This window comes from Felis catus, chromosome E1, assembly GCF_018350175.1.
Source record: "Felis catus isolate Fca126 chromosome E1, F.catus_Fca126_mat1.0, whole genome shotgun sequence".
Classification (NCBI taxonomy): domain Eukaryota; kingdom Metazoa; phylum Chordata; class Mammalia; order Carnivora; family Felidae; genus Felis; species Felis catus.
In genome coordinates, this window is record NC_058381.1 from 1064247 (window position 1) to 1132478 (window position 68232).

Genomic DNA, 68232 nt, shown 5'->3' on the forward strand with positions numbered 1-68232 from the left:
GGCTTTGGAGGGGCCTGGGCCAGGGTCTGGCCGGGATCAGGGCCAGGATCCAGGGCTGGGGTCAGGGCCTGGCTTCAGCGGGATCAGGGCCGGGGTCAGGGCCAGGGTTCAGGACCAGGGTCAGGGCCAGGGTTCAGGGCCAGGGTTCAGCTGGGGTCAGGGCCGGGGTCCGGGCCGGGGTTCAGGGTCCAGGGTCAGGGCCAGGGCTCAGGGTCAGGGCCAGGGTTCAGCTGGGGTCAGGGTCAGGGCCGGGGTTTAGGACCGGGGTCCGGGCTGGGGTTCAGGGCCGGGGTCAGGGCCGGGGTTCAGGGCGGGGGGTTCAGGCCCAGGTGGGCCCACAGGAGACCTTAATGCCAATTGAAAACAGAGCCAAACAAAACAGCTCTCTTCCTTCAAGCTAAAAGTGATGGTGTGGGGTCAACAATTGGAGTTACTACTAGAGCCCCCATATATGGCGGGGAGAGGGCGTGGGGGTGCTGCCTCCCCACTTATTAGATGGCCCAGCACGGCTGCCCTGTCAGAAGGTGGGGCAAGAGGTCGGAGGGCATGTCGGGGGCGGGGGAGGTGCGGGTTCCGGGGTTTAACTGCCAGCGTCCCGCTTCAGTTCACATGTGCTCCCTCCGTCCAGACTGTCTCACACCTGAGGACGGAGCTGGGCACCTGCTGGGGACCCCTCTCGGGCACTGCCTGCAGCCCCCTGGGCGTGTGCTTCTCCCAGCCCTGCTCGGGTGGGCAACCCCCAGGCTGTGCAGGTCAGCAGGGCCTGCCCCCAGTCCACAGCCTGAAGGCCTCGTCTGTTCCCACGCCCCCGAGCTCAGAATGCACTTGGGCACAACCCAGAAGTGGGGCCCTGTGCACACCCCACGGGCGCACCTTTGACTGAAGCGGGTGGGGTCACAGAAATGTGCTTCCTCTCCCCCCGACCCCGGCGGTGCCCCCTCCCAGCCAAGCGGCTGACCTCCTGCACAGGCTGCAGGCGATGCGTCACCTCTTGGCCCCCTGGACGCACCGCATAACAGCCCCGCCCCTTAGACCGCATGACCGCCCCGCCCCACCCAGGTCCTGCTCCTGGAAAGGCAAACAGGGTTTCACAGATAGGACTGGCTTTAGGGTCTTGGGATGGGAGGTGACCCTACATGACCACAGTGGCCCTGAGTGCAAGCCCAGGGATCCTCTCTGGAGTGAGGCGGAGGGAGATTTGGTTGTAGGAGGAGGAAATTCGGGGAGCGAGGCGGGATGCCGGGCCAGGAGTCCGGGAAGTACAGGGAATGTGGCTCTCGAGGTTGGAAAAGGCCAGGAGATCGGCTCCTCCAGAGGGAGTGCGGCCCCGCAGACCCCTGGGTTTGGCTGGAAAGACTGCTTCTGCCCTCCTGAGCACAAGAGAAGAGCGGGTGTTGTTCGAAGCCGCCAGGTCTGGGCGCCCGTGGGGGTCACAGTCCTCCGAAAGTGCTGGTACGTAAGCCTCTTCCTGGGCTCTGTGCTCTGGGGAGCCCAGGGCGAGACACAACCCAGCCAGGGGTCGGCCCGCTTCATGCCCTCGGGCTCCGGGTCTCGGGGACCCTGGTGTGCACCTGCTGCATCCCCCAGCCAGGCAACCACACGGAGTCAGCGGCAGTCAGGCCAAGAGACGGTGTGAGTGCCTGTGCTCCTGAGCGGGGACCTGTCGTGGGTGTCTGGGTGCGTTTATGAAGGATGTCATTCTAGAACGTGCCCGGAGCGCCCGAGAGCCCTATGCCCACTTCATGCTGTAAGTCAGCATTTGTCTGTAACGTAAATGTCATCCTCTAAGGCATAGCTCCTTTGTGCAGTACACAACCTGAACAACCATACAGGGTGGCCCTGATGAGCTGCTTGACCTTGGGCAAAGTATCTTACCTTTCTAAGCCTCTGTTTCTTCTGTAAAATGGGAGTAGTGAGGTCACCTCCCTTCGTGTTTTCCTGAGGAATTGATGACATGACACAGGTGGGCTCTGGAATAAATACTTAGTAAACAGTATTGGTGTCATCATTGCTGCTGTTATTTTCAGAAAATAGCAGTGGTCCAGGCACGCCCGTAGAGCCCTGCTCAGGAAGCCCTGCCAGTGGAGGGGCAGGTGGCTGGCCTGAGGTCACACAGCCATCGAAGTGCAGAACCACATCAACTCAGACCTCCTGACCCCAGGGCCTTAGCGCTTCCTTCTCTAGGCTTCTATGCAGAAGAGGGGGGAGGGGGAGAGGAAGGACCCTGGGAGGGGCCCGAGAGGGGCTGGCACTTGAGCAGGCTGGATGGCAGCCACAGGAGAGTAAAATGAAGTGACAATCCTCGAGCGCGGTCTCTCTTTTTCCAATTCAGCTGCGTCTGCCAGCAACAAATATCATCATTTCAGGCCGGGGCGGGGGTGGGGGGGAACCGCTGCTTTCGGGAACCTTTGTCACATGGGCGTAAATCTCTCACGGCTTCCGTCTGCTCTGGCAAAGCCATTCCTCTAAATTACACTACGCGCCCAGCTCCCACCCTCGTCCCGGGCGTGTATGTTCTATTTGTCGGTGGCCATCAGACGCGCTCCGCTTTGATTTGGGGCCTCTCCCTCCCCGTCCCCGCGTGGGTCAGTTTGACAACCTGGAAGAACAGGAAGAGCGAACATAGCGCCGTGCTGGCCGGGACAGACTGGGCGCCGACCCCGCGCCCAGCACACCGTTCGTCTCGCACCTGACGCTCCGAGGGAGGCCCGTGTCCACGAGCGGCTGATGCTTCTGCTGCCCCCGCTGACTGCAAAGTCAGTGGCACACGGGGCACCGGTGCGAGCTCACGACACCATCCGTCCGCTTCCCCGGTGGCCTCCCCGCCCCGGGGGGCCTCCGCTGAGGGTCCCTGATGGCTCCGTCACTGGGGCCTGACGCCCAGCCCTGTCTCCCACGTCCTGCCACCTGCAGGAGATCCAGCCGCGGGCTGGGGTGTCCCTCAGATCCGGCAAGTTCTTCGGGACTTGGGGGTGGGGCGGGCGGAGGGCAGGGGCGTGGCTCAGATCTTACAGCGCCCGGGGGGCCTCTCAACAAAGAGCCAGACACCCCACAGTGTCCACGGCCTCAGGGTGGCACACCCTGGTCCCAGTGGGGGCGGGGACCCCGCTGACCATGGTCACGGCAGGTGCCTCCCCGGTGCCGCCGCGTTCCGGGCATGGCTCCCGGTGCCGTCCGAGGATCCACCCGCCTGCTCCCTTAAATCCACAACAGCCCAGGGAGCAAATGCTGTTTTCACCGCCCCCCATTTTACAGATGCAGAAACTGGGAGGGTGAGGGTTGAATACTTTGCCCCAAATCGCAGGGCTCCAGAGCTGCAGGGCTGGGCCTGGCATCGGGGCGGCCTGGCATCGGGGCCGGGGCCGGGGGCGGGGGCGGGGGCGGGGGCGGGGGGAGGTGGTTCTCGCCTCCGAGAGCCACGCAGCGCAGACCTCAGAGCCGCCCGGGCCGCGAGCAGGCCCTGGCTCTGATGCCCAGTATCCACGTGACTTTGACAAGCCACCCAGCTGCCCTGAGACTCAGTTTCCTTAACGGTTCCCCGAGGGATCCTGCATTAGCTTCCCGGGGCCACGAGCGTGCTGGCCGCCAGCAACAGGAATTTATTCGCTCCTGGCGCTGGAGGCCAGAGTGCAAACTCAGTGTGGGCAGGACAGCCTCTCCCACAGGCACTGGGAGAGGGTCCTTCCCTGCCCCGTCCAGCTGCCGTGCCCCACGTGTCCTTGCCTGTGGCCGCGACCCTGCATCTCTGTTCACCTTCACGTGGCCTCTCCCCTGTGTACGTGTCTCTGGTGAGGACGCTTGTCACTGGATTTAGGGGTAATCCAGGATAATGTCACATTGAGATCTGTGATTTGACTGTATCGGCAAGACCCGCTCGTTTCCCACTGAGGTAACGGCCACAGGCTCCGGGGGTCGGGGTGCAGACACCTCTCTTTGGGGGCCACCAGTCCCCCCACGGCAGATGCCGACGCCCGCGTCAGTGAGCGGGATTGGAGCGCCCACGCAGACGGGACGGTCAGGAAATCTCAGAGGAGGCCCCGCCCCCACCCCGACACAGGGTGCTCGGCATGGCCGCCCCGGTCCTGGGGCCTCGTTGCCCAGGACCTTGCGGGACATGCACCGTGGCGGTCCTAAGCCCTTGGGTCCTGGGACGTCCACGGCCGCAGCGGGCCCTGCTTCTCCAGACGGCCCCTCCGTGCGGGGTTGGGGCACGGCGCCTGGGGCTCCACGTAGGGGAGAAGCCGCCTCATGAGGGGCCCTGAGAGGCCCTGCTTCTGGGAGGATGCACCACCTCTGCCCTGCAGGCACTTGGCGGGTGTGGTGGGCTCGCAGCCCACGGGCCCCACGGAAACCTGTCCTTGGGGTCAGGCTGAGTCGCAGGGGAGCAGAACGGGTAGCAGAGTGGACCCTGGGGACCTGCGTCGGGGTCTGGGGCTCGTGTCCCAGCCTCGACGAGCTCGCCCGATCCCATGAGGCTCTATTAATGCCCGGGGGGCGGTGGCGGGAGCTCTCTGCCCCATCTCTGCAGCTGTTCTGTAGATCCAAAAGGGTATCAAAATATTAAAGTTTTGGAAATTCTCTCTCACCGCTCAATCAGTTCGGGGTAACTAAGGACAATATTTCAGGACCAGGTGTCAAGGAATACCCGGATTGCCAGTGACCTGGACTGTTCAACACAGGTGAGTGTCACAAATTAGATGAGAAACAAATGAATAACGGAGCGGCAGTCAACGTGACAGGTGCTGGGGTCTGCGGGGGCCTCGGGCTCAGGGCGGCCCCCGCCCCCCTCCTTCCCAGCAGGCACATGGCCTTGTTCACCCGGGTTCCCCACCCCCCTCCCCGGAGCCCGGTCCCGAGCCTCCCCCCGCCTGTCCGGCTGCTCGCCCGCAGAAAGTGCCAGCCTGAGACGGGGGTTCGAAAGGTGAGTCACAGGACCACCCGAGGTCACGGTCTGGAAGGGGCTGGCCCGGCCTATGGTCCTCACCCAGGGAAGCCCGGGGAAGGGAAATGGGGAAGCGGAGTCTGCGTGACAAGTCACAGAGCTGGCTCTCTGACCGTGGGAAGGCAGAACCCCACACCTGCCGGTCCCGGAGGCTCCGAGTGCATGGCTGTGTGGGCAACACCCATCACCTGTGACGACGTGCAGGGTCACTGAGGACAGCTTCTCCGCACCCGTTTGGGGCCTTGAGCCCTCCAGAACAGCAGAAGGATGAACGAGCTCAGCACGCTTTTAGTCTTCGGCATCTGGTTCCCAAAGACCAGTCGGCGTGGGGGAAACTGAGGCAGCATGGCCGTTTGTCCTCAAGTCACAGGACAGGCTTCTCTGGAGCACGCTCGGGCTGGCCAGGTGGCCGGACGGCCGACCCGGGAGGCCGGGGTGAGGCTGACTTCCAGGCCGGGTCGGCCGCCAGGAGCCAGCCCCCTCTGGCGGGCAGAGGCGGGTGGAGGGCACCAGGCAGCCCGCGCGCGCCTCACCCCCCCATCACATTACCTCACCCCAGGGGGTGTTTCCGGGCCCATTATCACACGCGTGGTCGGCTGGATCTCCATTTGTCACCGCAAACATCAGGCATATGGTAATGGTCCCGTAAAACATGCCCTGTTGGGTCTTAATGTCTATTTAATGACACCTGCTATGAAGGCTCCCATAACTGAACTCCTAATGGGAGATGTGGGGATATAAGACCGGGGAAGGCGAGCTCTGTCGGCGGCCGCGGACTCTCCCGGGAGGCTGAGCCACTGGTGGGGGCGTGGGTGCAGGGTTTGGCCCCGGGAGGGGCTCAGAGGAGCTGCCCCAAGCACCCCTCTTCTGCCGGGGCCCCGAGGGGGTCACAGAAGTGGCTCCAGTCGGGAAGCGTGGACTACTGAACCTGATTTCCGTCTCCCTTACCGACCCTCGATGTGGCCCCAAACAACGTCACGCCCTCCGCTCCCTGTTTGCGGCATGTGAGGGCAGGAGGTCCTGGGGGAGGGGGATTGATTCATCATTTATCCCTGGCCTTCCCAGGAGCTGGACACGTTCCCTCCCCCCCTGCCGGCCCCCCGCACTTGGTCCTTCAGTCTCAGAGAGGCGGCCGGTCCGCACGGTGAACAGAGAATGCACTTGCCTTCCGTTCTCAGGACATAGACCCTCGCTCACTTGCTGGCTCGTCGTAAGCTGGGTTAAATACTGTGATGTGCCCTGGTCGGACGCTGGGGTCTGGTTCTCCGCTCCCCGAGTCTGCGTTGGCTCGAAGACAGTACGATGTGGCCGGACGTGGCCCCACGTGATGCAAGGGGCCCCCCTGGGGCGTCCCAGCCCCTGGAACCTTCAGGTGACCCTGTGCACGGGCAGAGCACATAACAGCGTCCCGGTGAGAGCCGCCCCTCGGAGCCCTTTCAGAACCCCGACCACAAAACTGCGAGCAAACAGAACGGTTGCTTGGGGCAGTTTGTTTCGCCAGAGTGAGCGAGAAAACTCCCAGTGATGAACAAAATTCAGCCCTTGTATCACAGTCGGAGACTCTAATCACCACCCGGACACGGGAGCACCCACGGGAGTTTGCCAGACCAGTCAGGGAGGAGGGAGTTCAGCGGGGGGAGGGGGGGATGGTGCGCAGAAAGGCTAGGAGGTGTCACGGGAGGCCCCTCGGGTCCCGTCCAGACGCCAGGACAGGGAGCTTGGGGACTGCGGGGACACCCAGAACCACCGGCTGCAGACAGAGTGTCTCCCTGGAGTACGAATTCAGCCCATCAGCAGGGGGTTCAAACTCCTGTCTGTTGAAACCAACGAGAACGTATCACGTGATGTTTTTAAGGCTTGAATTAGATTCAGACACATTTTGCGCCTTTCCAAGCTGTGCCGGGGCGTCCGTGGAGGAGCAGCATTGGTTGTCTGGGCCCGATGCACGGAAACCTCAAGGGGCTCTCGGGGGGTTCTCGCCTGGAGGAGGGATGTGAGCAGACCCACGGTGGGAGGATCTGTCTGGAAACAAGTGTGGGAGACTGAAGGCAGGAGGCCTCAGAAACGGGGGACGGCCCCGTGAGACAGGAGGACGGCAGGGACTGGAGGAGCCCACGGACTCGGAGCCCACGGCACTCCCGCCGGCCTCTCTCCCCAAGAACATTCCCTCTGGCCTGGATCGGAGGCCCCGCCAAGTGTCTGACATCCTGTGTTCCCCTCCCCGCCCTGTCGTGCTCTGCGGGCACAACATCAGCGACGCTGGAGGCGTGCCCAGCGCTCTGCTTGTTTGCGGTTAGGAATGCGTTGGTCCACGTGGAGCACGAGGCCCCCGGAGAGTGGCTGAAGCAAGTGCTGCCCGGAACTACGCGGGAACAGGGCTGGAGCAGGTGCCCAAGGAGGGCGTCCGAGGTCAGGGTCATCCCAGGCGTGTGGCTTCATCGGGCCCGGGTGGCTGGATGTCCTGAATGTGCGTTTCTGGCGAGACGGCGAACGAGCAGTGTCTCTCGTGAAACTCTGTGCCTTTATTCAGGAAGGAATGCGCTCACCGAAATTTCCATCTACTCTCACGGATGGGAACCGAGGTGCGCGGCCCCCGTGGCCACGAGGGAGCCCGGGAAGGCGAGCCTTCCATCTGGATGCATAGCCACCCCAACAAAATTGGGGTCCTCCTAGTAAAGAAGGGGACTGTGGGTATGGGGTGGGCACCTGGCTGCATCTGGTATAACGCGCATTGGTCTGTGTCACTCTGGCAGCGGTCCCGTGATGTCATTTTATGGATGAGGGAATTGAGGGACAGGCAGGTCAGGTCATGTTTTCCCGTAGACGACACAGTAGATGGAGGAGCTCGTGGTAAAATGGGGGGGGGGTGGGGACGGGGGTGGGACCGCGCATTGGTTCTTGGGCTTTGCTGCTGTATCCCCATCACCTGGCACAGTTATCATTTGGCTCGATGACCGAATGCTTCGCGGACGACCCAGTAACAATCTGTGCCCGTCTCGCAGCCGGCCTCCCGCTCCTCCTTCTCGGTGGAAGGAGACCCGAGAGACTCCCCACCCCTGCATGCCCTCCCTCTCGGCCGGGTCAGCCTGGGAGGACCAGGTTCAGGCGACCGCCAGCCCAGCCGTGTTCGGCCGAGAACACCAGGACCTGATGAGGTCTGAATTGTTCCAAGGAGTGTTCTTAGCAAGTTGTAAATATACCTCCCCACGTCCCATCGTTGTGCATAATTGATACAGCTGATGAAAAGCAATCATGATCCCGTGAATCATTTCTGTCTGTTTACGAGAACGTTTCATTCCCCGTCTTCCAGAAGGAGGCACAAAACACACTTTAAAGGAAAACGTATTTGATACTGACATATGGTAAGACCGTACCGTGTTCCGCTTCCTCGCTGGCTCCTGGTATGTGAGAAAGAAGAAGGAAAACTCGTAATTACTGTAGATTTTATCTTATTTTTTTCAATACGCGCAGATAATTTCTTTTAAGTATAAATGAGGGCATTTGCAGAAATGATGATCTGCAAATCTCCACTTGGTTTGCCTTAGGATAGGAAACGTGGCCGGTACTTGGGATGTGATTATTTGTTTACAGGCCTGTCTCTCTCGCTTAAAGAAACAGAATGAGTCTCGTGCTAATTTATAGCCACCCCACGCTTGACCTCCATCGCTCCTGCTAAGGCTGAGCACAAGCGTCTGTGTGTTTAGTGTATGAACTTAGGGAATAAGCCTTCTCGAAGAAATCCCAAATAACCCTGACGGGGGGAGTCTTTCTTATTTCCAGTGATTGTCTCTGTGACAGTCGGGCTCATGGAGTAAGTGTGGGGGACTTGAATGAGCAGGGTTGTGTCAGTCAGCGAATGCAGCCATGCTGTGTAACAAACCACCCCGAAACTCAGTGGCTTAAAGCAAAAAGCATTTCTTCTAACCATGGATGTAAGGGTTGATGGCAGTACGGCTAATCTAGGTTAATCTAACTCAGGCTATAGGTCAGCGGGGCAGGGCTCCAGGCTACGGGGTAGACGCGGGTCTCTTTGCCATGTTTCTCCCGGGCCTGGTCTGAAGTGGTGTCCTCGACCTGGTGCGTAATCTCCGTGACTCACAGGAGTTACAAAAACAGCGACCTCAGTTGCACAAGGTCCTTGCAAGCCTCTGGTTGCATCACATCTACTAACATCTCATTGGCCCAAACAAGTCACATGGTTTACCCGGAAGTCAGGGAATGGGGAGGGCCGTGGGGCTGTGATGTGAGTAAAATCTGTCACAAATCAGTGAAGTGTTGGAACCCAAGATTCAGTCCGTCCCCCAGGAAGCCACAGGGTAGAGAGTGGGGAGCAGATCAACGGAGGAGAAGCAGAGGGAATAAGCCAAGCTGGGGAGCAGACGGGCGCATGCGTGACGCACACAGGCCACCAAGCGAGGTTTTAGTTCCCGAGGGACACAGCGCACACGTCCCAAAGACCCTCCAGGTGGAAAGGGCAGAGCAGCACACCCCTCCCCCGGTGGAAAAGCAAAAATCTGTCGTTTCCCCACCGTTCGTTGGTCTTAGGTGAGCAAAGACCCCACGGCCCCATGGCGGCCGTCCAGGACGCCCGCGCGCGCTGTGCGCCTCCTACACCAGCTCTCTCCTCGCGCTGTGGCCACCTGGGCTCTGCTCCCGCGGCCCCGCTCTTCTGACACGTCTGTCCCGCGGCCCCGATGCCTCCGAGTCTGTCAGGCACTCGCCAGACTCCCTTGTCCGCCTGTGGTGCCCCCGCGGCCTCTCCCTCCCGAGAGCCCCCTGCTGCCCCAGGATCCTGCTTTGTGACTCATTTACATTCCCCTCCTGTCTCCCAGAACATTCCTTCCCCGTGTCTTTTCCTGGCTCCTCAGAACGTTCGTTCGAGGGGGAGAATGTTGGCGGCGGAGACGGAGAGAAGTGCTTGGCAGTAAATGGCCCAACGTCTTGCCTTGGAAGCGCCTGCAGCCTCCCGCTAACGGCGTCTGCTGTTCCATGGGGTCGGGTGGATGGCGAGCTTCTCTGTGACCTGCGGCCACACCTGAGCAGTGACCCCGTCCCAGCGTCCACGCATAAGTGCAGACGTAAGCTCGGTGGCACTGGCCACGGCATTTCCACCCTTCTGAGCCCCCGGGAACAGGCTGGTGGCTAAGTCACCTCCACCTAGGGTGTGGCAGGCGGGGTCCGCACGCAGGGGGGGAAGGGGCCCTGCCCGCCCCAGCTCCTCCCCACCCCCTCACCCTGCACAGTTCAGCACAAACGCCACTTCCTCCATGAAGCCCTTGCAGATTCTCCTGCAGGAAACCACCCCGCGGCCTCTGCACCGCAGCCCCACCTCTGCGCCTCTTCTGGAACATTCGTTACCGTCCAGCTCGCTCTGCTGTTTCTTCCGTCCGCGCTCACGTGCTTCCCGGCCTGGCTGTCGGTTCCTCGCCGGCCGCCGGGAGTTCGTTTCACATTTTGCTTTTCCCTAGTACTTAGCCAGTGATTCGAGCGGAGGGGGTCCTCGATAAATAGTCGGGTAATGATCGCATTGTGGGGGGAGTGGCGATCTGAGAAGAAATCCGATCCGGGCTTAAAAGCTCCCGTCTCAAGCTTGTGGCTTTGGAAGAGGAGAGTAAAATCAGTTTTTATTGAATCTGTCTGCTCTTCGCAGAGTTATTTCGTGGTCTCTTTCATTGGGCCAATTACATTTATGAAGATGAATTATGACAGGCGAGAACCCGCTTGCATGGATTACTGTGTGCTAACTGTGTAATTAGCGGCCAGCGTCTAGGAGGGGAGTTTGTTGGATATTTCCATCAGAAAAAAATAAAAAAACCAAAACACATTACGATCCATAAAAAACAATGAGCAATGATAATTTCATTTTTATTGGTCATTTTAAAACATTCACTGATAATTTCCCCCGTGCTTAATAGGCATATGCTTGCCTCCTTCAAAATATATCCATAAACTTGTTGCAAAAAAACAGTCTTACATAATTGTTCAGCTCCCTCCCCTCGTGAAAGCCAGAAGAAAGGCTTCCAGAGGCAGAAGGTGTGGGGTTCGTGGAGGGCGTTCACACGAGTCAGCGGGTCAACAGGACTGAGCGTTGCCCTTTCACACCCGAGGGGGTTGAGCCTCCGTCGGGCATCTGAATTAAAGCAGGATGAGCCCTTGTGACCCGTCTGGTTTCCCGTCCTTTCCATCGGTAACCAAGAGGGGACTTGAGGTCCTTTTGGGGGGCGGGGACCCCCAGCCCAGGCCAAAGGGAAACACACAACAAGTGAGAATAAATGGTCACCATAGGAGTGAGTGCCCCGGGCGGGCTGAGTGCTGGCTGCGTGGCTGGGACGGAGGCACTTGCCACGTCCTGCTCTGTGTGGTCCCCACAGAGACCGCGCACCCCCTACCCCTGACTCCCGGCTCTCGTGACAAGAAGACCAGGGGCCAAGGGGAGGTGGTCACGGCCTCCAGACCCTCCCGGTTCAGGAGGGGAACCGCCTCCGTGTTTCCAGAACCACCTTAGGAAGGGATCTCACTCTTGCCGAGTGGAAGTTAAATCCCCCACGTGGAACGTGTTTCCTTCTCTTCTTGCTCCCCTTGCCCATCCCCCGCGGGGCTCCGGCCCGTCTCTGACCTCTGCGTGCAAAGCCAGAAGCCAACACGGACGGACGGGAACGGAGACGGCTTGGGAGGGAGGCGCCCACTCACCGGCCTTCAGCACGAGCTTCTCTCCGGAGACAAGACCCACCCTCTGCTTGTGCCGTGAAGCCTGACGAACCTTCGGGGTGTGTGTGTGATTACGCGTGTGTGCGCACGTGTCCATCTGCATGTGTGTGTGCATGTGCGTGTGATTACACGTGTGTGCGCACGTGTGCATGAGCGTGTCTGCATGTGTGTGCACGTGAGTATGCACGAACATGTGTGTGTGCGTGTGTGTGAACACGGGTGTGCATGTGAGTGTGTATGACCGAATGCCTGTGTTCCTGTGTCTCCAGAAGTCCCCAGGATGGGAGGACGGGGCCCCCCTCTGAGCATCAGGTCAGGCTGGGCGGTGGCCAGCGGGCAGGTGGGCCACGTTCTGCGTTTGTCCCTGGCTGTGCCCCGGGTGCACGTGGCTGCTCCCTGAGCCGAGCGTGTCTGCCACGTGCTCGCCAGCACTGGAGGCTCGTCTGGGACGGAGACCCGGGTCGCTCCTCCCCCGTCCCCCCAGCGGCCTCCGCTCTGCCGGTGCCTGTGGTTCCCGCAGGCAAAGTCACGGCTGCAGCCCGGCGTCCGAATATTCAGTCAGCAAACGTTTAATGAGCACCTAGTGAAGCCAGTGGGTCAGGGCCGTTAATCAGGAACCGAGTTGGAATCCCAGCCCTACCATCCCACCTTCTCTCTCGGAACCCTGTTTGCTTATCTCTTAAATGGGCGTAAACACAGTACAGGCCTCGGGAGACCGATCTGGGGAAGCCAGCAGGATCACATTTTAAAGCCCCCCTGGCTCTTAGCTGCCGTTACTGGCGTTGATGTTGTCACGGTCAAACCAGGTGTCAGGCGCCCACCCCGTGGAGGCTCACAGTCCGGCAACGGCAGGTAGGAAGGGTGCCCGTGATGGGGAGCAGCTTGCGACGCGTCAGATGGAGGAGATGCCCACCATTTCTGCCTGGGGGGCAGAGAAGGCCGACGGAGGAGGCAGGTAGCTGGGCCGTGAAGGATGTTTAAACCTTCGGAGTCAGGGACGGGGAGGAAAGTCATCCCAGGAAGACGGAAGAGCGTGGAAGGCCAGCCGTCTGAGGTGGCCGAGGAGATTGGGGATGGCGGCCGCGAAGAGGACGGTTGTGTGGCCGGATTACAGAGAGCCTTGAATGCCAAGCCAAGTGGGGCATCTGGGTTTAATTGTCTGGGCCGCGGGAGTGGTTCCGGCGTCTTAAACAAAGGAGCAGCAGATCTGATCCTTGCCAGCGGCACGACTTGCCATTATAACGGTAAACACGTCTACCCAAGACTAAGGAAGTTGGCAGGAATAAGCGGCCAGATTTTCAGTGCTCTGCCTGTGAGCCCGCTTCCTGCCTCAGGAAAAGGGGCCAGGAAGGGTGACGTCACGGGAGCTCGGCAGCCTCCTGTCCAGAGCAGGCAGCCAGCTTGTGCTCACCAGGGGCCCCAGGGCGGGAGGTGACCCAGGTGGCATCTGGAGACTGGCTTCCTCCAATCCTCACAGCCTCAGTGGCTCCTAGGTGCCCGGAGAAGCTCCGGGTGAGAAACCCAGGTGGGGGGAGATGGGTGGGGAGCGGAGCCAAGGGGACCGTGGGGCCCGAAATCACCCTGTGATGCAGGGCCGGGGCAGGGTGTCCTCGTGGGTGAAGTGGGCACAGAAAGCCGGTCACAGCGAGTGGGGAGGATCTGGGACAATATGAGCTTCGGGGCGCCCTGCGGGTTTACAGCAGGTGCTCTTAGCAGGCAGGTGTGGGCGGGGCCTCTGAGACACTGAGCACAGACTAGTCCGCCCAGCCGCACCCCTGCCCCAGCACCTCTGCCTCCCGCACCCCTGCCTACCACTCGTGCCACTTGCAACCCTGCCACCCTCACCCCTGCCTCCCTCACCCCTGCTGCCCACATCCCTGCCGCCCGCACCCCTGCCTCCCGCACCCCTTCCTGCTGCACCCCTGCCTCCCGCACCCCTCCCTGCCAGCAGGCTCTGCCCAGGGCTGGTGGGCGGGACAGGGCGCCTGGCCCTGGAGGGGTTGTCATCACGGAAAACCGAAGCGCATCATGCGGTTTTCTCCACGCTCTCTCCCAAGAGGGTAAAACACACATCCTGCATCTTTTCTTCTAGGACCTTTGAAGTTTTCGCTCCAAGTGGTAAAACACATCAACGAGTTTCCCCATGAATATTTATTGAAATGGCACCTTTAAGACAAAGCCATTGTAGTGAAACTCCCAGGAAATGCATTTTGTGCAGCCATTGATCTTAAAATATTTACTACAAATGTGCTCATCTTGCAAATACCGCACATCGCTCTTTGTTGTTTGTTCTGGGATTTGGCCTACGTGGTCTCGTACGGTTGAGCTGGGTCGGCAAGACCCATCTTCTGGACGGCATTCAGCTTCCTTCCTCCTTCCTTCCTTCCTTCCTTCCTCCTGGCCCTTGGTTCGCTGGTTTTGCCACCTCTGCGCGCATCCCTGGGCTTCCCGAGCGGCTGGCTGGGGCCGGGGAAGACACACCTGTAGCAGGTGAGCTCTGAGAAGAGACACTAGAGAGTCATGGACACTTGAGCAAGAAAGAGCTCGGCCGTCACCTTGCCAGACGCCCTCACTCACCCTCGAAGGTGCCCGTCGGATCAGAGCCACCTGACACCCCCAACCTGCCGGGTCAGCAAACCACGAGGACTCGGGGAAACAGGCCTTTGGCACGTTCTGGTGGGGATATGAACTGCTACGGACTCTTTGAGGGTGAGGCCACCCAACATCCATCACGATGAGAACGCCACCCGGCCTCTGAGCCAGCATGCACCTTTGGGGGGTCTGTCCCTCCATCCTGAAAGTAGGAGATGTCCGTGCACAGCAACGCGGGCTGTCACGTAGAGGGTGGCGGCCCCACTAGAAGCCGCATGCGCACCCGCCCAAGGCGGCCGGGAAGGAAGAACCCCCCCCTCCTGTAGACTGCTGGTCTCCGAGGGCTTCTGGCCTCTCCGTCAATGCCAGCTCGCACGTCCATGGTGTGCGTGTGCATTTGTGCGACCGAATGTCTTATAGACAAACGGAAGATAGACTAAAGGGATGGGCCAACACGCCGGTTGTCTGTTCCTCCTGCCAATGGGGCGTATGCGCCTCGAGTCGGACGTCCTTGCGGGACGATGTCATGCCGCGTTCCTCGAGCACATCGCCTGGTGGAGACTACAAAGACAGAAAAGCCTGGGCCTCGTGCGGTCACGTCATTGCAAAAACCCACGACGGCCTTCAGAATTCTCCTACCTCGGTCTGCGGACTGCGGGTAACGTTTTACGGGCACAGAGATGTAGGTCTGGACGCCTTTGTGTGTTTATATGGGCGCACGGAAGAGCGTGGGTGGGGTGGTCCTCCGCTGTCCCCCCCGGAAGCACAGCGGGGGCTGGACAGGAACATGGGAAAAGGAGAAGAGTGGGGGACAACAAGGGATTAAAAAGGTAACGCAGACCGAGAAGATATTCACGATAGCACGCTACCTAGGAAGGAAAGTAAACGGCCGTGCGCTGCGTCCGCCCACACGGGGAGAAGGTCGGCGTGCGAAAAGGCGCCTGGCCGCCCGAGGGACGAGTGCAGGTTTTGATGGGACGAGGGGCGCAATTTTTGTCTCGGGTTTCTGTTGTCATCGTAACGTCGGCCGGTCCTCCCCGGGGCATTTCCTTCTGGGCTCTCGTCTCTGCACAGGGTGCTGTTCCTGCTTCCCCGCAGGGAGAGACCCACGACCGCGTGCCTTCCCCTCATGCACGAGCAGACGGGCTGGGGTCTTTGGGGCCCAAGTCCCGGTGCTAGAAAGAGAGAGCCCGACTGCCCCGGGTCAGGTCAGGGGACCAGGTCATGGGGTCTGAGTGGGTGTCAGAGCACAGACACCAGAGCCCGAGCCCCCAGATCCCAGGCCTGGTGGCCTGTCCACTCGTCCGAGCTTCCTCGTTCCCGTGTCCTTGGTCTGGTGACTTGAGGCAGGACGGCTCAGTGATCTGTGGGTTCAGACAGGCGTTCCTGCGGGAACAGAGGGACTCCCAGCAGAAGGTGGCTGTTTCCAGAACACAGCACTTCCACCTGTGGCCCCTCTGTGCTCTGCACCAGGCAGTCTGCTCACAGACTCCGCTGTCCACAGCACGACCAGCAGGTCTGAGGGTTTGCCTGCTCCCTGCGCAGCATCCGGGCCCTGAACGGTGTAACAGCTCAGCCTGCGGACAAGGACGGAGACAGAGAGACAGAGCGTGGTCCTGGCAGAGTCCTGAGGGCCCAGCCTCCGTGGCTGGGACGAGCCTCGTCGGTGCCCTGAGGGGCAGGGGACGGAGCCTGACCCGGACGCCTCCTCCATCCGACTCTGTGGGTCGTGGATGGTCCCCCTGCCCTCAGCTGCTGGGCCATTTGAGACAAGACTTGACACGTAACCCTATCATCCTTCCATCCTTCTGGAAATCTGTCGTGGTAAATAAATGCTCATAAGGCGAGGGACACAACGTGGGTGGTTTCCCAGGGATCAAGCTGCACTGCCTAGGTCAGGTCGACACCGTCCTCGGCAGGGGTGGGGGGCGGTAGTCGGGCCAGCGCGGCTGAGTGAGCGTCAGGACAAAAGCGAGGAGTCGCTCAGTGTTTTCCGTTTGAACATCTCATTAGACTCTGTGTCATTCAGGGGCGCACTGGCTGGCGGAAAGGTGACGTTTAAGGTCTCTCATGGAGAGCCAAACCCTTCATTATGTGATGGAGGTTCACGTGGCCTCGGAAGAGGGGAGTGTGGGCGGCGGGGACAGTGGGTTACGTTGAGCTGTTCTGCGGGTGAGCCTGGAGCCTGGCCGTCGTTTTCCGCCCTCACGGGTCCCCTTCCAGGCTGAATGTGGGGACCTGGACAGTCGTCTGCGTCTGCAGTTGGAGGGCGGAGGCTGCAGGAAGAGGGGCGTGCAGAGGCGGGGCCACGACGCTTGGCCGGGGTGTGCGGGGCGATGGGGAGGGGGCTTCCAACGGAGCTTGGTTCCCGAAGGGACTGCCTTCCGGCCCGCGTGCCCCTTGTGGCCCCTCCTCTGGGCGCTTCTAGAAAATACAGCAAAGTGATGGGACCCACGGGGCTGGGTCACAAGGCTGGCGTCCACGTTGCTCACACCCTGTGCCCTCCCCCCTCCTCTCTCTGACGGAGCGAGTGAGCCACGTGGGTGAGGGCCTTGTGGGGGGGCAGTCCTCTGTCCTACCACCCGAGAGGAGTCTCATCCTGTCCACGGCGGGCGAGGGGCTTGGCAGTCAGCCCCCTCAGGGCTCTGCGGGTCCGCAGGCTGCAGGGCCCTGGTCAGCTGTGCCTGGACTCCCGACCCACAGAGACTCCGAGTCTGTGAGCGTTTGCTCCGAGCCGTGGTTTAACGTGGCTGTTCTGGAGCGACCTGTGGCACGGTGACGGGTCACTCGCGGGTTCAGACTCTGCGGTGCCGCTGGGGTGGGGGCTCCGGCCTCCTGGGGGGCAGACCCCCTGCACGTCCCCCCTCCCCCCCTCCCCTGCGCAGTGGGGCTGGGAGAGGTGCCCGATGCCCCCGGCCTGGGCCGGCGTGTGTGTGTGAGCGCCCGGGGGGCTGTGCGCCCTCTCCTTGCCACGCGCAGCCAAACGCGCTTGCCCTCCTCTGCTGCCCTCGGGAGGAGGGGTGTCTCCGTCTCACACCTCGGGGCCCATGACAGAAAGGAGGTTTCCATTTCGGGCAGGTGTCGCTGTGGGTTTGACGCTCAGCTTGAGGTGCCGAGCGGCTGAACGGGGGGCGAAGGTGGAGGGAGGCCGTTAGGCCGTCTTCCCGAACACCCACCGGCAGGGCCCTGGACAAAAACCTTCCGCTTCAGCCGCGGCCCCCAGCTCACAGACGGGAGCGCGAGGCAGCGTTTTCCGGGAAGTGGTTGTTTTCCTGGGAAACTTTTTGAAGCCAGATGGTCCGGGACCGTCCCGCCGCCCTGCTTCCTTCCCCTGATGTTTGCCCCACCCCCTGCATACGAGGCCCGTGCCAGGAGCTGAGGCCAGAAAAGTAAATACGGAATACAGGACTGTCCCCATCCTCGCTGGCTTAAAAGCCAGTGATGCGAACACGTAAATCTAGCTTTTCTAGTGAACTGAAAATGGTGATTGTTTACCGAATTTAAAACATGAAGAATGGGAGGAATACACAAAAATCATCCTGAGGGTATTTGATGCTCTTCGCGGGCACTATCCATTTTTGGGAAGACCTGGCAGAGACCAGCCTCTCCAGCGAAGGTCTGGCCGTGATGGTGTCACTGTTGAGGCCAGCGTCCTGAGCACGGGCACGGGTGGTCCTTGTTGGCCAGGCTGTGCGGATGACATCAGGATTTTAGAACGCCCAAGCTGGATGAGGTCTTAGATAGTTCTTCTTCCAAACTTTTCAGGGTTTGGGTTTTTTAAAAAATATTTCTAGGGGCGCCTGGGTGGCGCAGTCGGTTAAGCGTCCGACTTCAGCCAGGTCACGATCTCGCGGTCTGTGAGTTCGAGCCCCGCGTCGGGCTCTGGGCTGATGGCTCAGAGCCTGGAGCCTGCTTCCGATTCTGTCTTCCTCTCTCTCTGCCCCTCCCCCGTTCATGCTCTGTCTCTCTCTGTCCCAAAAATAAATAAACGCTGAAAAAAAAAAATTAAAAAAAAATATTTCTAATCTTTATTTATTTTTGAGAGAGAGAGTGTGAGCAGGGAAGGGGGGACAGGGAGAGGGGGAGACACAGAACCCGAAGCAGGCTCCAGGCTCCGAGCCGTCAGCGCAGAGCCCAACGCGGGGCTCGAACTCATGAACCGCGAGATCATGACCTGAGCCGAAGTCGGACGCTCAACTGACGGAGCCCCCCAGGCGCCCCAAGTTTTTTTTTTTTTGTTTTTTTTGTTTTTTTTTTTTTTTTTTACGAGGAACTTGAGATTCAGAGAGAAGACAGTCGGCCGGGGTCACACAGTGCTTGCGTGCGATGCTCCTAGGTCACCTGATCTGATTTTCACCACCAGGGATCTGGATCCCAAGGTGGCTGGGGAAGCAAGCACGTGCTGAGCCCTCCCGTCCCCAAATCAAATGGATGCCGTGACGTGTTTGCGCTGCAGCACAAGGAGGGCGAGCAGCGGGCAGGAACGGAGCCCACCCTGAGAGGCAGCAAACAGAGAAACAGGAGGCGGTAAGAGCCCGGGACACAGCCGGGTTCGTGCCTCAGAAAGCAGGCGGGTCCCACTGGGAGTCAGCGGGATGGGGGAGCTGGAGGCGACCTGGGGTGATCCACGGGGTCATCGGCTGCGCTCCCAAACCCGGGATCGCCAGGGTGGTTGACTTGATGGCGAACCTCCTTCTCGCCTGTAACGAACGCACAGCCGTCGGCATTCGATCCATGAAAACCAGGAGCTTTCATGAGAGAGATGGCAAGGTGGACACGGAGAAGCTCACACCTGAGGAAACAGAGTTAACAGAGCTCTGAGTGTATTTAACATCCTCGAGTAGATGTGAGGGGGCACCATCCACAGAGCCACTCAGATCGGGATCAGAATCACTTAGAAGCCCCAGGAATTAAAAAAAACCTCACGTAATTACGGAAATCAACAGGTAGGTTGGAGGCAAGTGTTTGCAGTGAAAAGCAAATGACAGTTTCTGACGATCAAAGTGCAGAACGGCCGTGAGACCCGGCGCCGTGGGGTTGAGAGACGGCCCCCAAGGGCTGGGTCTGGAGTCCCGGCCTCCGGGAGTGAGCGTTGGAGAAGGGACGAGGGGGCCGTGGGAGGTGGGGGCAACACTGAAGCCCAGATAGTGGAAGATCCACTATGCGCTGTGCACGACTGATTATAAACGGGAGCTCGCAGGTGGCCAGTGTGGACTGGGGACACAGCCCTGACTGGCGCTGATGCCCCCAAACGCCCACCACACTCTGCCCCCGATGGGGAGTGATGAAGGCACCGGGTTCTGGACTCTTCCCACATTGGTGCCAGGCAGATAGACCCAGAGGGGGGTCCCTGGGGGCCCGGCCTCCAGGCATTCGTGCCTTCGTGGGACCCCTGCCCCCCGGGGTGAGGGTAGGGCTGTGAGGCTCCTGTGCCACGGGATGCGGCATAGGTCACGGGTGGCGTTCCCGTGATGCTGTGACACAGGTGGGACCCCGTGTCCCCCTCCCGGCAGCCCCAGAGAAGCCAAGAGCCAGGTCCCGACCCTCCTAGGAGAGGCCCACGTGTCAGGACTGGGCGTGGGCCAGAGGGACCCGGGGCCTCGGCCCTATGACCTGCCAAGAGTTTGGGTGAGTCTGGGCACAGACGTGGCCCCAGTCGAGCGTCTGCGAGGGGTGTGGCCCACTGAGGCCCGGAAGTGGAGACCGGAAGTGGGGGCCCGGCTGAGCCCCGGAAGTGGAGACGCCCTCAGACCCGGAAGCGTAGACCCGGAAGCGGAGGCCCGGCGGAGCCTCACCTAGCTGCCCGACCCAGGGGGGCTGCAGGACGGTGCCTGTCCGGCCGGCTGAAGCTGCGGGGTTCGTGGTGATTTGTCACGCGGCCATGGAAAACCGACTCAGGTGATTCTGGGGAGGTGTGGTGTCGACGTGGGGCCGATCCCGGGGCGCAGTCTGGACGGCAGGGGGCGGGCAGGGAGGGAAGCGGCCTCTGATGTGCGGCCTCCCGGCTTCCTCTCGATGCGCGTCAGCTGGGCCGGGGGCTCCGGCTGTGGGGGGCAGGTCATCGAGCGACTTGACGCCGGAGCCCGGGTGAGCAGGGGCCCGTCCTGTGGTCAGGAGGGCAGGCACGAGGGCAGCCGCGGCGCCCCCTGCGCGCACACGCGTCTGCGAACACGCCCGAGGCCCGTCTGCCAGCGGCTGTGCGAGCGGGACCCGTCTGCTGCCCGGGTGTGGTGACTGAGGGTGAAGACCCCGGGCACGTCACGGCCCCTGCCCTGCTCCTCCTGGGCGGGTCAAGCGTCCGCCGTGCTTCGATCGAACGGCCCTCAGCGCTGAGCTCCGGCGCCGCCCGAACGCGTTTCCGCGAGCGAGCGGGGTAGGGGTGGGGGGGTCTCGCGGGCTCGCTGCCAGGTGCCGGGTGCAGGTGCACACTCAGGGCTCCAGCAGCGTCGCCGGGTCGCGGGGAGGCCGCGAGGGGGGGAGGGGCGTGGAGCCGTTTCTGGGAACCGACCCGCACTCCCGCAGTGACCCCGTAGGAGACGCGACCGCCCCTGGGGCCCGGTGGCCGGAAGGGCCGCGGGTACCACCCGCCGTGTCCGGTAGAGGGGGAAGGGCAGAGTCAGAGGAGGGGCCTCCTCGGCGGACTCAGTCCCTGCCCCGGCGGCAGCCACGTACCCCGGCCAGCGTCCCCAGAGCTGCGTGGCACCCACCGGCTCCCAGGGGCAGTTCCCCGCCCGGCCAGGCCACCCCACGTCCAGTCCAGACGGTGAGTGTTCTCGACGCCACCGTACATTATTCCCCCGTGGAAGGAGGCAACGGGGCCACCCGTCCAAGGAGCTCAGATCGGTGTCCCCGTGTGTCACAACAGCCAGTCCTGGTTAAAGACTGGAGCCGCGGCTGGTCCTCCTGAGCAGCTCACCCCGGCCCCACCCCGGGAAGCGGCGGCTCCCGGCCCCCAGCTCGTGCGGGCGTGGGGCTGGGTCTTCACCGACGGCCACAGAGGCGGAGATGGTGCGAACCCAGCACCACCCGCCATAAGTAACAAAGGCCCAACTCAAGCCGACGTAAACAATAAGGGATTTATTGGCTCACGTAACAAAACCGTCCACACGGAGCGCAAACGCCGGCAAAGCTTGATCGTACGTACTTAGCGATGTCACCAAGGACCTGGTTTTTCTGTGCCCCCAACTGTCCCCACAGCGGGATCCACTTCAGGCTAAGGATGGGGCGCCACCCACGACCCCTCACGCCAGCAGCACGGTCTCTGCTGGACATTCCCCACGTGGCGGGGTCGCTCTGGCCGAGCTGTGTCCGTGAACCAACCTGTAGCCAGAGAGTCGGAAGGAGCCGCTGGCCTCGTCCAGGCTGGGGGTTCCACCCCGGAGGTGGGGACCCTGAACCCCCCCCCCGGCAGAGATGGGGGCTGCTGGCAAAGCAGATGGCACCGCCGACACCCCCCTACCACACCCCTGCATCTTACACGCCAGCTCGCCCTGTGCTGAGCGGCGACCTGTGTGTGTCCAGCGTCCAGGACGGTTGATCCCTGGACGCCAGCGAACTGTGCTGGAGGCCACCGTTCCAACACCTCCGACCGGAAGAAAACGAGCCTGTGCCCCAAGAGCTCTCACAGCCACGAAGGCCACCCCCAGCACTGCCCTCTCCCCACGGGGGTCCCCAGGAGCCGAGTGGCTCCTGCTACTTTTCAGGGGAAAATGCATCGTGTGCGCAAACGTTCGTGTACTCAGGATCTGATTTTAGCTGTGAGACGCTTTGCTACAAGACGTGCATGTAATTAAGCAGTTTCCTTCCCCGGGGTCTGGGAGCCTGACTGTTCTCTCTCATTGACACATCACTGCGACTATCAGAAATAAATGTGTCTTAGCTTTTGCTTTTTTTTTTGCCACGTTTTGGCTTTCCCAAATTGATCCGCGACGGGAACAGGAACCCGTGGAAATTGTTTTCACACAGGTTCGTGTGACTTTGCAGCCTCGCCATTGAGGGTGGGGCCTGGAGGCAGTCGGGGTCCTGCCTCAGGTCTCCCCCCAGATTCACACCGGCTCTTACTCCTTGGCCGCTTGGGGTAGAAGCGGAGGGCTCTGGGAGGCTGCACTCGCAGAGACCCGACGGACGTGCCCCGAGGACAGCCGGTCCCTTCCCCTGCTTCCAGGCTCTCCCCCCAGAGTAGGCCGTGGTGCCGGCCGCTGAGAACAGGCAGTCGGGCCCCTGTGTGGACCCTGACCCCATCGTATTCATGTGCACGGCCGGCTAAGGTGCCCTGTGAGCTACAAGGCCATCAGAGTGGGTGGCTGTCCACCTGGAAGGGGAGGAGGTCTCGGGCACCTGGGGCAGGGAATGAACCGTCTACCAGGAGGCACGGCCCGCACTGTGGCTATTCTGACTCTGGGGAGTGGGGAGGGAAGCCCAAGGGCCAGGCTCAGGTTGGCCCTCCAGCCACACCTCTGCCCTTCCCGGCCTCCCTGGCTCCTGGGTCTTCTCCCCGAGGTCATCTGGGTGGCCGGGAAGGGTGAGGGCCAGAGCTGGGGAGCCCATCGCAGGAGGCGGTCGGCTTTCCTCAGTGGGCGCCGCCGTCCCCTCGGAGTCTCTGGTTTTGCCCCTGGGCCGCCTTCCAGGGCAGGCTTGTGAACTCTCGGTGGGCCTCACCCCCTCCTCCGACCCCAGGGAAACGGCCTCATCAGCGGCCTTCCCGGACCGGACCGCAGAGCCACAGCCGAGCCAATAAGCCTTTAAGAAGACCCAGGCGTTCCCAGCTTAGAGCAGAGGGAAGCCGTGGGAAGGGTCCAGAACAGGCAGGGGCGGGTTTGGCGAGCCAAGGGCAGGGAGGCGAAGGGCAGGCCGCCGGGGTCCCCCCACCCCTGGCCGTGGTGGCTCTCAGCTTCCCGTGGCCGGCAGAGAACGTAGGGTCAGGGCATTCTGACGCCTGGTCCTTAAAATCTCACATCTCCTTTTCTTCCCGCAGCGCAGCCTGCCTCTGGCTGGTGGGGGGTCAGACCCAGGGGCCCGGCTGGGGTCACCCCAGGCCTGGAGAAGCTGCTGCGGGGTGCAGGGGCCGCTGGGCGCGGGCCTGTCCACCATCATTCGCCTCACAGGGGGTGGCGTGCAGCTGAGCCCCTGCAGCCAGCCCGGGGCCCACCCCCGCGTCCAGACCCGAGCTCTGGTCTCCAGGGCCTTGTGCCGGAGCCCGAGGTGCCATTGAAGGGAGACCCAAGTTGGCATCAGCGGCGCTGCCCCCCAGGCTGAGCACTGAGTGGCCGTGAGGACGGTCCGGTCCTGGGTCCCCACCTCTGTTCTCACCCGCCCGCTCCCGTCCTCCTGCCGCATAGACTCGGGAGACACCCCCCCACCACCCCATTCACCTATTTTGCAGATGCATCAGGGTTTTCCGAGCCTCTGAGCCTCTGTACATGCTGTTCTCTCCGCCTCGATACCCTCTCCCTCTGGCCGGGTTAACTCCCACAGATTGCGCAGGACCAGTTCAGGCTGTGCGCTCCCGAGACCCAGGCCCACGGTGACCCCGGAGCCGGCACGTCACACGCTCCTCTGCTGCTGGCCCTCTCATTCCCATTTGTGACCACCCCTCCCCTGCCCCGCCAAGGCTGTGAGCCGGGAGTGGGGGCCCCCACCAGGCAGCGGCGTCAGCCTCCCACACACAGAGACGGTGCGGCAACGAGGGACGGGGGCTCGGCCTCGGGGACAGTCGGGAGCTGCAGCCACGGCCTTCCTGCCCCCCCCCCCCCCGAGGGCCGTGCAGATGGACCTGGCCGCCCCCTTCCTTGTGCCCCCGGCGCAGGACCCCACCGGGAGCAGGGCCCTCGAGATGGGTTGGGCAACCAGTCCAGGTGGTCCCCCAAGGCAGTCCCTCTTGGTCTCTCCACGTCCACCCCAAGCCCCCTCCTGCCGGCCCATGGATCCCTTGGGTCTGGGCTCCACTCACCCCGACCCGGGATGGCGTGAATCCCAGCTTTCCCAGGACATGGGAGGAAGAAGCCAGGGAAGGGGCCCCTCCAAGCACCGAAGCTAGATGGGGGGGTGGGCACCGAGCTGGCGGCAGGTCCTGAGGTGGCTGTGTGCCCGGCGGGGGGGGGGGGGGGCACTCCGCTGTGTCCCATGCTGCCAGCCAGTCTGTGGGGAGGGGAGAGGCGAGGCTGCGGACCGCAGTGCCTGGTGGTCTCCCCACACGCGGTCACCGGGAGTCACGTGCAGTCAGCGGCGTCCACGAGCCCCCCCCCCCCCCACGCCGGGTGCCTGCTGCGCCAATGCCCGCGTGGCCTGGTGTCCGGGCACAAGCCCGCAGCGGGGCCGGGCACCTGCGGGCGGGCGGGCGAGCGGTGGCGTGTGCGGACGCGCGTGTGAGCGCCGGGGGGTCCTGCGGCGGGTGCCCGCCCGGCGACCTCGGGGCTCGGGGCCGCGGCGAGGCCGCCGGGCCGTCATCTGGGCACGTACTCGCCCGGCAGCCCGGCCCCGCCGTGCTCGCGCAGCGCCCGGTCCACCGTCCGGATGTAGCCGTCGATGAGGGTCCTCATCTCGGGGGTGAAGGGCTCGGGGTCGTGGGGGCGCCGGCCGCGCCGCCAGAAGCTGCCCTCCTTGTTGTTCTCCACGCACAGCAGCCGCTCCTCGCTCACGGACACGTTGAGGAAGGCCACCATGTCCCGCAGTGTCGGCACCAGGCTGCGGCGCAGGTCCTCGTAGTGCACCACCAGCAGCCGCTTGCCGTAGCGCAGCCAGTCCAGCACGTGCGACGACCACCAGGCCGCGTAGCTGTTGACGAAGTCCGGCCACTCTGCGCGGGGGACAAGGCGGGCGTCGGGCACGGGGCGGGCCCCAGCGGAGCCGGTCCCTGCCATCTGCCCGCCGTGTCCCGCGGGGGCGGGGGAGGGGCGCCAGCACAAGCCGCCAGCCGCCAGCTGCCGGGCGGCAGGACCCGTGGCGAAGCCGCGCGACGCGCCCCGCAAGATTTCTCCGCCCGCGAGCTAAGAAACCAGGTGGGCTTTTCGTCGTGTTCCGACTTGTTTCGGAGGGGGACACGTGCAGAGGTCGAGAATCACCCCCACAGGATCAGTTGCCGGAACAGGGCCTCCCCGGTGTCCGGGATGAGGGGACTGAGCCAAGGAGGGACCAGAGCTCAGCCTCCCGCCTCCGGGGGGGGGGGGGGGGGGCGGGGGCGGGGGCGGGGTCAGCAAGGGGCGGGGACGGCTGGCGGCCACGGCGCAGACCACGGGGACAGGAGCACAGACCTGCTGGATGCAGCGGCCCCTCCGAGCACTCGGTTCCCCGTCCTCACCACCCTGACCCGTGTCTCCTCCATCCATCGCCCACGGGCCAGACCCGGGGCCCCCGGGGCAGATCTGGGGAGCGAACCGGTGTGGGCTGCCCACCGACCCCTCCCGTCTACCTTTGCTCTTCCAGTTGCGGTCGGCCGCGTAGCCCAGGTGGCCGGCACATTTGCGGTTGAACTCGGCCACCAGGGACCTGTACGGATTCCGGATCAGCAGGATGGCCGAGTCGAACATCTCGATTTCCCTGCGGCCGCTCTCGTGGGTCTTCACGCAGATGGTGCGCCGGCTCCGCCAGTGGTCCTTCTCGCCCTTGAACCCTGCGGGGGCGGGGGAGGCCCCTGAGCAAGGCGTCGGGGATAGCCTCCCCCCCCCCCCCCCAGCAGAAGAGCTGAACCCACTTCCGTGAGACACCAGAGGCCGGGAGGCTGACCCAAGTCAGTCACAGCTGCAGGCTGGCCAGGGAAGAGACAGAGGCTCAGAGAGGGTGTGGACCTGCCTGCCATCACACAGCAGCACGGCCGCAGAGCCAGTCACACACGTGCCGACAAAGACAACCGTGCGCTCGTCTGTGCTGGACTTTACGTTGGAGGTAAAGGGGCTCAGCTTGGGTCTGGCTAAACAGCAGCCCTGGGGCCATGCCGAGCACGGGGGCTCATGGGAGCACGGAGGAAGGGGCCGGTCGGGGGTGCGGAGGGACGTCACTGAAGGACTCCCAGGAAGGTGTCCCTGAACCTGCACTCCCGGCCGTGCCCCGACAGAGCCCCGGTCGGCCAGCCCGGGACACGTGCTCCTGAAACGAACACACGATTATCTTGGCCTCCTGGGGACCCAGGTCAGCAGGCGGGAGCCCTTGTACGTGGAGCAAACAGGCAGGGGCTCTCTGATGCCGGGAAGCACAGGCCCCCTGTGAACGTGGGTTCACCCGCTAGAACTCAACACATTTCAAACGCACCCCTGCCACGGGCCAGATGCCACAGGCCTTCACTTTGGCTCGTTCTGGCGAACGGCTGGGGAGCTCCAGGGAACCCGAAGCCAGACCACGGCTGTAAACACGAGATCTGGTCCCTGACACCCTGGGGACTGAGGTGCCTTCCCACAGCGGCCACCCTGAGCCGGCCCCGTAAGCCTCACAGGGAAGCCTCCGGGGCCATCACACACAGCGATTCCAGCCCCCGGGCCCCTTGGCCGTTCACAGATGGAGACCGCCAGCTGTGTGGACAGGTTAGGCCCCCTGGACCACAGGTGGTGCTACAGCCTCGCGGGGGGTCGGCCAGAGCAGGCAGGACCCCAGGCCGGGATCATCCAGCCACTACCCCCACCCCCGCCGTAGGTACAGGTGACACTTGGGACCCGAGGACCAGAGGCCTGGTTCAGGGACCAGCTCCCCTGGCTTCTCCTACCAGAGCAGACCCACCGCCGAGCCCAGGACGTTAGGGAACCAGAGTCCAGGTGAGAATCCCAGAGAAACTGGCGTTAGCGCCTGATAACCCAGAAGTGCATCTCGTGCAACTCAGACTCCGGCCACACGAGCGCGGCACCACGGCCCGGGGAGCCCCTCCCTGGCTCCCATCTACACTCGCTGCTTGGGGCCCCTGCCTGCGGCCCCCACTCACCCTTGTTGTACAGCGTCCCGTCAAAGTAGTAGCTGCCGGTGTAGAAGCCCGTGGCATGCTCGATGAGGTGCCGTACCCACGTGTTCCCGGCTCCCGGGAAGCTGGACAGAGCCACGAACACCTTGGACTTGGTGGGCAGGAACCTCCGGTCCGTGCAGCGAGTGTCTGAAAGGCCAGAGCTTGACCACGGACCGCCCCGCCAGGAAGTGCTGACCCCAGACTCTCACTTCACAGACGGGGAAACTGAGGCCCGGGGAGGGGGTTGCCACCTGTGCCTCGGCCGCAGACAGCCCCAGTGATGACGAGACCTCTGCGCACCACGGCCCCAAGATGGGACCACCCGCCACCAGGCCAGGGATTGTGCCCAGATGCCCCCCCCCACCCACCGCGGCTCCGCATGAGGCCCCGGGGCATCTCCAGACCCGCAGGGCGCAAACGGGGGTAGAGCCTGGGGGGGGAGGAGGGGAGGGTCCTCGCGGTAGGAACTCACCCTGCACGGGCGTCTGGTAGACCTCGCAGTACTCAGCCTGCCTCGGGGCCTCGGGCCCCCGGCCACACAGCGAGCTGTCCACGGCGTCCCGAAGGCTGAACTGCGGCGTGGGGTAAGCGCAGTAGCACTCCCGGCCCCGGAGGACGGCCAGCGGGAACTCCTGGCGGGGAAGAGACGCATCCGGGGTGGGTGCGGGGCCTTGGCGGCTCATGCCGGGAGGCACACGCGGGATCGGCGGGGATGACGAGGCCCATCCTCCCCGTCCCACCCCGCGACCGGCTCCTGGCCTCTCCTGCAGTCCCCTGTCCCCTCTGGGAAGGCCGCCTCTGCAGAGGACGCAGCGGGGGCGCTGGGCGACCTCGGACAAGGTGCCGCACCTCTCTGGATTTCACCACCGAACAAGGGCAAGGAGACCGCCTTGCTCGTTTGTTTTGGGGACGGGACGAGGAGGGTCCCACACCTGCAGGACACTCAGGGCACTCAGCCCCACTCGCCCCTGCCTGCCCGCGCCTCTCGGCAGCCCGGGAGCGTCCAGGGAGGGAGACGGGAGGCACGGGAAGCGTCTCGCAGCCGCACAGACCTTTTTATTTTTTGCCCACAGCAAAATCTCATAAATAAATAAATAAAAGAAAATCAATAGTGTTTTCTGCGTGTGGTTTGGCAAAGCCGAGGATCTCCGTCCACGCTCAGAAAAGTCACCGGGCCGGGCCCCGGTTGCCGGAGGGCGATGCGGAGCCTGGGGTGGGGGCTCCAGCTCGCTCGGGCGTGTTCCCCGCCCCCTCCCAGTGTTGGAAGCTTGAGAGCGGGACAGCCCCCGCGTGGGCCCAGCGCGTCCCAGGGGCCCCTGCTCCCACCTCAGGACTGCCGTCCTCGGATGCTCGGGGCACCTGACAGTTTGAGTCCTGAAATTCTGCCCGCGGGCCCCCCTCCCAGGCCCCCAAAGCCCAGGATGGAGACCACCCCCCCCCCCAGTTGGGCGTGTGACGCTCTTTCTAGGTCAGACCCACCGAGAACGGACCCCTGTGAAGATCCCCCGCCGCAGCGGCCCCAGCCCTCACCGGTCACTCGCTCGGCCACGGGGCCGGGGCCAGCCAGTGTTGGGGTGCAGGGCCGGGGCCTGGATGGGGGTGCAGAGCCTGGCAAGCCCTCCAGCAGTTGCAGCAGGCCCCCCCCCCCACCATCCCTCAGCACGACGTGGAATGTGTCCCCACCCGACGTTCTAACCCAGCCTCAGAACGGGACTGTATCTGGGGACAGCGCCTTTGCGGACGTAGTTCAGGTAAAATACGGCGGGGGAAGGGGGGGCTCCAATCTAATCTAACTGGCGTCATCGTAAGAAGAGATTAAGACACAGATGGACAGAACACCGTGTAAAGACACAGGGAAAAGACCATCTCAGCCCACGGGCCTGAGAAGAAACCCCCCCATCTGGGGCTTCTGGCTTCCAGAACCGGGAGAAACAAGCCTGTGTCACGCAAGCCCTCGTCCGTGGGACGTTGTTCAGGCAGCCTGGTGAGCTGTGACACCGGGGTCCTTACTGGTCCACACACGGCAGGCCCGTGCCCACCTCAGGGCCTTTGCACCTGCTGTGCCTTCGGCCTGAAACGTCCTGCCCCCGGGCAGGCTTTTCCAAGCCTACTTTTCGGAGAGGCCTTTGCTGGCCACCCCGTTTCGTGCCTCAGCGCCCTTCCCACCCTCACAGGACCCCTGTGCCCTTGCTGAGCTCTCTGGTTCTGCTTCACTGCGAGGAGGGACTTTGGGACCACAGTGAAACACTCTGCCCCGCGAGAACTGTCCAGTCTGCTCTGACGCACACGCAGCAAGGCCTCCGGCGGTTCCCTCACACGCGCGGTTCGTCGGCCCTCCCCACGCCCTCCCTCCCGCCAACGGCCACTGGGCCGATCCAGTCCGTCCCACGGCGTCCTATGGACAGGATCCCTCGGTGCGAACTTGGCATCTGGTTCCCTTCGCTCAGAATCACGTGTGCAAATCCCCAGCAGAGACCACGCCCCGGAGAATGCCTAACGGATGCCTGAGGGACGAACGGCGAAGGAGGGAAGGAGCTAATGGGTGAAGCGCCCCCCCCCCCCGACAGGTGCTGGTAACACACTTGGGGGTGAGCCCTCTGGGGTCGCCTGAGCCCCAGCTCCACCTAAGCCCTCCTGCCACCAGGTTCCCGGGCACCGGTGTCCTGGACGTCCTGCTCAGGGACGAAAAGGCCAGCACGCGGGACCCCTCGCCAGCTGCGGTGGCTGCCCCGCGACCCTGCGCCCCACCCGGCAGCGACCCTGGCCCCTCCGCTCCCTCGAGTGGATTAAACGGTCAAGTTCCCTGTCGTGTGCGGAGCGAGGGGGGACTGGAGACAGTAATGCGGTTTATTTACAACATAACCGCTTCAGGACATCACCGGATTCCGAAAACACAGAACAATTTTCAGCCCCTTGGGGATTTCTAGGACACGATTTCCATAAAAATTAAATATTGATGAATCTCCTCTCCGCCAGCCTCCCCGCTGCCCCCTCCCCCACCCGGGCTTCAGAGTCAGAGGAGAGAGCGCGGCGATGGGAGACGGAGGCAGGAGGTGGAGGACGGAGACATGGGGCTGTTTCCCTCACAGGGACAAAGCGGAGCCTGCTCGGGCGGCATGGGGTCAGGGGGTGCACGCCCCCCGGAACTGCATGCGGGGCCTGCCGTGCGGGGCGGGGGGCTGCCTGTGGGCAACGGGCACTGGGTCACAGCAAGAGCTGGGCTCTCCGTACGCGAGGGGTGGCCGTGGCCGGGGGTCAGGGAGGGGACGTCCCACCGGGCCGTCTGGGTCTCATCACCCCTGTCTCCATCCTCCTGGAGCGCCTTTCTCGGGGTCTCCAGGATTACGGGGAATTACAAAGACGTGAGATTTCAGAAGGGGAAACTGAGGCGTGAAAGCAGGGGGCGAGCTGCCCAAGACCTCAGGCCGTGAGAGGGCGAGCAGGGACAGAAGCTTCTGGACTCCCAGCCCCGGGTTCCGCCACACACCACATTCAACTCCGTGGACACGGACACACGAACAGTGGGGTTTTTGGTGAAATCTTTGAACCAGCACGGAGCTCGCCGTGAGCCTTCTCTCCGGAGGCCGGTCTGGACATCCAGGCCCAAACGGGAGAGATGCTGCGGGAGGAGGGCGAGTCAGGGCGAACGGGAGCCTGTCTACCGAGCCTGTCACTGAGCGTGTGTCCTCCTGCGTGGCTGCAAAGCGGGGGCCGTGTGGGTAGAGAGGCAGCCATGAAGGCAGGACCTGTGGCTTCGAATCGCATCCATGAGAATCCGTGAGAATGCCACGGCTTGGGGCCATGAGACTGGCCAGGACCTCGAGGCGGGACGTGGCCATGCGGGGACACGTGCCCGGGTCACTGACTCGGAAGCCACCGTCCACGGTCCATCCTCAGAATGGGGCCAGAAGAGTCGCTTCTCAGAATGTGCCGGAAGGCTCACAAGCACACGCAAGAAATGCACAAATCCTTCACTCCGGCGATTCCAGAAACGTCTGATGACACAGCCCGAGGAAACAGCTGGGACCCTGCTCACGGGTGGGCCTTCGGGAACGAGTTCTATACAACAGCCGGGCAGCAAAGGCAGAGCCCAGAGGCCCAACAGTGGGGGGGGCGAGGGTCCTGGCAGCCACGCGGGACACACCCAGCCCAGGGAAGACACGGAGGGAAAGGTTTAATCTTCAAGAAATGAATCCCCATACACTTGGAATACAAGACCAGAGGACGTGAAACCTCATTGGTGGTTTTCTCTGACGTGCTGCAGTTATAGGTGAGGTTTAACTGTGCATCTCCAAATTTTTTTAATTTTCAAAGATAGATATGCATTACTTCTGTAGCCACCAACCCCCCACCAAAAACCGGTAAACGTTCTTTAAAGACACACATAGTGTAACGTGGACAGGTTTAGCACAGAAAGGGTACAAAACACAAAGCCGTGCCGGACAGCGGCCTCCTGAAAGGACAGCGCAGCCTTCTCGCGAAGGGAAAACGTCCCGACATCGAGGCGGTTAATCCACAGAACCCAGACCCGGACAGACCCAACCCCTGGCAGAGCGGGGAGGCGGTGGGCCCACATGGGACCAGGTGCACCTGCCGGGATCCAGGCGGGTCAGGCAGGGCCACGGCGGCGCAGAGAACAAGCCGGCCTGCCCACGGAGCTGGATTCCCTCGGCGGCCCGGCCGCGGGGCCTGCGCACAAACACCGGGGCCCGAGATCGACCACCCCAGGTCCAGGCTGGTGGACCTGAGCTCCCCTGTTCACCTTCTTCTGCCCCACGGAGCAGGTGAGAGCGTCCGCGAGAACGGAGACGGGCGGGTGTCTCCCCACGACCCCCGAAAATCCCACGAGACCGCTTCACTATGTTCACACTCCCACGACACGGACCCCTGCCGGCAGAGTCAGGCCGTGCGGCCGCGGAGAGCACCCCGAATTGTTCTTTTTCTGCCCAGCCACACCCCCAGAGCTCCCTGAAACCTCACTACCGACCAGCAAGCCACAGTAGAGGTGATCCTCCGCGCTGGGGAGGGGGAGCTGGGAGGCGGCCCCCTCCCTCACTGGCCTTCCTGAAGCCCCACGGATCCCAGCCGTGGTTCCACGGTGAGTGTCCTGCACCACAGCCCGTGAAGACACCTCCGGTGGCCGTGTGGCCCGCTGCGCGCGGTACTCGCGTCCTAGGTGTCTGCACCTTTCCGCCAAATCTTCGGGGTTTGTGGCCTTGGCGCCGCTGGCCTTTCTGGGGCGTGGCGCTCGCCAGGGGCGGCTCCGCCCGCAGGGGACAGTCCGGCTGTCACACAGGGTGGGGGAGCTGCCGGCAGGTGGTGGGTAGGGGCGGGAGGTACCGACTCATCTTAAAACGAGGATCTACCCGAAGCGCCTTCTCTGCGCCAGGAACCCCGCTCCGGACTGAGGCGGGAGCCCCCAGACTCCGGCGGAAACCGCACGAGGGCTGCCGGAGGGGGGCCGCCCCGAGGGCGAACCCCGTTACACGACGCCCCGGGGCGTGCCGAGGGGCAGGGGGCCGCGGTCCGGGAGCAAACGCCACTCCGCTGGGTAGAAGGTGGCTCTACCTGGACGCGGCACCCCCGCCCACCTGGATCCGCCCCCTGGCTGCGCCCGCGCCCCCCGACCGGCCGTCCCCGAAGGTCCACACCGAGCACCCGCAGGGCGTCTCACCTGCGGCCGTGGAGCTCCTTCCACGCCCGCCCCGCCGCACACGGTCACGGCGCCCTCTTTCCGGCCTGGGCGTGGCCCGGCGCCCTCCGCACACACGCAGCCCCCGCCCCCTCGCTTTCCTGGGGACACGCCCGCGTCCTCCAGCTCCGCCCCTTCCCGAAGCTGCGGACGACCCCCAGACCCCTTTGCCGGCTCCTGGCGCCGACCTCGGCCCCTCCCCGGCTGTGACCCCGCGTCCCCCCGCCCCGGGCTCTGCCCGCACCCCCGGGGGCGAAAACAGCCAGAACGCTTAACAGCGGGCAACTGGTTAACTCTGCAGGATGGATGTCCGCGCGGGGGACAGGGGACCGGAAGGCCCCTCGGTGCTAGCACGGAGCGGTCCCCGAGACCGACCCTCGGCCCAGGAACAGGAGCTGCCCCGTCCCCTCCCCCTGATGCCACTGGGAGTGGGGAGGGCAGCACAGGAAGCCCAGCGTGGTGTGGAGACTGGGCCCCGCCTGCCTCACTTCCTGGAGCCGGCTGGTTCTGGGGACATGTGGGGGTCCCCCTCAGGGGAGTGTGTCCCCTTGGAACCCCGGGAGGTTAAAGCAGGTCACGCGGGGCACCTCCAGGTTTGCAGACTGAGGCAGCCTGGTCTGGACCTGCCTGCCGAGTCCCTACGATTCCTGGTGGGGGAGGAGGAGGGGTCTGTGACGGCAGGTGTAGTGTCCCCCTACCCACGGCTCTGCTCCTGTGCAGGGGAGCAGGGGCCCCGGCCAGTTGTGAGCCCGAGGGCACCCCAGCACCCGCAACCACTGGAGACGCAGAGACCCGCGTCAAAGGCTGTGGTCTGGGAGGACAGTACACACGAAAGGCTCCGTCTGGGGTCCAAGGGATGCATCTCAAGAGGAACCAGGGAGGGTGCATCCCTCTGGGCTCCCCAGCCTGCCTCCTGCACCTCCCAATCTGCAGGGTCAGAACCACGGGCCCAAATGGGCCCAAATGCCGGCTGCCCCTGGTAGGGGTGCCGTGACCTCGGGCAGCATGCTCCAGCTTCTCGACCTCCGTTCCCACTGCTACAAAGGCAGAGTCCCAGCGCCCACGGCTTCCTGCCACCCCCCGGGGGGCCACTCTGGGGCTGGCCGCTGGACCCAGCCCCTGACCTCCATGCTCTGCGGGTCTCGTCACTTACGAGCCCCATCTGGCCTTGACGGGCATGTCCCACCCAGAGCTATGGTGCGAGGCAGGGGCAGTGGCCTTAGAGCCCGGCCCAGCCTCTGCAGAGTCGCGCACCTCCCGTGAGCCCGGGCTGGGCCAAAGGTGCACCTGTGCCCACAGTCCCTGAAGCCAGGTTCAGGGCCCGGCCCTGTCCCCGATCCCCGAGCCAGCACGTCTCACTAACAAACCCCATCAATTTAACAACTGACACCTGTGTCAGAGCTCCCATACGGGAAGGCACGGTCCCGCCAGCCTCAAATCCGCCGACCGCGCCCCTGCCAGCCTGGGGGACCCACGCTAGCCACGGCCACGTGGCCCTCCCTCTCCTGTCTCCTCCCTCCCGAGAATCCGCATCCGGCACGGCACCTGCCCCTTGGCCTCCCGCCCCCCGCACCCCCGCACACACTCGTTACAGGACCTTACTTTCTGGGAACAAAATCCCGAGCACGCCTCCGCTGTCGCGTTGGGCTGCAACAGGGAGTCGGGGAAGGTGTGGGTGCCGTTCTCTGGCAACCTGAAGCATCCGCGGTACGTGACGGTCCTCCCTGCGGGGACAAAACGGTTTCTGGTGAGAAATGGTGCCCATCGCCGGGAAACGGTGGCTTCGTGGTCTGAAATGGGTGCTAACATGCTCAGAGGGGCAAGTTTCAAACCAGAGAGCAGACCGCCCCAGAGAGGGTGTGGGCGGGCCGGACTCTTGAGACCACGGTGCCCAAACCTTGTCACTAGCGGTCACCCTCGTCACAGGGGCCGCGTGGCTGCAGCTGTTGACCTCAGGCCTGCTTCTCCTGCCAGCTCTGGGGATGGGATCCATCCTTTCTTCCTTCCCTCCTTCCCTCCTTCCTTCTTTCCCTCTCTCCTTCCTTCCTTCCTTCCTTCCTTCCTTCCTTCCTTCCTTCCTTCCTTCCTTCCCTGCTTCCTTCTTTCCCTCTCTCCTTCCTTCCACAAATCTGGATCAAGCATCCCTTACATGCCAGATTCTATACTATGTGACCCAAGAGGCCGGTATTCTGGAAAATTCTATGTTCCCACAGCACAGGTGTGAGAACTACATCTGTTAATGTGAAATCCCGCCACCATCCCCCCCCCCAACCGCTGTGCTGCCAGGTCAGACCTGCTTGTTGTCTCTGATCCTGAATGCCCACCAGGCCCCACGAATGGTCAAGCCCGTGTTAGAGGAATCCTCCTGCCATGTTGTCATCCAGACCTTCTGGTGGAAACGTCCAGCCCCTAGCTAGCTTCCTTGATGAATCTTCTGGAATGTTTCGGCTCCGAGGGCTCGTGCCCCTTCCGCATTCATCAGGGTTTCTCAGATGCCTGCCTCACTCTTGTGCCCCCCATGCCCCAGCAGCAGCCGGCACCCCCGGAGGCGTCTCCGTGCACAACTGTGGAACAGGACCAGGCCTGGGGCCTGGGAGCCCGCCCGATGGGCCATGGCTCTGTGGCGCAGCCCCTTCCCTGACTGCGGCGGGCCCTACAAGTGCCCAGCGAGTGGACAGCAGGGGACGGGGCACGGGAGGCGTAGGGTAACCCGCCTCAGGCTGGTGGTTGAGTGGTGCCGGCTGTCTGTGCACGGCACCGTGTCACTGGTGGGGGAGAGCCCGCCATCCCCTTGCGCCCAGGGGACAGTCCAGGGCCTCCCGGGGCACGAGGGCACCTCCAAGGTGAGGCGCTGCTGAGCTCCACTTCTGGGCACTCACTGCCCAGGGGCGCGTCCGTGGGTCTCCCTCCTGTGAGTGCTCCCTGCCAGCGAGAAGCTGAAATTTAAGGCGGGTGGTCACCCGGGCAGCTCATGACTCAGACCCTGTCTGCTCGGTCCCTTGAGGAAGACGGGCGAAGGGCAGCCAGCCGGCCCACAGCCTGCGGGAGGGGCAGCCTCACACCGTTTCAACATTAACCGTGACGGCAGGTGCAGCCGACCCAAGACCTGGGGCCGGCTTGAGTGACCGGGCCACGTGGCCCCAGTGAGTGGGCAGCCTGGAGTCAAACGGCGACGTTTGAGTCGGCGGCGGGGCACACAGGAGGGACCGGCAGGGCAGCCCGGAGCCCCTGTGTGGACGGTGTCTGAACCCAGGAAGGTCAAAGGTCCAAGAGGCCAGCCAGGAGGCCCACGCAAACGTGCAGGTGACGGTGCAGGGCTCCGGTTCTCCACGGACAGGCGTCGACGAGTGTCCGCTGAGATGACGGCTCATCAGCGAATCCACAGTGCGTGGTCAGGACCTCCACGCCATCGCGGATGCCCGTCCCGAGTCCTTGATCGCATCCTGTCTGAACACAGACACACCACGCACGGTGCCAGCACTGGCTTTCACGCTCATCCAGTCAGAGCAGTGGGGCTTCCATCCCGCTGGGCAGGCTTGCTCGTGGCACGGAGAGCCAGGGACCCCCCTGCAGTCCCGGCCCTCCTCCAAGCTGGGTCCCGGCCCTCCGGGAGCATGCCACTGCTGGTAGGCACTGTGGCGGACGCTGGGCGGTCCCACCTCAGCCAGGGGCGGGGAGGTCTCCCAGGTTCTGACTTCTTCCCATTCCCAGCCTGGCCGTCCCCATCGCGACAAGAACGATCCGACGTGGGTAGGTATTTTGGAAAGAGGCTCTCGACGATCACGTTACGTGGATCCGGGCTGAATCATCTTGCGGTGAGGATGCATTGGAGTTTCAATCGCACCTCGCTGGGCATTTGCAGTGGAAATTTGGGGGTTTCGCTGTGGCTGCCCAGAGCGTCAGCTCACTGCCCCTCGCGGTTGGTGACGGCCTCCTGTGTCCTGTAATTTGGGATCGTAAGCTCATCTTCAGTGAGGAATTATCTACGGGAGCTCCATTCGCCTGGGCCGGTGGTGCAGCTCTAAAGAGACTGCATTTGCTGTGTCGGTACCTCCACGCCGCCGAGAGCCAACTGTCAAGCTGGGGCATCGGGACCAGGCAGGCGGTTAAAAAATCTGAACGTCAAGCAAAACTCACCCAAATGCAACCCTGCAATTACAAATTCTTAGCAAGAGTTTTGCTTTGGTTGTTGTTTTGTTTTTAATTTCACCTCCAGCTGAGGTCAAAACACATGGGTTTTTGTACCCTTTCTGAACTGGTAGGTGGTATTTTCTTTTGAATCTAAGATTGCACAGATTTATACTTGACTGGAATTCTGTGCGCGGAGCTCTCAGTCCAACCCCACCCCACAGGCCCACAGCCTCCTTTCCTGCCCGACTTGGACGCTAAACCCTAAGCTTCACTTTCCTTCTTTTGGTGGGAGCTCAGCTGCACACAAGAAACAACAGCTAGGAAACTTCCAGACCCTCCGGTAGGCCTCACTGCTGCAGATCTAGGTCTGCCTGGGCACTTCACGGAAGAGACTGGAACCAGAGAGGCAGACCAAGCTGCCTGAGGCCACACGGCATGTCCCAGACCTACCTGGGCCGCCAGATCAGAGTCTCTCTCCCGCCAGCCCACAAGGAAGCTATGCCTGGCCCTGAGCCCAAGCAGCCCTTCGCAGAGCCTAACCGGCCCCTCGCCGCCACGTGAGCCTGCCCCCCAGTCCGCACGCGAGCTCGCCCCCCGCAAAGGCGTTGGGATAGAGAGGGCACAGGTTCTTCCCAGAGTCCCAGCCGGTGTCTGGAGGAGGGGCTGAGGGCGAGGAGGTGGGGCTGCGGGCGGGGAGGCGGGGCTGAGGGCGAGGAGGCGGAGCACAGTGCGGGGAGGCGGGGCTGCGGGCGGGGAGGCGGGGCGCAGCGTGGGGAGGAGGGGCTGCGGGCGCGGAGGCGGGGCTGCGGGCGGGGAGGCGGGGCGCAGCGTGAGGAGGCGGGGCTCGGGGCGGGGCGCGGCGCGATGGGGCGTGGTTGAGGGAGGGACACAGGGCGGAGCCGCACACTCACGCTTCCTGGAACCGGGCTGCAGCTCCTGGACGCGGTACACGGACAGCCGGCCGACGCCCCCGCACGCGGAGCCTTTCTCCCCTTTGCACTCGTGGTTACAGGCCTCCGGCCCGACGTTCGTCACAGGGAGCCGGTTCCCACAGTAGCACTCCGCCCCCGCCTCCAAGCCCGCGTAGACATAGGACCTGCCGGGAGAGCGCCCTGCTGAGCCCCTGCGCAGGTACCGCAGCACCCACCAAGGTCTGGGTCAGAGTGGTCTCGGGTCAGGTGGGGAGGAGGCAGGGACCGCGGTGGTCAGCACACGGCTGGCCTTAGGGGCGTCTTCAGCCAGATGTCAGGGTCATCGGCTGAATGTAGGGGAGCAGCCCTTCCTTGTGATAAACGAGTCCCATCAGCAGCCCTCCCACCCTTGCTCTGGTCACCCTGAGCTTTGTCCCCAAGGCACCGCCTGAAGGAGCTGCGGGTCCAGCGCCGCGGTGTGCTGTGTACCCGCTTGCGGCTCCGCAGGGCCAGAGCCCGATTCTGTGGCACGTGTCAGTCCCCCTGGTGCAAATATCCCAGCGCAGACAACTTCAGCCACGGAGGGCGCAGCCCCGGGCTCACGACATTTGCAAGACTTCAGTGCCCGGGCTGAGATGGCACGAGTCTGAAGCACCTGCCGCCAAAGGCGGTCCTCTACCTGCTCCCACTGTGACGGGACCCAAGTAAGCCAAGATTACAAATGGGACCTGCTGCGTGCCACCCGGGATGTTAGCTCTGGAAAGAGGCCCACAAACCCAGACTGATCCCCATGCGGCCGCATGCTAGCCGTGTGGCCCCAACCCCCACTTACTACCGCCCAGTCTGTCTCCCCAACTGCTGGAGAAGGAGAGAACACTGTCGCTGTCAGTTTTAATGCTGTCCGAACTGTAGAAGCCCCTCCGAGCAGGGACCCGCCCTTTCCTTTCCGGGCCTCCGTTTCCCTGTCTATAAAATGGGCGCAATTAATTGCAACCAACCAGAAGGTGGTGAGGACTTAAGTCACAGCAAATGTGGACAAATCTAATGTCAGAGAAACAACACACGAGGAGCCCCTGCCGCCTCTGGTGCCCCCGGCTCCCGAGTGTGAGCACGCACGCGTGCACGCCCACAGTGAGCTGGGTGCCTCGGCGGGAGGGGCCGCTCCAGCCACACTGCTGCCGTCTGCTAACAGCAGGGGGGACAGGCGGCAGCAGAACCAGCGAATCTGGCTGTGGAGTCCAAGAGAGAAATACGCTTCTCCCGTGGAGCTGGAAGGGTCCCCGGAGACATGCGGGCAGAGGCCCTTGACTGTAGTTGAAACACCGGAGGAAACCGAGGCCCAGGGAAGGAGGACAACTCACTAATGTGGCGGGGAGCCCCTGCTCTCCCTGCGAGCCCGTGCCCTCGTCAGTCGCCCGCGGTCTGATCCGCCCAGCTCCCCGGCCGCCACGGACCGCCTCGCTCGGGGACCGTCCGAACCTCCTTCCCGGCGGACTCACACTCACCGCTCAGCGCACGCATCCTGGCAGTGGGAGACGGTCATCTTTCTCAAGTCAAAAAACACGGCCCCCTTCAGGGTTCTGTCCCGGCCACTGTCACTGAAGCATCCGACATACGTACCTGTGGGAAGCACAGCAGAGACTCAGGCCCCGGGGACGGGAGGGGTCCTAGCCGTGGGACACCCCCCAGGACTGACCAGCCGGCCCAGGCTCTTCTCAGAGGCCCCGGAGACCAGGCTGCGGCCTCACCTTTCTCCGTGTCTCTGGACCCCTCCGCCTCTTTGGTTTCCTGCCTCTTTCCTCGGTTAACGGCCCACCGTCCCCACAGACGCCTGCCAGGGGCTGGCGTCAGCCTGAATGCCTTGTTCTTCTTCCGGCCCCAGCTCACCACGTCTGCTGGCTTATCACCTCCCCTGGACCCCTCCCCGCCATCCCTACACGCCCTAGGTTTGGAAAGGCCTCCCTCCACAAATGTCCTGATGGGCGGTTTCTGTCACCTCCTTATGACCCAGAGGGAAGAAATCAGTTACGGAAAGTCTGACCTTCGCTAAAATAAAGAACTGGCAAAGGGGAAAAGCTATTTCAAGAAAACACCTGCGGTGCCGGGGGGACGTGTCAGCAGCGTGTGCGGAATCGACAGCACCGAGGGACGGCTGAGCCCTCACCCGTCCGGGCATCACCCCTGGAAGGGGACGCGGGGGGCACGTGATCCCGCCAAGCGGTGGTGCTGCTGCCCCCACGGTAACATGGCAGAGGGAGCCTGGAACAGCCCTGCCTGTCACCCCGACTCGGAGGGGTCTCCCAGAGACGCCCGGGGCGGGCACGTGCGGTGTGTGGACGCACAGCCACGTTGTGCAGGAGCCCACACGGTCCCAGCCGCACGCACACGCCACGGGCAGTGCCGAGACGTGGACGGGGCGCCCACGATACAGACGCTGCCCGTCTCCCCCAGGAGGTCCCACAGGACTCCGCACGGCACACGCAGCCTCCGAAACTGGGCTGCCCCTGTGGGGGGGGCGGGACGCGCCCAAGGCCTCCCTCCGGCGTCGGCTCCCAGATGGCTCCACGGTGGGATCACCCACCAGGCCGGGAACCCCGAGGGCAGGCGAGGCTCCCGGCTGCCCCTGCCAGGATCCTGGCCCCGAGCAGCGTCCCTGGTCCCCCTGCTGAGGGGTTTGCAGAAGCGGACCCACCAAGCCCGACTCCTGGGACCGAATCCAGAACAACCGTCCCGTCTGTGAACACACCTGACGCCACCTCTGACCTCAGCTAAGTTACGGCCACGTTCTGTGCCTCAGTTTCCCCAACCGTCCAACAGATAAAGGCCCACCCACCTGCCTCACCCGGCACCAGCCCCTTTCTTCCTGCCCACCCTCTGTTTCCTGCCTGTCCTTGACGGGCGTTCCCGACCACTCCAGCCACCGTGGCCACCCCTTGCTCCGGATTCTTAGATTTTCTGACACGGGTCAATACCCAATGACGACGATAATGCTTATCACTAACTGCTGTTGTTAAAGCTGCTTTATCCCCATGCGTCCCGTGTCCACCAGGGCCCTGCTGGGTCTGGCACACCGCCAGCACCAGCCCCCCCCACCCCAACATCAGGGGTGCCCCAGGGCTCCCGAAACCAGGCCGACACGCTCCCAGAGGCCGGACGCGGCTCCCGGGCCCCGACTTAGGAGAGGCAGAGCGGGGGAAGGGGAGCAGGTGGCAGGGTCGGTCGAGGCACGCAGACACCTCACCTGCAGGACGTGGGGGCAGCGGGGGGAGCAAAGGTCACCCTTGTCAAGGTCTGCCCGCCGGGATGAGCCTGTGTGTCCCCTCAGCCCCAGGACGCCCATCACACGTCAGGCCGCACCTGCTCCCGCTCAGGACCCGGGACCCCCCGAGTCACATACGTGTCAGCACCACTGAGACCCGAGTGGCCGCAGCGGGAATAAACGCCTATCCTTGGCCGGCTTACTCAGCGAAAGAAAACTAATATTTGAGAAATTTCTGGCGTGCTGCTCGGCAAAGAAGAACGTCTATTACGGTTTTCAATTAAACATCCAAAACATAAGCTCAGGGGTTGTTAAACATTTATCACCGTTGATGGGAAATTAACCGAAAGCGTGTAAAGGGGGCCGGGCTCACGACCCCGAAGGCCGAGGCTGGCGGGTGTGGAACGTGTGTTTGGGGGCGGGGTGAGGGGCACGAGTCTAGGCCCCTCACCCCCAGGCTGCGAGGCCTGGCCCGTGCAGCCCCCTCCCTGCCTGTGCCTCAATTTCCCCATCTGTAAAGTGGGCTCGTGGCCCCCCGGGCTCACAGAGGGTTGAGAGGGGACACCACCTCCTCATCGGGCGGCCGTCTGGAGGTGGAGGTGAATGAGTTCTTGGGCGGGGACGGCCATCCCTGCGGTCCTGCGCTCTAGCCGGTGGACTGGAAAATAGTAGCTGCACAGTTAACACACGAAGGAGCGGGAAGGGGAGCAGCCGGGCCTGGGTTCTCCGGACAACGAGGTACAGCCGGCGTCTGACGGGCGGGTCTGGGGCGGCAGGGGGCGGGGGTGCAGGAGGCCCGGGACCCACGCGCGCTCCAGCGGCGAGGGGGAGGGGAGCCTCCCTCCTGGAAAAACACCGAATGACTCCTCCGGCTCTGACAGAGGCGAGGGTGTGCGGCGGAGGAAGGACGTCCGAGGGACACACTGGGACACATTCTGAGGCGGATTTATTACTTTCGGCTGAAACGGAGGCAATGCATTATTGTCTGTGACTCCGCATCTGTTCATTTGCACATCAGAATGGACACGCCGTGAGGCTATTAACGATGGCTTTGGAGATATTGGAATGTCTTTGGAAATCACTATCAATAAAAAACAAACTGGCTACGGAGAAGTTACTATTTCTCCCCTAGTAAACTTACTGACATTTTATTCCATTATGGATGTTGTCCAAGGTATAATGAAATGCTCGGTGATTGATGGGGCCTCCTGCGGCTTCCCGGGCCTTGCAGGAACCCCTTTCAGGAGCATGGCGGGCTGCCCGGCCGCAAAGAGACGCCCTCTTTGTCTGCGGCCCCAGCAGCTGGCCCGCAGGCCGCCATCCACTGTGAGGAGCCGGTGGGGGGAAGCGGGGGTGGGGGGTGCTTCCAGGCCAGCGCCCCCTCCTGTGAAGCTCTCCCTCCAGCCCCCTGACACCATGGCCTCCCCGGAACACAAATGTATCCTCACGCTCTAGGCGGGGAGCTCAAACCTGTTTTAACAGCCTACAGCAGAGGGGGCGCTGACCCGATGACCGCTCAGGGTCCCCAGCATCCTGCAGGGGGAGCCTCAGACTCCTGCTGCACCAGCCACTAACCCTTCACGTGCTGGGTCATGAGGAGGCTGGGGGTCGCTGGGGAGGAAGCCAAAGAGCTCCCACGGGGCATCCCAGGGGCTCGGGGAGGTCACCGGCCCAACCGGCCCACAATGGCCAAGACCCTGCTGCTCCGTGCAACCCTCCGGGCCCGTGCAGTCTCTCCCGTCTCCTCGGCCGTCGCTAGACCCCGCCCACGGCTTCTCTAGGTCCCTGGACACGGCCTGAACCCAAAGGTGCCCCCAGGGCCGTAACTGGGTCGCCCGAGCCCTGCCCTCTGCTGGCTACGTTATAAAGACCCTCGGCCCGTGCCCCAGTCCTGTGGTGCAGATCTGGTTCTGCCCCCACCCTGGGCTCCTCGAGTACACAGAGGATACTAGACCGGTACAGGGATCCTCAACAGGATGGACTGAGAAACAGCGGGGAATTGCAGCAAATCTGTTCAAGGTCACAGAGCCAAAACCCGGCAACACCAAGACAGAAACCCAGGTCCGTTTTCAAAACCTGTGCTCTTTCCATGGCTGCCTCTCGAGGACTCTGTGTTGACTTTGTCAGCCATTCACATTTTAGTCTAAATGAGTGGCGGTGTAGTCTGCCTAGAGACCCAGCTTCCTGGTGTGCCGGGGTGGGTCTACAGAAGGCAGGCCTGTGTAACGTGAGCTGCAGAATCAGTTCCTTGTGTCCCCCTCATTCTTGGGCAGAAGCCTCGCTGAGGAATCCCACAGCAAGGGCTCCGACCTCTGTGACCTCAGGAGAAACTGTCTTCCGTGGAGACAGGAGCATAGCATCCTCCGGGCTTCACTCACTATCGGAGTCGTTCCTCCCCCACCACTGACTCGAGGGCCACCGGGCTCCTCCCTCTCTTCCCTGGACCGTCTCACCTCCTGAGAACAAAGCCAGACTCCCAGGCCCTCGTTCCCCCCCCAGCCGCCCCCAGGCTGCATTCTGAGATGCGCGCCCCCTCCGAGTCCCTTCCCTGGCTGCCTTCTCTTCCCTGCCTCGTCCCCACTTCCTGCCGGTGTCCTGGGGCCACATCCCAGGCTGGCCACGGCCACGGGGAACGCAAACGCGGGCAATGACCCCGGCAACTGTGCCGCAGTCCTCTGTATCGTGTCTCCCCCGCCCGCGGGCCTCCCCCGCCCAGGCAGCCACAGGGCCGGACCATCGAGCGGCCCCCCGCCCAAGCACCCCTTCCCCGCCACCCCGCCCACGCGAAGGGAAACCGGGCCCGGGCACCTACCTCGTCCCCCGACGGCTGGCCCGGGGGCCTCGGGGCGCAGGGCGGGCGGCCCCTGGGGGTCGCCCACAAAGTGGCGGAACCAGCCTCGCCGCGGCTGGCGCAGCTCCGGGTTCCGGGTCCGGAGCCAGCGGGGGCCGGGCCGGGCCCGGGCCGGGGGCCCCCGCGGCACGTCCACGCCGAGCGGCAGGTCCGGGCTGACCCGCGGGGCCCGCGGCGCCCGGCTGTCCAGCAGGCCGACGCCCAGCGCCACGGCGGCCACGGGGAGGGCCTGCAGGGGGCCGGGGGCCCGGGGCCCGGGCGGGAGGGCCAGTCGCGCTCGCTGCAGCAGCAGCAGGCTGCCCGTCATCAGGTAGGCGGCCGACAGAAAGAAGAGCAGGAACCGCGTGCGGCGAAGCAGCTTCTGGAGCCGGAAGGAGGGTTTGGCCATGCCCCTGGGCGGCAGGGCTCCCGGCCGGGGCCCCGGGCACGGCTCCTAGCGCCCGGCCGGGGGGGAGCCTGGGGTCTCCAGAGGCCTCATGCCCGCATCCTGACGCCCGCCGCGCTTCCGGCAGGTGCTCCGACGACTCGGTCACGCGGCTCCGACCTCGGGGCCCCGCGGCTGCGGCCTCTGCCCCAGGGTCGCCGGCCTCGCCATCGCCGAGCTCCGGGATCTGGAAGAGCAGAGAGCGCGCGCTGACACCGACAGAAGGGCCCACCGCGGCCCCCGCGCCAGGGCCGGGAGCCCCTCCGCCCCAGGGCCCGGCGGTGCTGCAGGAGCGCCCGACGGACGGGGGGCTCGGTCCCCGCCCGGCCGCCGGCCGCGGAGCGACACCGGCCCGGTCCGTTAGGCCCCGGCCTCCCCGCGCACAAAGCGGGCGTGAGGCCCTCCACTGGGGCCGCGGTGAAGGAAGGGCTCAGAGGCGGCTCCGCACCGAACCCTCCTGGCGTATCATCTCATTTAACCCTCGGGGCAACCGACCAGCCGAGTGGACACGGTCGCAGCCCCACTTTACAGGTGACGCAAAAGGAGGCAACGGCACACAGCCGGCGAACCGAGGAGCCCAGCTTTGGAACGGCGCGTTTCAGAGCCTGTACCGCGGACGGCCCGGCCAGCGATGGACGCCAGCACGCACAAGGGCGCCCGGCCCAGGGCGGGAGTACCCAGCAGACGCTCGATACATGTGTACGACCTGCCGAGTCCCTCCCGGGTGGGCACGGGGACGGCAAGTTGTGTTCTGGGAACTGTGTCTGCTGAGGCTTCAGCACAAGAGGGGGGGGTGGGGCCGTGCACCTGCTACGGAGCCTGGGGCACCTGGTGGGAAGGCAGCAGGGCGCCCGGAGCGGCCTTCAGGGCCGCCCCTCGCTGCCCCGGGCCTCCGCGCTCACACTGGGCTCGGGCCCCCGTCGGCGGTGCCTCTGAAGTGCGCTGCGAGGGGCCGGCGGGGGCCTCTGCAGCTGCCGGGAGCCGGGCGGCTGCTCCCGGCTGCCCCTGAGCACAAGGACAGTCTTGTCCCGGGAAGAAAAGCTCCCAGCAGCGTGACTAACGTGGCCCGGGACCCCCGCCAGGCCCCGCAGCCCCTCAATGACCACTCTGTGCGCCGGGAACAGCCAGCCTGGTGTGCGTGGAAAGACAATGTTTGGGCTCTTGTGGGCTGGCGTTCCCGGGGCGGCCAGACCGGCACCACCCTTTCCAACTCAACCCCCAGCCTCCACGACCTGGGCCCCCGAGGGTGCAGGGACCCCCGAGGCTCGGGCAGGGGGTGGGGTGGGCTCGATAATCAGCAGCAGACAGATTTGAACTCTGAGCCGGGAAGCCATTTCGGCTGGGCCTCCAGACCTTTCCTTTTCTCGTTAAGCTGGTGCACGCCAGGCCCGCCCCGGCCAGCCTCGTCAGACTTGTAAAACCACAGAGAAAATCCCAAGAAATCCTGCCTGATCTCCCCGCCTCCAGCCTCGGCCCTCCAATCCGCCCTCCGCGAGGCCGCCAGGGTGATCCTCCTAAGGCACAAATCTGATCACGGTGCTCCCCTGCTCAAAACCCCTTTCCGTAGCCGCCCGTGGCTTCTGGGATAAACTCCAAGCTCCTCAGCGTGACACACAAGCCCCCATCTGGCCTCGTCTCTTGCCAAGCCCCTTCCTTCGGCTTCCCGTCACACGTGCGTGCGAGCACGCACACACGCCCGCACCGAGATCCGGGAGGCACCTGAGCAGTCCTCCTCGGCACCTCCTGTGCCTCCACTGCCTCCTGTGTCTCTTCCACCCTCTCGGCCCAGCGAATCCCTGCCTGTCCGCCAAGGCTCCGCCCGGTGTCTCTTCCTCCAGGAAGCTCCTCCTGACTACCCCCACCCCCACCCCGCCACCACACACGCACTGGTGCCGACCCCTGAGCCCAGCAGTCAGCACCTGGGACAGCTGGGCCGTGAACAACTCTGGGCCCGGGGCCGCCCCCTAAGCCTGCCCATTCCTATAATTCTGGTGCCCACACGAGGCCTGGGCAGCGCAGGTGCCCCGAGACCCTTGTTCTGAGTACACTTTGTAAGGTGACTGAGCGGATACGGTGACAGGCACATCCCGACACCAGGAACCTGATCCTGTGGGGCCTGAAGTCAGAAAAGCACGGGGACACAGAGCAGCCCGGCTCCTTCAGGCACAGGGACGCGAGGGCGGCCTGCTGGCCCGTCCACGTTGTAATTCTAGGAAGGGGGTTTCCAGGTCTGCTCACAAAGGGCTCCCGGTCACAAGACTGGGGTTCTGTCGGCGAAAATAAACGGGGAGAAGGGAGGCCCCCCGCCGTGGAAAGGAGAGGCTCGGAGAGCCGGGGCGGAGGGCGGGCGGGTCAGCAGTTCGGGGTCGGGAACCACGGTGTGTGGTGGGTCCCGTGCCGTGCCGGGCGCAGGACTTGGAAACTGGCCACAGGAAGCGAGGGGTGGCCGGGGTGCCGTCAGGGCCCATCAGTCAGGATTCGAACGACCACACCCGGCTTCCCCAAGGACCCCCAAAGTCCCCCCCAGGGCCATCCCGTCCCAGAGGGGCCTCCCGGTCTGCGGAGGGGGCCTGGGCGTGAAGGTGGGGACAGCCACTCTCAGGGTCCTATAAAGCAGTGGCCACCCCGGACCTTGAAAATTGCGCACCCCGCCCGGGCCCAGAACACCTGCCTCGGGCGGGGTGGGGGCTGGCATGCCCTGAGCGTGAGAAACTCGTCCCCTGCCCTGGACCGCCAGTGTCACACTTGCCGTTGACCCCTACCCCATCGCCTGTCCTCCAGGCTGGTGGCCCCTCCAGGCCGGGCCCCGGCCACACCCCCAGATCCCAGCGCACAGCCAGCAGCTTGGGGATGGAAAACGTCTCTGGAGTGACCGCGGCCTGGGGGTGGCTGGGTGACCTACAGCCGCTGCACAAGGGGCTCCCGCCAAGCCTCGAGGTCGGCAGGACCTGCCAGACCCCGGGGGCACACCCACCACGGCCTGTCTGCACGGCCGGGAGCCCACCCCACGCTGCCAGCACCTGCTCGTTTTCAGCGCTCCCCACCCCCTGGGCCGTGCTCCTCACATGCCCCATCCCGGCTACTCCGCACGCCCCCTCCCTCCCCGCGGGTGCCACACTTGTCCCCATTTGAGAGCCACAGCCGCCAAGGCCCCGCGGTCAGACACCAGGGCTAGCCTGCCCATGCCGGCTCCAGCCCCACACCGGGCAGGACTATTCTGGAAAGGAGCTCAGGGCGCCCCCACCAGCACCTTTGAAAACAAGCCAGGTCCAGGCTTGGGGAGACGGTGCCGTGCATGGCGTGCCCCCCGCCCCCGGCACACACCCCTGATGTCGCCGTGGGGGTCAGCGTTCCGCCCCCCGGGCCCCTCCTCCATCCACTCTGCTCTTCCCATGGGGCCCCTCCCATCTCGGAATCCAGCAAAGCGCTTCGGGGGGACGGGGTGGACATCAGCCCGGAGAAGGGCAGGCAGGGCCTGGGGGAGGGTCGCCCCACTCAGGAAGGAGGGAGTCGGGGCAAAGGGGCTTCTGGGGGGTCTCGGGAGGGAGCTGGGGCCTAGCGCAGGTGGGGACGGGAACACCCGAGCCCTCTCCTGTTACTTTGCTGCTGGCTGGGCCCCAGGGCGCAGCAGGTGCCCGGCCTGCAGGTGGGACCGGGAGTAGGACACAGGCTCCCGCCTCTCAGCTAGGCTGAGGGGTCCGGGGACTGGGCAGGTGACGGTGGCAGTGGGGAGAGGAGAAGGGCAGCCCGTGGGGCCTGGGGGCTGCACAAAGCCCTCGGAGAGGCCGGGGCCTGACTCCTGGCCGCCGGGGTTCAGCCACGTGACTGCTTCCGTCCCCTCCCCGGCCAGAGAGGACAGGTGGTGGCAGGTGAGGAGGGAGACTCCAGAGGCCCCCAGAAGCATCTCCGCACCTGTGGCCAGGGCAGTGGGGACGGGGACCCTCTGGGCTCAGAGCCACGTGCTCCCAGTCGGGTGAGAGCCTTAAAGACAAAGGAGCAGGCCCAGCACGTCGCCCTCCCGATGAGAGACGGGCGGTGGGGTCCCAGCAGCTGAGTCCCAGCCTCCAGGACCCGCGGCCGGCACAGTGGGGAGGGGTCCTCAGGTCCACATGAGCCTCCAGCTGGGCTCAGGGCTCTGGATTAGCCCTCCTCTGTCTTTTCTCACCCCTGCAGGCCTCAGCCCTGCTCAGCTCCGTGCACATTGTCTGGATACTCCCCTTCTCGCAAAGGCCAAGCCTAAGAAAGTGATCTTTCTAAAGAAGGAAACAGTAATGCTGCAGCCTCCAACGTGTCCCCAGGACTCGGACGGCCAAGCCCAGGCCTCTCGGTCTGACCCGCAGTCTGCCAGCCCCTTCCTCTCAAGGGTCCTTCCAGAAGGCCGTGTCCCAAGCACAGTGCCCCCGGCCCCCGTGCCCTTCCTCGTACGGCTCGCGCCTGCTTTGTGGCCATCAAGGTTCAGGTCCGATGCTCCCTGAGGCGGAGCTCGACGGCGGGACGGGATGCTCTGTGAGCTGACCCCGGCTGACGTGTCCCGCCTGGAGTCAGCGCTCCGAGCCCCCCTGCCCACTCTCCCTCCCGGCCCGTGAGCCCCCCCGCGGGCACCTCCGAGTGGAACACAGGGCAGACCCCCAGGAATCGGTGCCCCCCGCCACCCTCCAGGGCTCAGGGGAGAGGGGCGCGTCCGTCCCCTACTCAGGAGTGGAACCCTCTGGAAACAGCCCACCACCACCTCTCTGGTCTGTCGCTGGGCCCCCTCTTTCATAGATCCCTGTTTTGTTCCTCTGTTTCTCCCACCCGATGGCGAACCCTTGAGGGTTATTCAAGCCCCTTGGGCGATTCGGGTAAGTCTGGGCAGGCTCAGCCTCGCCCCTCTGGCTCCTGCGGGCGCTGGGATGGGGGCTTCCCGGGCGGGCACCTGGGCGCCCCTGTCCTCAGCACCCTCCGGGCCCCCTCAGGCCAAGACAGCCGCCCTCTGGGAGGGGCTCAGGTCCCCGAGGGTCTGTCTCCAGCAGCAAGAGAAGCCCAGGAGAAGGAAGGGGCCCTAGCAGCCAACAGGTGTGCCCGGGTCAGTAGCTCACAAAAGGAATCCAGCCTACTCTTCCATCCACATCACACGTCCACAAGGCAGGCGGTTCTCGCCAACCACAGTCTGCGCAAGCAGCACACTTCCGATCATTGTGCGGCGGCCTCCCCGCGGCCGACCGGGGTCTGAGCCAGACGGGAGCACGAGCCGCGAGTGTCTACGGGGGAACCGGCCCTTCCCAAGAGTGCCTGCTCAGGCAGGACCCGGTCCTGGGCTCCAGGCAGGGTGAGCCGCCCCTGTGACTCGCTCCCCGGGGCCGGGCCTGAACTGACCTGGCCGGAGACTGGCGGCCGGGACAAGCACCCCCGCCTGCCTGGGCACACAGGAGGGCAGGGATGGGGTCTGGCCTTCTGCCTAACCAGGCTTCTTTTCCCTTCCGGCGGATGGGCTGCAGGCCACAGGACACACCCCACAGGGCTCCAGCAGCCGCCCAAAAGGGGGAGCCCCTCGCCCCCAGACCAAGCTTCCAGGGAGCTGGGAAATACTCATGCTGGGGATGGGGGCACGCGCCCGTGGGCGGGGGCTTCTCCTGGGGAAGGGGGGGCTGCCGGGTCAGCCCCCCACCCCCAGCCACTCGCCAAGCTTCCTTCGGGGAGCCCTTGGGAGACAGCCACTCTGCTACAGCTTACAGGGGCTCTGGTGGCCACTGGGCACCTTCCCCAAGGGGCTTCTGAGGCCCCAGCCGAGGGTATGGGGGGGTGAGGGGCACACTCGGGGAACCTCCCCTTTGCCTCCTCTCCGGCAGTTTGCAACCATCAGGAAGGGGCCGGCTCTTCCCTCCTGCCTCCCTCCCCACGGCCTCACTCCCTTCCCTTGCCCGGGGCCTCCCAGGCAATTCAGAGGAGAAAACAAAAGGCCCATCTCCTGAGCCCCACCTGGGACCCTCCCGCTTCCAGCGACAGGAGGGTGACAGCGTCTGCATCTGTCAGAAAAGTACAGCAGAGTTCCCAGTCTGTCCATCTTCGCAGCAGCCCCGGAAGGGCGCGGGGCCGTGGAAGCCCGAACCCGGGTGTCCAGCGTGCCCCTGCTCAGACAAGGACGGGAGTCCCTCTGAGCCACCCCCTACCCACGGGGGCGGGGGCGGGGGCGGGGGGTGGGGGGCGAGCCAGCACGCGCCACCCAGAGCACCAGACCACCGGCGGGGCCACCCTGAGGCTCCTGACTTAAAAGAAGAACGCAGTGAGCAGCCCCCAGTCCGGCTGCGTCCACACCTGGGGAGGTGCAAGGCTCCCTCCACTACTTGGGGTAATTTTCCGGACAAGATCCGCGAATACCTACGTTTCGCCTTTGCCTCTGCCTCTGTTCAAGTTCACCCAGAGACAGCGGGCAGAGCCCTCCGCTGACCGGAAGCCTCGCTCTCTGGGTGAGTGAGCGGCTCCTGCCAGAGGCAGCGCGCACCCCGAACCCCGCGCTCGCCCCCTGCCCGGCCGGATCCGCCTCTCCCTCCCTCCGCGGACACTGACGGTCGCCGAGGATTCCAGGAGGGGACGCCGCGTCCAAAGCTGCCCTGCGCGCCCCCGCCCGCCCCCCGGGGCCCCTCCCGAGCGCTGCCCCCGCGCGCGCACCCACACCCCCCTCCCCGGCCCGCCGCCCGGAGCAGGTGCACCCCCGCCGCGCTCCGGCCGCGTCTACACAAACTTGTTCGCGGGCGGCTGGGAAGGAGCGCGCCCGCCCCCGCCCGCGGGGGGGTCCCGCTGGGGGTCCCGGCGGGGCGCCCCGGAGACAGGACTCACTCACCCCGCGATAGCGGCCGGCTGGGGCTCCCGCTCCCGCGGCCACGCGCCCGCTCCCGGGCACCGAGCCCCGCGGCCCCGCAGCGCCCGGAGCCCCGGCGCCCCCACCCTCCCTCCCCCCCCCGCCGCGAGCGGCCCGACGCGCGCCCCCCCCCCCCCCTCCGGGCACAGGGCGCCGCCACCAGGCTCCGGGGCTGCGGGCGACCGGGCGGCGCGGGCGGGCGGCGGGCGGGCTCTGCACATGCTCACTCGCGCGGCCCGGGGACAGCGGCCGGCCGCCGCCGGGTCCTAGAGGCGCCCGCTCGGCCCGCCGCGTGGGAGGGGTCGTGCTGGGGGCGGGGGCCCGCGGGAGGGAGCGGGCAGGCGGGCGGGGCACGCGCGCACACGCTCCGCCCGGCTGCCACGCTCACTCGGTCGCAGACACACAGGGACAGACGCACCGTCTGGTGCAGACACTGAATCCCGGCCCCCGGGCCACGCCGACAGCCACGCTTTCTCACGCGCGCGTGTGCGCACACACACCGGGCTCTGTCCCGCTCGCTCGCAGACAGCCCGGGACGCCGTGGCAGGCACACACACAGGGTCGCACAGACACACGCGGGGCCACCGTCCCACGCACATCTGGCCGCGGACGCCCTCGTGCACACGACAGGCGGGGACAGCCGCGCATACAACCGCCAGCCCAGGAGCGGGCGAACACACGGACACCATCCCCCCCCCTGCCCCCTGCACACTCAGGGCACGACACTGGGGACTGACCCACGCCCTGACAGGGTGCCCCACGGAAGCAGGGCCACACACCCGGGGTCAGCTGACGGGCGCACTCCTGTGTGGTCACACTGGGCCACCCCACAGGCACACACACACACGCACGCACGCTCGGAGGCGGACAGGTGTGCCTGCACACTGCTATCCACAATCCCCCTCGTGAAACGGGGCTGGTCCAACCCTGAGCGTTTCCCCTCCAAGCGTCCCCCTGCCCCTGCTCCCCACAGTCCCCCAGCCACGGGGCCACCCCTGTGGGCGCATCGGCGGGTCCCGTCCTCACCCGGGGCGGCCGCCCAGATGCTCCAGGAGGCTGAGGACCCGCACAGGCGGTGCAGCTGGTAGGGCTCTGGTGGTGCGGCTCTAACCCGGCTTCCTGAGAGGGAGCGTCGTGCCTCTGATGACCGCTAGGGGCAGAGCTGCTTGGCGAGGCTCCCAGGAGCCTGTTTTCAACAGGTGCAGGGGGATAAGGATTGGCCCGGCCGGGGCGGCCCGGGACCAGTGGGAGCCCCGCTTCATGGCGGTCAGCCAGGTGGCAACCAGAAGGGAAGGGGGCTTGCTCAAGGTCACACAGCTAGCAGGCCAAGCCCCGGAGTCAGAAGAGAGTCGGCCCCCTCTGGAGCCCTGGGGACACCGGGCGAGGGTGGCAGGGGTGACAGACGCATCCTGTGCCTCCCCGGCATTCCTGGCTTTGCAGAACAGCCCCGTGCGTCTCCCTTACTGCGCGCGCGTGACTGCGCCCGTGTCCTGCTGGTGACGCCGCCCCAGGCTCCCTCCTGCCCGTTACGTCCCTGGAATCTCACAGTGAGTCAGGGGCTGCCTTCCCGCGGCCACTTTACAGAGGAAGCACCCGGGGCCCAAAGGGGGACGAGTGTCCGAGGCCCACAGCGAGCGAAGCCCAGGGGAGCTTAGCGGAGAAGTGACGTGGCTGCGGCCGGGAGGAGAGCTGCCTCAGGAAAGGGAAGGAAAAAGCCTGCTGGGCGTCTGTGCCATTTCTGTGCCCGATGCCACACCGCTCCTGCTGTGCAAAGCCCTCCAGGGACGCGCACCGCCTGTGTGTGGGAGACAGGAGCACCTGCTGACTCTGGACGGATGCGGAGAAGGGAGGAGGGTGGTGGGATCCAGGAAGTGGTTGAGAAGGCGTGGGCTACGCGGCTTGGGTCACCTGTAAGGGGTGCGGGTGGCCGGGAGCGTTTCAGGGCCGGGATGAAGTCCTTCTCTGTGGCAGTGGTGACAGATCAGAGCACATGAGGGGGCCACTTGGACTAGGCTTGATGGGGGAGCCGCTCCCAACCCCCCGTCCAGCTCTGCCTCGCAACTGTCACGTCTGCATCGCCGGGACTGTTCGACACCTATCTGCACGTCATCTCAGCCCGTGTCTCGGAAGGTACCCTAATACCACGGGGGGCTTCTCTGATGGGCCCACAGCGGTGCTGACATGTCCAGGTACCGTTCAGTGAAGCACCACCTCCCAGTCCCCTGCAGGTCCGGGACTGGGGACCAGACCGTCGGCTCGCATCTCAGTCCCACCGTGTTTGGCTCTTGATTCTATCTGCTTCTCTCTTGTGGATCCCAGTGATTGGACCCCAAGTATCCACATTGCCTCCTAGCTTCCTATCATCTGCTGGGTTATCTACCCATCCATCGTTCCATCCACTCATCCAGCCATGCAACCAGCCAGCCTTCCTTCCTTCCATCCACCCATCCATCCATGCATCCACACATCTTCTCACTTACTCACTGAGCAGGGCACCCATTGTGTTAGATTTTGTGTCGAACGCCGGAGACTCTGAGAAGAACCTTCACCGAGTGTCCAGTGAAGACCTGGACCAGGAAACACACCCGAAGCAAGAATGTGCCACCGAGGAGGAGGTCTGCTGTATCGTTTGGGTGCTCGCAGCCTCACCACATCGCCACTTGGTCGGCGCTGTCCTCCGGCAGTAGCAAAGAGCAAGCGGGGTGATGGCTGCATGTCACCAAGTCAGAAGGAATTCAGGGAAGGCTCCATGGAGGAGGTGGCATCTCAGCTGCCTCCTAAGGGAGAAGAGAATACTCTCTGGGGTACAGGGAGCAGGGGCCGGTCCAGGCAGGGGGCCCCCGTGTGAAGGTAGGAGGCATGAAACACGCGGCGTGTTGGGGGAGGCGCAGGGAACCTGCCGGGCCTGCTGGGAGGTCGCCGGTGGCAGCAGAGGAGGCTGGACCCGGACTGGCCGGCAGAGCCCTCACTCAGATCGCTGACCCCAGCGGGCAGGGCGGGGCTGCAGGCCCAGCCGGAGCCACCGCCAAGGCGCCTGGTCCTCAACCTCGGGAAACACACATTCGGTCACCTGGGAGCCGTCAGCCCCGTGTCTCTGCCCCCCGTTGACGGAGGCGCCCTGGTCGTCGCCGGCCTCAGGGTGACAAGCCCAGGCGGGGGCGGGTCCTGGCTCCTCCCCCCGCCCCCCACCACCTTGAGAAAGTCGCCAGCTCTCTGAGCCTCTCTGTCTCCATCTCCAAAACGCACCGGTTGCCAGGCTCTTGGGAGGACCGGCAGAATGCTCGCGGCCCGAGCAGCACGCGGTCTGCCGCAGGATGAGCCCGCAGCGCATTTTAGCAAATAGCGTATGGAGGGCTTCCTCCCGAGCTTCTGCGATCCGGAAACGCCACGTGTGGGTGCTTTCTCGACCTACGAGGCTGCTGCGTGCACCTCCCCGGGGAGCCCCCGCCTGGCCATCCAGTTCCCGGGTGGCCCCTGTGACCTGGGGCGCCTGTGTTCTTGTCTGTCGCCTCCTTCCCGGTCCCCGGGGCCCCGCAGCCAGAATTCCCGCCACCACGGAGCCAAGGAGCTCTCTGTCTCGTTCAGAACTCTGCTCTCAGGGTCTAGCTGAATTCTGGGCACATCGGCACCCTCGCTAAATATTTATTAAATAAATAATTGATTGATTTTTAAAAATGCGGTAAGTCTAGCGTGACATCTTTTTAATGAATCTGATCAGGTCCCTGGTGGTCGCCGTGGTTCTTCTCAGGAATTCAGGTAGTGCTCCCTCCTGCTCAGGTCACAGACTGATCCCCGTTTACGCCCAGCCTGGCCGTCGTCCGTGGGGTCCTGCCCGCCGCCTGGGAGACCCCGGGGGTGGGGTACGCACGGCCCCCCCGTGCCGCAGCCCCCTGCCGCGGGGTCGCGGTCGGATGACGAGGCACGGCGCCCGGCCCCACCGCCCGGAGTGGCCCTCGAGGCCGCGTCCTGCTCCCGGCGTCGTCGCGGGAGGCAGCCTGCCTCGGGGATGGAGGGAGGAGACGGGGAGGGACCCTCCGGCAACACTCGGAAAGAGTGGATGCGCGGGTTTTGCAGCGCCGTGGACTGCTTGGGCCCGCTCCGCGCACGCAGACCCCCGCGGGATCGCCTGTTTGCCCGCCTCTCCCAAGACGAGGGGCCACAGTGGCCTCAGCGAGCCTCCAAAGACGGGAAGTCTGTCCACGAAAGGGGTTGTTGGGTTCCGCCCGGCCCTCGGGAGTCTCCGCGGCACAGGGAAGGGGCCATGGCGAGGCCGCGGGGGCCGGCCGGCCCTCTAAGGGGGCAGAGCGCAGGGGAAGCCGGCCTCTGGGGCGGCCCCGGCTGTACCCCCAGGGGCCCCCTTCCCGCTGACACGTGTCGGAAAATAAGATCTATTCCTGCAGAAGAAACTGCTGTTGGCGTGTGGGCCTTCACATGGTTTCTTTCCCCCGAGGGTCCGCGCGGGGTCAGCGAGGTCCTCACGAGCGCCGGCCGCCACGTGTGTGGGGGTGTCAAGGGCACGCTCCCCGCCCGCCAGCGCCCGCCGGCATCCCCGCGGCCTGTGCTCCAGCAGTGGCTGGGATGGGGGACCGGGGGCCAGGTAGGAGGCACAGGGGTGTGTGTGTGAACCCGCAACCACCCGTCCCGCTCTCCGCCTCCCGCTGGGCCCGGCTGGCGGTGGGAGGAGCCCGGGTTTGCCGGGGACGTTGCTCTACACCCTCCTCCTTGAACCCCCACGACGCGGGCTGTTGCAGTGGCTGAGCCCGGATTGCAGGGCCACCCTTGGACGGCTGGCTTCCGTGGCTGCGAGGGGCCCATCCCCCACCCCCACAGGGCCCCATCCCTGTGTCCACTCACCTGCCCGCCTGCGGGCACGCGGCCACTGTCACTTCTCCGCCCAGAGGGGCTTCTGGCCCCTTCCCCGTGCGGCCGCCTCGTGGCCACACGCACGTGCTCGCCCTCCATGTCGGAGATGAAGGAACATTGTGGAAGGACAATGCTAACTCACAGAGGACGCGGCCGATGTCACCGCCAGAGCCCCTGGGGACCCGGGAGGGACGGGGTGGAGGGGGATGGCTGCTTGTGTCTGAGAGGCCCTGGGCCGCATGGAGGGACCTCGGAGGACAGGCCGAGGAGAGAGCCAGCCCGCCGTCGGGAGAAAGCTGTTCCAGGCGGGACATGTGCAGGAGCACAGGGCCAAGTTACCTGGACAGAGCATCCGCCGTGTCCTAGTTCCTTCTGTTTCCTTCCGCGTGTGACTCCAAGGGGACCCGAGGGAGGGACCTGCTGTGAAGGGGACCGCGACCGTGCCCCGCCTGCCCCGCTCCCCGAGTGCTGTGCGTCCGAGGCAGAGCCCCTCGCCTCGCGGAGCCTCAGTTTTCCCATCTGAGAAGTGGAGAGAAGGAGGAGACGAGGCCCCTGGGGTCCTCAGCCCGGAGCCGCCCGCCTCCCCCATGACTTTGTCATTTCTTGTCCTCCCCACGCGCTCCGACACTTTGCAGTTATATCTTCCTTCGGGCCCTTTTCCGTTCGCGTCCGCCCTGGACGCCAGACTCAGACCCCCAGGCAGGGCCGAGATTCGAGAACGCGGCTTCCCCGGAGCCCGGAGGCATCCGCCATCCTCCGTGGATGGGATGCGGGCAGGGGTGCGCCCGACGCGGGGAGGGGGTGTGTGTGTAGCTCGGACGGGCCTGCTGCCCCTCCTGCACCAGGTGACAGAGCAGCGAGGACAGAGAGCCCGAGGGCGGTTCCCGGATGAGGGCCGCGCAGGTGGGTGGGCGGCCGGGCCAGGGCGGGTGTGAACCTGGAGACTGGGGGGGGGGGGAGGAGGGTGCTGAGAGGTACCCGTTGGCAGGTGGGCGGGGGCAGGGTGGACCTGTGGGGAAGGCGGGGGCGGGGGTCCTGACCCAGGCTGCCTGTTGTCATGGCAACCGCGGCGGCGTGTGGGACCCTCTCTTCTTGGTTCTGTGTGTATGAGTTGGACCCACAGAGTCTCAGGCTGAGTTCCAGACATTTCTGTAGCCACCAAGCCTCCTTGGAGTCCCCAGGTGAGGCCGACCCGGCTGGTTCCCCCCCCCCCCCGCCCCCCCCCCCCCCCCCGCCTCCCGCCTGCCGCGCCGAGGGAGCGATGACAGGGCTCAGGTGGCCGTCAGGCTCTGACGCGCCTCCACCCAGCTCCCACCCAGCTCCAGGGAGCCGGGAAATGGAAAGTGACAGCAAGTGCCAGGAGCCACTAAGTCTCTGTCACCTGGATTTGCAGGCAGACGGAGCCGTCTCCAAGTGAACACGGCACCTCGGAGCCACCCGCGCCCCTGCAGGCGCTGGGCCCCCTGGCCCTGCCTCCCGCCCCGAGGTCGGGCCCCGCCGTCTCCCGGACCCTACCCTGGAGCCCGCGTCCAGCCGCGGCCGCCCTGACGCCCCGGGACTGCCCTCCCTGACGGCAGGCCTGGCCCCTCATCCCGTCACGGGGACCGTCTCCTCAGAACCCACCTCTCTAACGCGCTCTGCAGAGATAACCTCCCAGAGTTTCGCCTACGGTGACACCGACAGTTCCGGGGCCAGACTCCCAGGAATCATCGGTTACTCCACCTGTATTCAATTTCCTCATCTCCTTCCATTTTTTGTGGCCAGACTGAGGGGTTTCGGGCAACCACATCTTTCCCTAGACGGCCCTGCTTTTCCCAACAACCGAGGCAGCGTCCTGTCTGTTACAGACTTCGGAAGGAATCTTCTCTGAGGGAAAAGTTGGGAGAAAACTAATCTCCCCTCAGGCGCGGGTGTTTATATTTTCTAAACTGCAGATCTGACCAAGTCACTCCCACTCGGGGTCCTTCAAGGTCCTGCAAGGTGGGGACCCATGAACCAGACCAGGCCTGATCCAGCCAGACCTGCTCCCCACCTTTTGTCAGCCCCGCCCAAGATGCGACCGTCAGCCCCTGGGTTAAATTCTTTGACTCCCCCAGGCTGGGTTGGGTGCCCCCAATCCCAACGCAGGCACACACATACACACACGCAGGCGTGCTCCCATGAGCGTGCATTCGTGCGCCCACGCGGCCACGTGAGTCGATACACAGAGGTGCACACGTGTATGGCTGCACGTGCACACAGATGTATGGCGTGTGTGTGTGTGTGTGTGTGTGTTGTGATCGTAACACTGGTAGTTCATTCTTACCGGTGACGTGGGGTCCTCATCTGCTGGTCTGTCCCTCCGCGTCCCAGTGAGACATCAGTGGGAGCGCCCACCCGGCCGTCCGGAGGTCCTGACTCTGTCCCTGCCCCAGGGTGGATGGGTCCCTGCCCCCGGACGAGGCCCGTCTCCCAGGAGGAGACCAGGCCAGGAGGGCGTGGCCTGGCTGGGGTGGCAGCACGTGGCCCAGGCGGGGCGGGCTGAGCCCTGAGCTTGGGGGGGGCAGGGGGGCGGGGAGGCCGGTCTATCAATCCCCACCGCAGCTGGTGCGGCCGCACAGCCGCCCAACCCAGCTTATTTACGATGCTTTTAGCTCCGAGCAGACCCATTTCCGAACTCCTCTCCGAGATATAAATTATCCTAAGGGCTGATTTGTATCACCGTGGTCGGACAATGCCTAACCAGAAATCAACTCCTACCTTTCAGCAATTTCAATCCAGGGAGAGCGATGGATTTTTTTTTTCCCCTCCCTTATTGAGCACTTCAGAAAGGGGGCTGAAAATCTTCAATAGGTTTCGTTTTTAGGGAAGGCAATTTTGGCTTATTAGACACTGTCGGCTTCAGAAATATGCTCACTAATGACTTCTATTTAAATATTTTCCCCCAGCTGACAATTGTTCAAAAATACCGTGTTAATGGATTCAGCATCCCCTAAGTGGGTGCTCTCCCCCACCTCAGCCTCTGAACTTCCTTGGCCGGGCCCTCAACCAAGTCAAGAGTTTCCCAAGCGGCCCGTGTTCGAGGACCACGCCGTCAGAATCACGAGTAGCAACGGTCCCCGCGCCCTCGTGGCTCCCACGGCCGTCGGCTCTGTGTGAGCACAGACTCAGGAGGAATCGCCAGTCCCTCAAAATCCTTTGCTGGCCCCCTGGCTCCTCCAGGGTGAAATCCAAACCCTCCGGGCTTGCACAAAAGGCCCCCAGCCTGCCCTCAGTGGGACCGCGACACCCACCGCGCTCCCTGTCGAGCCCCAGGCAGGGAGTGGAGATGCGGGCGTCCGGGCTGCAGGCCTGCACCTGCTTGAACGCTGTCGCCTCGCAGCTCTCGGTCGTGTGTGAACGAGGGTCCCCCCACACCGGCGTCTTCCTCAACGCGGCCACAAGGGAAAACGCGTTAGCTCACAGCCCTCTGACTTTTCCTGCGGGTTCTACCCACCGGGAGGAGGTCCCCGATCCGGTCTCAAGGTCCTGCAGAGGGAGGGAGGCCTGAGCGCCGCCCCAGGGTCAGGTGCTCTCAGCGGAGCCCAGACTGAAGGACCACCTTACGCTCCAGGATGCCTCGCGCCCGCCACACCTGTCTTCCACACACGCCTGTATTTCCCCCGGAGGGCCGCAAAGGACCACGCGCTCCTCGCCTTCGCCTTCTCCACGACCCAGTCCAGTGCCCGGAACACGCGTTTTGTTGAACGAAGGAAGGCGTGGGTGATGGGGGAGGGGCTCGTGCCGGGACCACCGTGCAATGTCAGGCAGGAAGTTCGTGTGAGGGGTCCCGGGGAGCCCGCCCAGCCCCAGCCCTGCACGCTCGGGTGGGTCCGTCCGGCCCCCCCCCACACACCTCCAGAGCGACCGCGGCCTCCGTCCCCCGCTCGTTCGCAAGCGAGCCAGGGCTCCGTCTTCTGGAACGTGCGGCGTGCGGCTCCGGGATTCGGGTTGATTTCTGCAGGAGGCAACCCGCTCGCCCAACAGAATCTACACTCCCAGAAATGATTAAAGGAGCAGAATTAAATTCGCTGGGGCCGGAGGGCAGGGAGCGCGGGAAACACGGCGTTCCCGTCAGGGCCTCAGCTCGTGGCCGCGGTTGGAGATGCCTGAGGCGCAGAGACGCTGCTCGGTTATTTCCTTGGGTCCAAAGACCGGAGAGAGTAACAGAACCTGATGGGCGGCCGTGACCCCCTGAGCCGAGGGCGCCGCGGTGGCCGGGGGCTCTTGGTACCAAAGGTGTCTCCGGACCCCGACCCTAGCCGTCCCCCCAGGTGAGGGTGTGAGGGCCAGGAAAGGGCGTCCACTGAGCGGACCCGGAGAGCGGCCTGGGATGCAGGCTCCCTTGCGACCGACTCCCGGGCCCCCGCCCCGAAGAACGCCTCCTCCCCTGGCCTGGCTTCTGAAACCCCCCTCCTCCTCGTGAGCCCGCGTCCCTCCACCCCCTTGGCAGCCAGCCGCGAGCCGCCCCGGCGGGGTCACCGGCATCCCCAGGGCGGGTCCTCGGGCCAGCTACCTGCTCAAGTCCAGATCTGTGGGCCCCACCTTTACTCCCTGTTTGCTCAGCTTGGGCCAAAGCCAGGTGGGGAGCAGCTCCTAGCTTTCCCGAGGGCGCTCCCAGATCCCGAGTTTTGCTGTGCATCAGAAGCCGTGCACACAGCGGGCATAGCTCCTGGCCTGAGGCGCGATCTTTCCGCCGGCACGGAAGAGAGGAAAGACAACCATCCAGCCTAAGGAGAGCTTCCAGAAACCAGCAAGGTCAAAGCGCCCTGCCCAAGGTCACACCCACAGGCTCTGGCTGTCCCAAACCTTCCTTGTATGTGTTTGGCTTCTTGAATTCCAGTCTTTATTATTATTATTATTATTATTATCATCATCACTTCCTAATGGAACAAATAATGAGGATCTTTGTGGAAGCTTTTTTTTTTTAGTTTATTTATTTTGAGAGATACACAGCGTGAGTAGGGGAGGGGCAGAGAGAGAGGGAGACACAGAATCTGAAGCAGGCTCCAGGCTCCGAGCTGTCAGCACAGAGCCCGACGCGGGGCTCGAACTCACGAATGGCGAGATCATGGCCCGAGCCAAAGTCGGACGCTTAACCGACTGAGCCACCCAGGTGCCCCGCCCCGGGGGAAACTCTTAATAAATGGCACCCCTCCCAGATTTTGAACAAGTTGTAAACTAAAATAAAAAGCAAAGATAAAGACAAGCATATCGGGTTTATTGCTGCCAGACTCCAGGGGGAAAAGGCGGCTTTGGGGCTATTAGGTGAGTGGTTTGCTAGAGCTGACCCCGCCCCAGTCCTGACCCCGCCCCCAGCCCTGACCCCGCCCCCATCAGACCCCGCCCCCAGCCCGACCCCCTCCAGCAGGTGCAGCCACCGGTCCAGGCTCAACCTCAGAGCGTGGGCGGCGGGATTTTCTGGCTCAGAGTGAGCGGATGACCCCAAGCCCCCCTCTCCAAGCTGCACTTCCCAGAGGATGTTCTCGGGGAGACCCTGCCGCACGAGAGGGAGACTCAGGGGACCCCCCCCTCCCCGGGAACAGAACAAGAACCACGCATCCCACTTGGCATGTGGATCTGATCGGTTCCGTACGGCAGCCGTGAGCCGCACACGCTGTTTACCGGCACAAATTAAGATCACATCGAAACTGGTCCTGAGCCCCACGAGCCACGTTTCAAGGGTTCAGGTGCCACGTGTGGTCAGCGGCCACGTTAGATGATGCGGAGTCACCGACCGCTTCCGTCCCTGCGAGAAGTTCTCGGGGACTGCCCGGATCCGGGAAGGGTTTCCCGGGTGGGCACCACCCACATGTGGGGCCTGGGAACCCTTGGCTGTGGCCGCTGTCCACATACTGTGGGGGGTGGGGGTCCAGCAGTATCTCTGGCCTCTACACACTAGATGCCAGTAGTGCCCCCCCTCCAGATTGCTGGGTGTCCTTGGTGGGGACAAAGCCACCCGAGTAGGGAACCACTGGGCCAGACCCCTCAGACCATCACCGGCGTTGCCCGGGGTGGGGGAGGAAGAGACAAGACGGCTGGACCAGCCTTCGGGGCCCCTGGGGCGGTGGCCTGGTGGCAGGGAGTCTGTGAGGGTCACCTGGGTCCCTTCCTCCTTGGCCACTGCCGCGGCCTCCCCCCCACCCCCCCCCCGTTGCCTGCCCGCTGCCCACCGCCCCCCTCCCCCCCACCGCACACCTGCTTCCGTGACTTTGCCTCTGCGGTTCCCGTACCTGGAATGCCGTCTCTCCCTGCTGTCCTATTACCGGTCCTGGCCAGGGGTCCCCAAGACCACCCACACGCCCGACCCCCCCCCCCCCACGAAGGACCGCGAGCGTTCCACACAAACCATGTAGCGGTCACAGTCCGACCGCAAGAGGGTTTGTGGGTTTCTCAGTCCAGAACAGCTCCAGCTGATGGGTGCACACCTCCTTTCCCAGACCAGAGCCACCCTCTTGTAAACCCTCTCGCCCCCCAGGTAAAGCTGGCCCTCGATCGCTGTGGCTTCCTCCGACCCCTTGTTTTGCAAAACTCTGCGGCTCCCTGTGCGCCCCCTGCAGACTGTGGGCACCCGGAGGGCAGGGACCGGCATTTTGTCTCGTGTTTCTGGGGCCAGCTCAGGGCCCGGCGCCCAGCAGGGACGTGGTGCGTGATGCTTCAATAGATGAGTGACTACAAATATGCCAGGAGCCCCGGGTGCGGGGGACAGACCAGAGATGACGGGGCCCTTGCTCGGCACGCTGGGATGGATGGAGCAGGTGAACACAGCCAGACAGAACGTCCGTCCGTCCTGGCCCGCCCAGAGGCAGTCGGCCAGACGGGAGAACCAGCAGCCGCCTGGCCTCACACCCTCTCTGCTGTCGTCCAGGGGGCACACCTCTCCCAAGCAGCTGGGGAATAACAGCCAGCATCCCTCTAGGAGAAGGCTCCGGTAAGAGGCCACCAGGGCATCTTACCAGGTCCCTGTCTTCGAAGAGCGCAGGCCGTGCCCGTCCCGGGGCCTGGAATCGGCCTGGCCATCTGCTGTGACATCTGGCAAGTGCCTGAGCCTCTGGAGCCTCAGCTGCCGCATCTGTAATATGGGAATAACACCTCCTTCCCAAGGACACCGTGAGGCTCGATGGAATAAGGTGTGTGGGCCCCGTGCCCGGGGCTGTGACCGCCACATGGGGAGCCTCGGTTTTGCTGCTCGCAGCCCCGGGGCTCAGTGCACCCCGCACCGTCCCTGTCAGCGGGCTCGCCCCGGGTCAGCACCTACCAGCCGCTGCCCAAGCGACAAACCCCCGGAGACTCTGGGGTAACCATGGCAACTGCCTTCCGAGCAGGGTGGTTGCGACTTAATCGGAAAGTTCCCTTTTCCCTCCGCTTTCGGGTGCCCCAAAGTTCACTGAGTTTCGGACTGTGGCCTTATTCTATCTTGGAGCTGACTCTTTTCCCCTGGAAACGCTTCCCGGGTCCAGTAACCTAGCGGGCACAGCAGGGCCCGGGGCTCCGTCCCTGAGCCGCCCCTGTCTGCCCCGGTGAGCACGGTGGGGGCAGGGCGGTCTGGGTCAGCTGCTGCATCCGAGGCGCCGGGGTCGTTCCCCTCCCTGCACAGGGGGCCAAGGGTATTAAATCACACACACATGCTCTCCGGGGAACGAACGAATGAATGAATGAATGAACCGATTTCTCGCTGTGTCTCTTGCAAAGCTCGAATAAAAGAGAACGAGGGAGATCGTGACGGGGCTGCTTTTGGGTTTAACCCAAAGGCACCTCTAGCGGCTCAGCTCCCCACCTCAGAAACCTCCCCTCCCCATGGAGAGGCCCACCCCGGCCTCGACAGGGAGGACCTGAACTCTGGCCCTGCCCCGTAGCCTGTCCTGACCCCCAGGGCTCCGCGGGACAGCCTCCTCCTCCAGGCAGGGCTCCGAGGAAAAGCCTCCTCCTCCAGCGGCCGGTGAGGACGGAAGCACACGCTGGAGCCACGTGGTCTGAGCTGACTCCACCTTGTCAGGGTCAAGGGAGGAATAGAGCCCTGGGGGTCAGTCCGTGAGATGACCCTGCCCCAGAAAACGGCCCGGAAGACGGGTGCCTTCACCCCTCCGTTTAGAGCCTGTACCAAGGACATCCGCTTCCCAAAGCGCTTGGCTGGGTGGGGAGAGGAAGGAGGTGTTTCTCCCTGGTTCCAGCTGGTTCTGGCAGCACTGGGTGGGGGGCCGGGGGGCAGGGGGAGGGATGCCGTGAGCAGCGGGGCGCGAGGCGGGGCTGTGGCACCCAGCGAAGTGCCCAGACGGAGGCCCTCAGTGCGGTTAGTGCCGGGTTCCTCGCGGCCGCCCTGGGGGTCCGGGCGGGGGGGATGCGGGCTCAGAGCTGGACGCACGGCTGTGGGGGCTGCCTGGCCCCAGGGTCAGCCAGGACGGGGACCCGGTCTGGGGACCGACAGGCACAGTCCCGGAGCAAGGGTGTGTCCATCTCAGGCGTCTGTGTGGGGCCCCGAGAGGCTCCCTGCTCTGCCCCGGGTGCGGTCGTCCTAACACATGTCCTGCCCGGCAGGTCGCTGGGACCCTGTGACAGACGAGGCCTGAAGGGGCCTGGCGGGTGGCTCCCTCCCAGGGGCTCCGCCTGGAGGAAGTGAGCAGAGGCTCGGAGGGCGGCTCACAAAGGTGAGGGCAGGGGAGGGGTCGGCGCCTGGGCGGCCGTGTCCGGCCAGGGGAGAGCCTGGTCCCGCCGGCCAGCGCCTGGGCGGGGACACCTTCCCTCGACCAGGTCGCCGTGGGTGCCCAGGCCGGCGTCCGTGGGTCCTGGCTCCGCGTGTGAGTGAGGCCACCGGGCATGCTCTCTGGGATGCCCCCGGAAGGCCGCCTTCCCTGAATCACCCGCTGACGCCGTGTCTAAGATTAGCGGGTCGATACTGTAAATTCTGCGGAAAGGTGAGGCCTCCCGAGCCCGGGGGGATATCTCACACCGAGTGGGTGCAGACGTTGGACACGGCGGGGGGCCGGCTCGGGCTGCACCGTGTGGGACCCCCTTCTGGGCCACGTGGGACCCATGTCGCCGCGTCCTGCTCTGACCTCAACATGCCACCTGCAGGGTCAGTCAGCTCCCCCCTGGCCGCGGCCCCGACCCCGTCACCCCCACGCGGCCCCTGGACCCCCCGCTGGAAGAACCCGCGTCCTGCTGTGAAATTAGCACTTGCCGAGGGACGGCCGTATGCGGGACCCGGTGCCAGGCACTTACAGGAACCGGTTCCCTCACCCCTCCGACGACACCCGGACAGAGGCACCACCATCACCCCATTCCACATGGGGAAATCCAGGCTCGGAGTGCTTGAGCACGTAGCTTAGATGCCCCAGGCCTTATTCGGAGCCTCTACACCAGGCCGCGCGTCTGGACACAAACGAGGCTCCCTCGGGGGCGCCGGGCCCCAGGGGAGACGCAGGCACTTACTTACAAAGCTGGTCGCGCGCCCTTCCGGGTGGACAAAGTGCGCCTAACCGGCAGTCAGGCGGATGCTGAGGACTCGGTGGGGTGCGGGGTGGACGATGGGCCGGAAGGGCATTTTACACACAGGGCACAGCGTGCGGGGCCGTGGCACGCAGCATAAAACCGCTCTGGCCCGGGTAGCAGACCGTGTGGCAGCCAGAGGGACAGACGGGCCGCGGACGTTCGCTGCGCCCCAAGCCCAGCTCCTGCTTTGCCGGCGGATCTCCGTTCGCGGCTGCTCCGCCTTCCCTGGTGCTCAGACCAAACCCCGTGGGCTCCTGGACTCCTGGAGGTCTGTTCCTGTTGTGTCTGTCCCAGCAAACTCCGCTGACCCTCACGTGACGTCCTGACTGCCCGCCGCCCGCCGGCCCCCAGCCAGGCCACCCTCATCTTGCCCTCGGATTGTCGCCGTCGGTGGGGACGTGTCCTTGTCCACGGTGTCGGTTTGCTACAGTGGCCAGAGGGACCTTTCTTTTAAAAAATGCTTATTTATTTTTGAGATGGAGAGAGAGACAGAGCGTGAGCAGGGGAGGGGCAGAGAGAGGGGGAGACACAGAATCTGAAGCAGGCTCCAGGCTCCGAGCCGTCAGCACAGAGCCCGACGCGGGGCTCGAACTCACGAACCGCGAGATCATGACCTGGGCCGAAGTCAGATGCCCAACCGACCAAGCCACCCAGGTGCCCCCAGGGTGACCCTTGTTCAACGTCATGTTACTGTCGTCTTCAAACTGGCCAGTGGCCATACCAGCGTGGATCAGAGAGGACGACAGTCAGGCCGGCCTCTGTGCCCCTCCCCTCCCACCCGGGTTCTCCCCTCTGGCCACACCGGGTGCTGTCCCAGGGAGCCGCCACGGCTCTGATCTGGGTCAGGGCCCTGGCTCTGCTGCTGACTCACCCCTCTGAGCCTCCGTTTCCTCATCCGCAAAGTGGGCATAAAAATGTCTGTGTTGCAAGGTACCCGTAGGAATCAAATTAAACGGGGTACTGTGTGCACACAGAATGCAGGCCGCGTGCTTGGTGCTTAGCAAACCCCTCTCTGAGCTCTAGCTTCTTCGTCCTCGTGCCCGGGCTGGGGCCACCGACGTGCGGGGCTTCTCGTAAGGATTAAACGGCAAGAGGTAGGTGATCACTGTCATCCAGGTTAACCGGCCGCCGTCTCCCGAGAGTTCTTCCCCGTCCGGGCCCCACACCCCTGACCGCGTTCCCCGACCTGACGGCCTGTCCCTGACCTGCACGCCTCAGTCCGTCTGTTAGTCCCACAGCCACCACGAGTCACTGGTTGACTTGCGTCCCCGTTAGACTGTGAGCCCCGGGGTGCGGAGCGGGGCCCCCACGCGGGGTCTGCAGCCCCGGGCCCCGAGCCCCGCCTACACGGCTTCCCATCACCGCTGGTGTAATTGGATTACGGTCACAGAATCGAGGGGACCCGCTGGCGTGCCCTCGACTCCTCTTCCGATCAGATACCTCACTGCTTCTCCAGGATAGGAATTAACTGAACCGAGGGCCATTTTCCAGAGAAAAGAAGCCAATTTAGGATTTTAGAAATAATTGCAGTTCTGTGTTATGTCCCATGTGGGGAAGGAAGGGGCCTCAGATAAACAAAATCACAGCGAGCGGGCAGAACGTCACCGTCCGTCTTAATAAAGGACGCACTTAATCTCATAAGATCACTTGCAAAGTGCCCTCCCGCCAGCCAGGATTCTTCCAGATGCCTCCGAGCCCCCGCCCGCCGCTCCCGGCTCCGCTTGAAGCCCCAGTTCCTGCACCCACTCCAGCGTGGCCTTTGACCCCCCCTCTGCCTGACTCCAGGAGGCCTCACCTCCCGGGGCCACGGCCACTTCTATCTCCCACCTGCCCCTTCTCTGCCCTCCTCCCAGACACCTGCGTCTCCAGCCGGGACCATCACACGGGCTCCCTCCATCCTTACACAGGCTGTGCCCGGATCCTTCCGGAACACACATCTGAAAACTCCTCCCCCTCTTTCTCTTGGGAAACTCCTACTCTTCCTTCCAAACCCAGCGTAAGCGTTACCTCATCTCTGAAGCCTTTTTCTGACCTTTCTGAAGGTCACCCCTTAACTCCTGAGTCTCTCTTGTTAATCCCTGCCATGTCACACGGGCTCATTTCCATGTGTCTGTCCCTCCTGCCACGAGCCCACAGAGAATCCGGACGTTCAAAGACTTCTCCGTGTTCCTGGAGCCAGTGGGGGTGACCGGGGCAGGGAGTGGGGGAGGGACAGAAGGGGACCGGGGCTCCCTGTCTGTGACGAGGTGCCACAGCTTGGACGCAGGCGGCCTGGGGCTCACCTGGGAACAGGGCCAGGGCACCCGGCCCGGCAGAGGGCCTGCCGCCAGCCCGGAGCCCCCTGACCGCCAGGGGGTCGTCAAACCTGGGGCCGTGGCGCTGGGCCAGGCCGGGCAGACGCCCCGAGCTCGTCCCTCCCCAGCTCTCAACCACTCACTGCCCCTACACTTGGGCTGCCTTCGTCGGGGCCCTGGGGTCCGTCACCTCCTTGCCGTGACTTAGAGGCCGGCTGGGGGCGGGGGACGTGAGGCGCGGAACGGCACAGCGGCTCTGTGTGTCCCGTGTGGGGCCCGACGTCCCCAGCCCGGCCTG

At 64.3% G+C, this 68232-nt stretch overlaps 1 protein-coding gene and 3 long non-coding RNA genes across 13 annotated transcripts in view; 2 read left to right on the plus strand and 2 right to left on the minus strand.

Moving 5' to 3' along the window:
• The window catches only part of LOC111557821, a 2940-nt gene extending 2028 nt beyond the window's left edge, over window positions 1-912 (minus strand). For 2 of the 4 annotated variants that reach the window (XR_006589934.1, XR_006589930.1), the window contains exon 1: window positions 1-912. This exon is cut by the window's left edge and continues 255 nt beyond it. This is a non-coding gene — a long non-coding RNA (uncharacterized LOC111557821). The other 2 variants (XR_006589931.1, XR_006589932.1) reach the window with 2 other exon arrangements.
• Window positions 913-7840: 6928 nt separating this feature from the next.
• On the plus strand, window positions 7841-16089 carry LOC123382097. The gene is made up of 2 exons (XR_006589935.1): window positions 7841-10020; window positions 10216-16089. It is a non-coding gene; the product is annotated as an uncharacterized LOC123382097 (long non-coding RNA).
• A 5215-nt stretch (window positions 16090-21304) lies between these two features.
• On the minus strand, window positions 21305-52422 carry WSCD1 (WSC domain containing 1). Of its 7 annotated transcripts, none has more exons than XM_045045235.1 (9): window positions 52297-52422; window positions 43970-44619; window positions 39404-39518; window positions 37893-38083; window positions 34459-34580; window positions 27637-27796; window positions 27147-27311; window positions 25650-25871; window positions 21305-25037 (listed from the first exon to the last, which is right to left on the minus strand). In XM_045045235.1, exons 2-9 carry the CDS (start codon window positions 44394-44396, stop codon window positions 24685-24687), a joined length of 1755 nt encoding a protein of 584 aa, XP_044901170.1. In that variant the 5' UTR covers window positions 44397-44619; window positions 52297-52422; the 3' UTR covers window positions 21305-24684. The 7 variants fall into 7 exon arrangements, with proteins under 7 accessions (XP_044901170.1, XP_044901168.1, XP_044901167.1 ...); XM_045045233.1 differs by lacking the exon at window positions 52297-52422 and adding an exon at window positions 51253-51383; XM_045045232.1 differs by lacking the exon at window positions 52297-52422 and adding an exon at window positions 50794-51028.
• LOC123382096 lies at window positions 25036-28273 on the plus strand. Its single transcript, XR_006589929.1, has 4 exons — window positions 25036-25239; window positions 25664-26754; window positions 26864-27748; window positions 27935-28273. It is a non-coding gene; the product is annotated as an uncharacterized LOC123382096 (long non-coding RNA).
• Window positions 52423-68232: the final 15810 nt, after the last annotated feature.

Bases quoted from the DNA above. Each gene is read 5' to 3' on its own strand.
- WSCD1 (XM_045045235.1), bottom strand. From the start codon at position 44,396: ATGGCCAAACCCTCCTTCCGGCTCCAGAAGCTGCTTCGCCGCACGCGG. The intron at 39,519-43,969 runs GTAGGTGCCCGG...TGCTTCCCACAG, and splicing joins GCCAGCCGTCGGGGGACGAG to GTACGTATGTCGGATGCTTC. The intron at 25,872-27,146 runs GTGAGTGGGGGC...CGCCTTGCTCAG, and splicing joins CGGGACGCTGTACAACAAGG to GGGCCTCCCCCGCCCCCGCA.